This window comes from Tenrec ecaudatus, chromosome 3 (genome assembly GCF_050624435.1).
Source record: "Tenrec ecaudatus isolate mTenEca1 chromosome 3, mTenEca1.hap1, whole genome shotgun sequence".
NCBI classification, from domain to species: domain Eukaryota; kingdom Metazoa; phylum Chordata; class Mammalia; order Afrosoricida; family Tenrecidae; genus Tenrec; species Tenrec ecaudatus.
Genome location: NC_134532.1, coordinates 35,418,507 through 35,490,595, shown reverse-complemented (window position 1 = coordinate 35,490,595; position 72,089 = coordinate 35,418,507).

Here is a 72,089-nt window from a genome sequence, read left to right as displayed (position 1 = left end):
AAGCAAGAGGTTTCCATGCTCAATTTGTTCAGTTTACAACGGCTGAATTGTTTTTGTGTGCATTTCATCATTCTCAATAGTTTTTCTTTCTTATTATTCTCATTGGTTTTGCTTAAAGTATTCTCATTTAAAAAATAAAAATGGTGCTGTTTTTTCCCGACTCTTACTCCCTAAGTTGACACCAAATTAGGTGACTACCACAGACCACCCCTTGTCAATTTAACACTTTCACAAAACTCTTTCACCATATATAATTTTCAAAAAATAAAACCACTTCTGTGCCTAATCGGGTAAAATTAAAAAGCATACAATTAAATATGTGCCACATCCATTTAAACATTACAATCTATAAGTGAGCCAAACAAAAACTCTCTCCCTAACAATTGCAGTTAAATAACACCTATGCCTTAATCCTATAATCCTATGCATATATTGTTCCCAACCTATGAAATTTGTAAGCCAACCACTTCATGCCTTTTGCCCCCCAATTTTGGATATCCAATTTCTATGTTACCCACTTACATTAACTCAGTGCTCTGAGGAGTCAGTCATATTTTTCGAGGTGAAGAATCTTCATTCCAGTTGGAATCTTGTGAAATCCACATCCATAAAAGCAAAGTCAAATCAGGATAGACCACCCACAAAATCAACAGCAATATGTGCCAGTTCACAGGCTCACAACCTCTTCATCTGGTCAGGTTCTGGTCAACTCAATATAGATTGCCCTTCCTTAGCCTCACAAGGGCGTCCATTGGTCACCTTGCCTAAGACCATGGCTGTATCACAAATTCTCAACAACGCTAGCTCCTGTGTTAGGTCATGAACTTCAGACCAGTCAACCGACTCTTGTCTACTCCTCTGGTTCCTGTAAACCAGGTCCACAGGTGTCAGTGGCCAAATTCAACCCCTCTCTTTATTGCTGCCATTTCTCCCACTTCAACTCAACAAGTGAATCCAGGTAGTCACCTAGCAAATATTTCAGCGTGCCCACAGGCTTCATGCCCAAAGAGGAGTTTTCTTCATGATTCCAGATTTTATCCAGCTCCTGACAAAGACTACTAGAGTTCAAACTTCTAATTAGAAGAGTTGCTTCTTCTTTTTTTTTTATATCTTCAATCTGCAATTTTGTCCCCAGGCAATTCTGGAATACAAATGTCCTGAGTACTCCAAAGTACTGGGTAGCCCTTATCTTTTCAGAGACTTCTCTGCTGGTGTGTCCTAAACCCATCTAATGATCCAATTAATGGCTTGAGGCAAAAGGGCTTACAAGTTCTCTTTTTATACTTCGTCAAATCATTTCTATCAATCATTATATCCATAACAAACAGAGGAAATAAGTGCAATCAAAATAGATTCAGATACTAAGCTCAATTATTAAAATAGTCAAGTTCAATCCTTATTTAGCTTATCCAAATCCTTATCTAAACTCTTCTATTTATACAAACAGATGGGATTAGGTCCCTGAAGGCATTAAAACTGATCCAGGCTTTCTGTCAGCCATTTTCCTTAAGCACCATGGTTTCTGAGAAATTCAAATGGCAATTTCTACCCCTAAGCTCAAGTTATATATTCATCACATTCATTTCCACCATTTAAAACAGGAATACCCAAAGAGTGAATACATCCAAACATAATAATCAAAACTTTAACTTCCCATATTCTTTCCAGAAAACAACTTAATAAACTGCATGAATATAACTGACTTCTGGCTATCCAGAGAAGAAACACTACCACAAACCAGAAGTGAAACATCTACTTTCCAACTAGGATTTTTTTTCTCCAGTACTCCACTCCCAAAGAACTGTAATGTGTTAGTCTGGGGAGACTAGAGAAACAAATCCATGGACACACATATGTGTATAAGAAAGAGGTTTATACTCCAGAGCAATTGAACAGGGAGAAAGCATCCCAACCCAGTCCAGATCAAGTCCATAAATCCGATATTAGCCCATATGTCCCTTATCAATCAATAAAGTCCTCTTCAGACTCACTAAACGCATGCAATGAAGGCAAATACAGGACAGTCACAAGCCAGTGGGTAGAAAGTCTTTGGTCCCAGTGGAGTTATAAGCATCTCAGCACTGGCAGGGGTCTCTCTGGCTTCTCCGGCTTCACAGGTCCGGTTTCATCCATGAGGCTTGTCTTCTGCAATGTCTCCCTGGGAATAGCAGAGAGAGAGGGGGGTGTCTTCCCCCTCCAAGGAGGAAGTACCAGATTTCCCAGCATTCTCAGGAGAAGACCATGCCCACAGAAGTCTCATTGGCTGTCTCCAGATTGACAGCCTAGACTCCAGCCCTACACTCTTAATCCTTAAATTGACACCACATAAGGTGACTAATGCAGTTTGTCAGTAACTGCCACTGATAGGTAAAGGTTGACGTTAGTTTTAGGAGAATTTAAGAACACAATTGAAAAAGGAACTCTTTGGTCAGCAGTATATTTCTACAATGATTTGACTTAGCTTATTGACACCTAACTATTATAAAAAGCAATTAAGCTCTGCTTAGCTGGATAAAATTGTTTTATGAATCCACGTTCTTTACAAGACCCTCCTTACAGTAGAATGAATTTTCATTAACAGGATTAATTGTCATTCATATTGTTTACAATAGGGTTGCTGCTTGGCTTACATTAATTTGAGCATTGTTGTGTCATTTTCCTCAGTGAAATCAGATCAAAAGAGGTTCCCCTTACAGTTTTTAAAGAAGACAACGAAACCAGTCGGTATGCTGTGAAAATACCTTCTCATTCATAATTTAAGTATAGCATATTACACCAAATAATTAAAAATTCATAGAATGTAATTGAACCAGAGGTTCTCAAATTACTCCTAGGTTTAGTGATGAACTCGTAGGTTGCACAGGGTGTAAGATATAGCTATAGTGGTGGATGTGATTAACTACAAGAAGACACAGCAAAAGAAGTCAAAGGAAATGGCCAAAGGGTGACGTCTAGAGGAAAACCAGGCATAAGCTGCTGACAACCCTCTCCTTGTGGAGTTAATTTTGCCATCCAAAAATGAGGAAATACCATGTGAAAAGGTTTCTTGCAGAGACTCTGGTGCCCAAGGTTTTGACTGGGGACTGGTCGTGCCGGTGCCGTTTCTTAGGATGCACCACAGTTGCAGACTCCCACAGGGATTTTAGGGGTCCAGCATAAACTGAGTTGAGCAAACACTTTGGGCACAGTGAAGGAGTCTTCTCATTTTGAGAATGATGGCAATCCTCTTGAAATCCTATTGCTCGAACAGCAGCCAATGGCTAACCTGGCAGCAGGCCTATTCAGGAATGGCAATTTCCTACCTGCTATGTGAACTCCTTTCTGCACAGCAATCATGGCCCAGCTTGAAATGTGGATTCTGCCTTAAGATTTTCAGTAGCAAATAGTATGTTGATAGAACCTGACGAATGGTTGAACCTTTTATGAGGCTCATGTGATTCCAGTTGATAAAATAAGGCATTCACAACTTCTTATTTTCCCAAGTACTCAATTGAAATTTCTTTGCTTTGTATATTGTCATATACTTCAATTTTTGGTATAATACCCATATGTGATGATTTTGACCTGATTATTTAACTTTCTAAATGATTCTAGATCTAGCTGTCATCCATGCTAATAGAGGGTTCATCTTCCTGAGAAGTAGAGTGTTGCACATATGTAGACTCCAGAGCTAACGGAACTGTGTTGTGTGAAAACAAAATAAATATGTTCTCCTCAAATTCCCCTTGTGGTAGAAATCCAGAAACAAGCATGCTATGATACTGATTCTAACAGTGATACTATTTTCTAAGTCTGAGAAGAGTCTGAGAAGCTTAAATGACAACTGAGTTTTGGGTGTGAAATTTTGATAAATCACATTCTCCATTCCTTGTAGGGATAAACTATATAGAGAGGAGAGAATTCATAAAATTCATCAATTGACCTCCAACGGGATAATTACTATTTACCTCAGTATAGTATTGTCTCTAGGTGTAATTTTATAGAAATATTGTGTAACAAAAGATCAGGATCTGATACTTTTAATGACCTAGATTTTTCTATTATGGATTTAAATTGTAATTTTATTTCTTCTGCTTAACAGTGAAGGAGATATCGGAAGATTCTTCAAGTGGGTAAGATTCCTGAGATCTTTTAAACAGGGAATTCAGAGAAAAGTTCATATTTATTGAGTGCTTTACTATGGGCTAGATACCAAAATACAAAGATGCTTCAAAAATACATGGAAAATGATCATATTTTTTACATATTTTCTACATTATTTTACTGGGAGCTCTGTAACAATCCACAATTCAATTAGGTCAAGTATAATTATACAAATGTACCACCATGAGTTTCAAAATACTTTCATTCTTGAACTCTTTGATATCAGCTTGTTTGTCCCTTCCCTTCTGTACCCTACTCCGCAGGGACCCTCATTATTATATGTTTTTATTGTTATTTTCCATATCTTACACCATTAGATGTAACTGTTCACCTTCAACTGTTGTCTGTTCCCCTCAAATGGAATTGCACAGTCATCATTGCAATCATCTCCACCATGGCACTCCCCTCCCCCATCCTAGACCCTCAGGGAACCATTACACCCTACTGTTTCTGAAGGTTTATCTAGCTTGGCTCTCATGCATCCAGCAGTCTTAGTTATACAAATGAACACATGCAGGTCTAACCAGATGAATGAGGTAAAACACAGACCATAGTAGTAAAGAGAGGAGATAAGAAAGAACTAGAGGGTAGTGATGTGTTTCATTACTGCTATACCGCTACCTAGAATTATCTTCCCTTCCTTGTGGGCCTTTGGGGAGGGACTGCCCAAATATCTTGCAGGTGGGTTTGGGGTCTCCATGGTGTCCACCCTCCTTCATGTCAATTAGATTATTTGTTTTTTGAACTTCTGCTTCCTATTCCCATGGATACATCATGATCACCCCGGGCTGTATCCCTTGGATACATCATGATCACCCCGGGCTGCTATACTTCTTCCATTTGGGCTTTGTTGATTCCCTGATAGCTGACCACTTCAAGCCATTAATACCTCAGACACTATATCTCTTAATAGCTGTTCACCATCAGCTTTCTTCACCACGTTTGCTTATGCACCCATGTAGCCTTCAGTGATCGTATTGAGAAGGTCAATGTGATACAGTGCCACATTATTAGAGCAATCTGTTCTTGTCCTGAGGCAAGATTGATATAGAGACCAAAAGGCCACCTGCTTCCTCCTTGTATTTAGATGTGTATGTGTGTGCACGCGTGCACATTGACAAACACACCTATCTTTACAACTTTATGAATTACATACATACATATGCATATATATATACCTATATAAAATTTCTGTTTTCTTCTTCTTTGCTCTTTTCCTTTCCTCCTGCCCAAGTATCATGTTTACCCATCATTCACCTCTCAGAAATTCCTCTCAGATACATTTCATTTGATCAAACAGAACCAGGGACACTGCACCCTCCTCACTATCAATTTTAGAACCCTACCTGTTCCCCTGTCCCAGTCGTTATTGACTCACCACTGACACCCCCATTTGGTACCATTACCTTCCCTATCTTGTATAGACTGGCTCCAAAATTGAAAGGGAAAAACACAAAAAAAAGACAGACCATACAAATAGTTCCAAGTCTGACTGATAATCTGTCCCAGAGTAGCTGACTATCTCTCTGTTAAGTAGCAAGCAGGACGTCTTTTAATCCATCAGTCCAGTCCCCTTTTCTTCCTGGGTTCCATATCCTGGGACGCACTTACCTAATAGCACTTAGACTCTTTTAGTCCTCAGACTTCCTGACCAGAAGGCGTGCTTCCTGCAAGTTCCCATTGCACTTCCTGCAGTCAGGGATGGAGTGGTCTAATGAGCCCCTCCTTATACCTTTAGACTTTCAGTGTGGTCCCTTGTGAGTAACCCCAACCAGTTCAGATGAGCTGCCATATACTGCCCCCACCCCTGACCCCCAAGTAAGAGGTTGATGATCGAGATTCCTCAAGGACTTGGTGGCTTTGCTCGCATCGCTGGCCTGTTGCACTCACCTCTGGGTTTGCGCCCATGTGGGTGGGTCAGAGCAGCCACTCTCCCTGAGCTGCATCCTCAGTTGCCTGTATGCTGATGATTTCATTTCTGGATTATCTGTTCCTATCCATTGGTCTGTGTATCTATCATTATAGCAGTGCGTGCTGTTTTGACAACTGTGGCTGTATAAAAAAGTTTAAAAGTCAGATAATGCAAGCCCCCCCTCCTTGTTCTGTTTCTAGAGGAGTTCTTTGCCATTCTGAGCTTCTCCCCTTTCCATAGGAAGTTGGTAGTTACCTTTTCCATTTCTTTCAGAAACAATGACGTTGGTGTTTGTATCAGGATTGTATTAAACTTATATAGGGCTTCAGGGTAGGATCAACAACCTTACAGTATTGCATCTTCTGATCCACAAGCATGGAATATTCTTCCTTTTATGAAGGTACATTTTGGTTTCTTATAATTATGTTCTGTATTTTTCCTTGTACAGATCTTTTGGGGTTTTGTGTTTTTTTTGGTTAGGTATATTCCTAGATATCTCAGTTTATGCTAGGCTATTATGAAGGGTACTAACTTCTTGATTTCTTTTCCTGTGATCCCATCTGTGTGTATAGCAACACAATTGACCATTCCCTGGAAAAGGACATCATGGTTGGTAGTGGAGAGGGCCAGGCTTGAAGAGAAGAGCCTCAATGAGAGGGATTGAAGCAGTTGCTACAACAGTGTGCGCACACGTGAAAGTAGTTGTTTGCTCAGGGCAGTCACTGTTTCATTCTGGTGTGTAGTTCGGAACTGACTCAGAGACACCTGGAAACAATGATGATACATGACAGAACACAATATTGCTGGGTCCTGTGCCATTGTCACTATTGTAGCTGTGTGCTATTCTATCAGTGCCTCTCTTTGTATGTCGTCCTCATTTTCACAGACCTTCTGCTTTATCCAGCATGGTGACCTGTTACCAGAACTATATTCTCTCCTGATAGCATGTCCAAAGTATGTGAGATGACATCTCCCCATTCTCCCTGCTAAGACTGTGTTTCCCATTCAGCCTACTTTTGTGTGATGTTTTAAAATGTCACTAGAATATTTTGCTATTCATCTCTGTATTTTCTGTAATCATTACTTAGTTATGGATTTTTTGTTTCTGCTTTTCTGGTGTTTCTTCTGTTCTTGCATTTTCCCCATTCCTGCCAACCAGGCATTATTCCTCTTTTTCCATTGATAAAATTACAGCACATAAATTTCAAGGTTGGAGGCAACTCTGGAGATGAAGGAGCCCTTTGGGCCTTGTAGGGGTGGGTGGGCACTGGATGCAGCAAGCTACTCTGCAATGACTGCATCATGGACAGGAAACGCCAACCTAGAAACAGACGACTTCATGCTCTTTTGAAGTGTACTGCTATCTAAAAAATGACAGGTACAATATACCCATGTTTTTATGCACCATATCCAGTGGTTTTCCTCATGTGCTCCCCCAACTCCCCCCGACCAGTGTTTTCATAAGTACACTATTTGGAATGATCTTTACAACATAATTTGTAAGCCCCACTACATCAATATATTACAAATTAGTCTAGCAGGCATATGATAATAACCAGACTGGAGATATGCTTGGCTTGGTGATAAAATACTAGGAGATCACCTTATTTCTTGGAAAATGTAGCAAATTGCCAAATTTGTCACTGCTTTTTGTGTGACATCAACTCACTTATTTTATGGTATATTTTTGTTCTAAAGCCTTTCAAAGGAATATGGACCTGATGATCCATGGCATTCTGATGATGATATCTTTGGCTCAGAACCCAAGGTAAAGTACTTTCTCCTGAAATTAGTCTTGTGTACTGTGTACTCATGAAATTTAGCATGGGTCTATTGCATAGTGCCAATGAAAAGCTGTTAAAAATGTAGTCAAGCATGGCTAATTGAATTTTATGTATTTACTTTTACTTTAAACTGATGTGAAAAAGAAAAGGATGCGTGAACTGAAAACAGAATGATTAGGAAAATTCATAGTCGTGACAACACTATATTTAGGAGATTTTCCCACCCCATAATGAAGAAGAAAAATGAAGATCAAGTCCTCCTAATATGAGTTTTACAATTCCTAAGCCTAAATAAAAATTTCATGATCTAATTATTATAATTAGTATAATACTTATTACATCTCTCCATGTATGTGAGTCCTAAAATATATTCTTGGATGCTTTTATTTTGATAATGCACATATGTGTTGAGAGAACACTGGTTCTCCATTCCACTCTTGGTTCTATATGTAGACTACTGGGATCTGAGGAATTGTGGATATTTTGAAATTTAAACTTCCTTTCCAACGGGATTCCACTAAATTTTCCAATGCATTCCACTAAGCTTACATTTAAATGTCTTCATCCTACAGCAGGATGCATGATTTAACTCAAATAAACCATCTTTAGACTTCTGGGTCAATATGACCACTTAGGTATATGCAAAAGAAAAGTCCCGCTACAAAATGTAGAAGAAAAACCAGGTGTCTGGATGCTTGGAAGACAAGATGGAAGTTAAGTGAACAGAACAGTGGGTGTGGACAGGAGAAAAGGACGAATGGGTGGATCTGTCCCGCCCTTGGGGACAATGGAAAAGGGGATGAGCCAGTCATGTTTCTCCGGAGACCTGAAGAGTTCAGGGGAGATGCAGGTGTACACCCTAAATGGTGGATTGGATTTCCAGATTCTGCACTGGTACTCCATATTTCCCTGGTGCTTTCCCAGCCCCATGGCACCCTGTTGACATCTCAGTGCACCTCCACCACCTGGTCACTCTCCTGAGCTATTATCCATTGCTTCCTTGGTGTTCCCATTGTACTCACCCCAGGCTGTTAGCCCACCTCTTGCTCTTGTTCAACTGCCTGCACTCCCCTCATGCTACCTCTAACTGCCCGAAAGCTTTGCAGTACTGAGGGGACGGGATCTCACATTGCACTTTAAAGGATGCTGGTCACCACCCTCCTTTGTTCTGTGGCAAAGGGAAGAACTCTTAAAAACTGTAATGATTTTCCCCTTAATTTAATTTTTCCTTTAAAAAACAGTCAAAAGCTCTGGTATCACCAGAAAAAGAATTAAGGAGAAATTTGTTCTGATCATTTCAACAGATGGAGAAAAAGATTGAGAGATCTACAGAAAAAATTAGAAAACTAGGATCATTACATCATTAACAAAAATAAAATTCTAAATCTTAATCCAAAAGGAAAAGAATTAGACAACATTTTGAACTTTGACAAAGTTCAAAATAAGAATTGAAGCAATGGGAAACCAAAATTAGTGAACCTTAAGGAAAAAATTTCCTGAATCCAGTTAACAAGAGCAATCTAGTAAAAGAAGAAAGGTCTGCAGAATTGTTACACCATTTGTAGGACACTGTCAAGAGGAATAACTTACAACTCATTAGAATTCTGAAACAGGACGTAGCCAAGAAATGGAACCGAGAAAATAGTCCAAGATTTGCTGGAAGAAAACTTACCTGACAGCAGAAAAGAGGAAAAAATAATGATTCAGGGAGCTGAGAGAACCCCCAAAAGAAAAATTCCAAAAGAAAATCATTGTGACATAGTATAGTCAAAATGTTCAATAAGAAGGACAAAGTGAGAGTCGTAGAGGAGCTAGGAACTAAACGACCCTTGAAATGAGAAGAAGAATATGCTTAGATTTCTAAGCAGACACCTCGCAGGCAAGAAGACAGTAGAATGACATATGATGCCCTGAAGGAAAAAAAAAATCCAGCCAAGAATTCTATATGTAGAAAAGCATTAAGTATACTGTAGAATTACGGGTATTTACTGAGAAGGAAATATTAAAGGAATTGATAAAACCTAGTCCAGATTCACAATAGAACAGCAGACAAACATTTGAGATCAACAAGACCATCAATGCCCACGTGTTAACCTATGTATAACAGAATTCAAAATAAAGTAGAATTGTAAGATTAAAAAGAAAAGAAAACAGATGTTACTCCACAATGCAGGAAAAAAAAAACCAACTATGAGAACAGAGAGGAAACATAGATGTGAAGCATTCAATTGGAAAAAGGAGAAGTCCTATTCAAGAGAGGAAAAGTGTCACTGCCATGGAGCCCATGCTAACTGACAGCCAAGCCCTGTGTGTTCCCCAGAAGGTAAGGGTTTGCAGGGGAAGCAGGGCTTTCCCCCTATGGAGCTGCTGCTGGTTTTGGACTCCCTACCATTTGGATCAAAGCCCAGCACTTAACCATTACATCACCAGGGCTCATCACCACCAGAGCTCCTTAAAATATGGGAGGATTGTAAGAAATGAGGTAGCCTGAAAGGGAATGGGAAAATCTCATCGAAATAAAAAGATGGAAAACACTAATAGTCATTAAAAAATAGCAATAAGGGAAAAAGGGGGTAAGAAAATTCAAGAACAGAAGACAAAATTGGGAATAATAAAACTATACCGAAAATAAATAAAACCAAAGCCCAATGACAGCAACAAATGCACACAAATCAATGATGAAACCAAATGTAAGTGGATTAAATGGACTAGTCCAGAGACAGATAAGAAGAGTGGTGAAAGAAAAACAAAAAAAAAAGAAGGCTAGGGTGGATTAGAAAAGGACCATCAATATGCTGACTAAAAGAAACATACCCTTTGGAGATCATGGGAAAAGCACACCAGCCTGTTTGATCCAAAGATGACAGTAACAGGATCCAAATATGATGAAGGACCAAGGCACAGAGCTTACATTGTGAACAGGCAATTTAGAAAAGGCTATAGAGGACAGTGAGTGCTGACAATCTATTTGCAGAGTATTTACTCAGATTAACACTCTGGCAGATCCCCTCTGACCACAGTCAAGGGACACTAACAGCTTGACTATCAGGGATTATTGTAAACTTGACTATGATCCTCATAACTGTTGTATATTTTGGTACCCGGTCAATTGACCTTCTTCTTGAACCAACCTGAATTTGCTCTAGGATTAAATATTCCTCGCTTATTCCACTGTAACAGTCAAGGAAGGCAATGTAGTGTGTTGGGTTTCTTTTCCAATGGTTAAAATTCCCAATTAAAATTTGCCTTACACCACCATATTAATTTCCTCTCTGGTTTTTTATCTATCTATCTATCTATCTATCTATCTATCTATCTATCTATCTATCTATGTTTGAATATTGCTGGAAGTCCTTTCTTTTTTGCCTTTTATCTTCAGTTTTATCTTTATATTATTATTTTTCTTTCTGTGTCGCTATGTTTGTGTTTATTGCCCGGTTTCCTAGTTCCTGGTGCATAGAAGAATGGATGCATAAGGACAAACTGATGTGAGCAATTAACAAAGATGAGAGTGGGCAGTGTGAGTGAATTGGTCCGCAAATAACGAATGCAGTGATGGAGGACTAGAATAGATTGTGATGATGTAGATACAACTTTTTAAAATACGACTTAACTATGGAAGTGACTCATACGTGAATTTTATATCAACAAAGTAATTTTTTCAAGGAAGAAGCACAACTTATATACCAACACAAAAATGGACTGAAAACCTAAAGTGGAGGGGGAAAAACCACAGTTCACAGCACAATCAAAGAACCCCACCCCCAAAGCAAGAGTAGCAATATTAATCACTGATAAAGCTTTCTTCTATGCAAAATCCACTATGAGAGACAAAGCAAGGTACTACATAATGATGAAAAGGACAAGAGCAGGAAGACATAGCCCTAATAAACACCTATGCATCTAATGAAAGGCCCCCACAATACATTAATCCAAAAAGACATTACAATCATACTAGTAGGAAACGTCAACAAACCACCCTTAAGACCAGAGAGATCATCGGCGAGGAACTTAATAAAGGTACAGAAGAACTAACCAGCTCCATCAATAGACTGTATGGCTTAGGCATATGTGGAAAACACCTGTCAGCAACACAGGTTACATTATTTTTTAGTGCATATGGAATATCCTCTACAATAGATGATATGTTAGGTAGGACACAAAGCAAGCCTTAATAAGTTCAAAAACACTACAACCCGTTTTCTCAACACAACACTCAAACATTAGAACCCCACCATAGAAAGAGCAAGGGATACAAATCAAATACATGGAAAATTCACAGCCACTGTCTAAAAAGTACTGTGTAATTGTTGAAATAAAGAATTAAATCAAAAAGTTCTTGAAACAATTGAGAGCATAACACAGCATACCAAAATCTTTGGGACTTAGCAAAAGCAGTACTCAGAAGGAAATTTTACAGTAATGACGTGTACATAAAAGAGAGAAGAGAACAAAAAACCTACATATTAAATCAGCACATTCAACATTCAGAACTAGAGTGAAAAAGGAAACATCCATTGACTGGAAGGAAATACTTTAAAAATTGGAGCTGAATAAATGAATTCAAAAGATAGGGGAAGAGTAGAAAAAAATGAAAAGAACAAAACATTGATTCTTTGGAAGGATCAATGAAATGGACAAACCACTAGCAAATTTGACAGAGGAAAAATAAAAGTACAACTACCAATCAAGGAAAGGCGTGACATCACAACAGGATTCAAAAACAAAGCTAATAGCACAAAACTATAAAAGACTGTACTTCAACGAATTTGAAATTTTAGAAGAAATGAACTATTTTCTATAAGCACAAGGTCTACACAAATTAATACCGACTGAGGTAGAAAACATCAACAGTCACATAACAATGAAATCAATCCATCGGGAGATTTTAAAAAGGTCCAACCAAAAAGATTCAAGGCCAGATAGCTTCACCAGGGAATTCTACCACACATTTAGAATCGAGTTGATAGAAAATTTTCACAAATTATGTCACAATATAGAATGGGGTGGCAAACTCCTGAACTCATATTATACTACAAACAAAACCCTGATACGAAAACCAGGCAAAGACACTAGCAGGACAAAAAATTTACAGACCAGCCTGCTGTATAAACATAGACGCAAATTATGCCAACACAATGTGGGCCAACAGAATTCAACATAACAAAACAAACAGTCCAACAAACATCATGATCAGGTGGGACTCATGCCAGGTACACACGTATGGCTCACCAAGAGAAAAAGTCATTGTAATCCACCGTATAAACAATAAAAGGGAAAAAAAAGAAGTACAAGACCTAATCGACACAATACAGGCTTTGATCAATCTGATGCCAATTCCGGGTTTTAAAAAACAGTACAATGGGAATAGACAGGAAATTTCTAAATGTAATAATGAACATATTTGCAAAACCAAAGGCCAACATCTCATTCAATGGAAAGAAACTGAGAGCATTTCCCTCTGATTCAATATTGTGTTGGAACTAGTAAACACTCCAATTTATATTGTGCTGGAAGACTTAACCAGAGCTATTACATAACAAAAGGTGGTCAATAGCTACCAAACTGGCAAAGCAGTAAACTGTGTTTTTAGATAACGCCATTCCATAAGTAGAAACCCCCAAAGACTTGTCTAAAAGATTGATTGAAACAATTGAAAGATTTGACAGTGGAGCAGAGTGCAAGGTCAGCATACAGAAATCATGCAGATTCCTATACACTAACCTAGAGAGCTCTGAAATGTAAATCAAGAAATCATTTATAATAACCACATAAAAGATGAAATATTGAGGAACAAACCTAACCAGAGAAACAAAAGATCTATGCAAAGTAAACTAGAAAACGCTACTTTGAGTGACCAAAGGACACCCCTCCTAGTACATATATATAAAAAAAGAAACCACATAAGTGGAAGAATGTTCCCTGTTCATGGATTGGAAGGCTGACTACAGTGAAATGTCAATACTTCCCCCCAAAACAAACCCCAACCAAATTCACTGGATGGGGATAGATTCTGGCTCATAGCAAACCTATAGGACAAACCTAGGTGGGTTCTGAGATGGTAAATCTTTAAGGGAATAGAAAGCTATGTCTTTCTCTCTTGGAACAACTGGTCGTTTGGAACTGCCATGTATTGCTCCCATGGAGCAGCTAGTAGTTTTGAAATGCTGATCTAGAGGTTAGCAGCTCTACACATAACCACTAAGCCACCAATCCAGATTTCAAGCTAATTATTTAAAGACATGGGGAGGGGGGATTAACATGGAGAACAAAGAGACACAGTATATAAACAAAAAACTACTTAAGAAGAACAGAGTATTGTGTTAAGTGTTGTAGGAGCCCCGATAAAATGATTTAAAAGAAGAAGAAGGACAAAGTAGGAGGCCTCTCACCTCATGATTTTAAAACCTGTTACAGCAGCCACATAATAAAAAGAAACCCTGGTACTGGTACAATGAGGCCATGGAACAGAATCGAGAACCTAGAGATAAAACCATTCACCTATAGATAATTGATCTTCCACTAAGGGCCAAGAAAGCCTTCCCTGAGAAGGAGAGAGTGCTGGTGAAATGGGGAATCTATCTGCAGAAGAATGAACTAAGACTCAGGCCTCAAGGGAACTCGAGGGAGTAGGACTGAAATATCAGTCCCAGAGCAATGAAGATCTTCAAGCGAAAAGAGAGACCAAAATAGGTGCCCTATTGCAGGGCACACGGGAGTATCAAATGCAACCAAGGAAACACACATACTAGGTGGAAATAGAGATGACAGACCTACCAAAAATAAAATGCATATTAAAAGTATTTTATGTTCTGATTAATTAACTATTCAAAAATACTTCATTACTTTCAAAGTTGGGTTTATTTTCTCGCTATTTGTTGTACAGCTTTTTTTCCTTTTTTCTCCCTGAATTTATCCGATATTAGCTAATCCTGTCATTTTCTCCCCGTTCCTTTCTCTTTCTTTCTACCTTAAAAAAGAAATTATTGACCACTGTCGAGTTTTTCAGTCATATGGACATTTGTTACATACTGATTTTCTCTGCCCCTTGCTTTCTATTTTCATTGTCAACGAACAAGTTTAGAACTTTCTACTCGGTAGCTGTGTGTATGCACATGTTTGTGTATGCATTAGTGTTGACACACCTTCTCATTCTCTAAAAAGGTTTCTTCTGTTTTTCTTGCAAAGACTTCAATTGATATAATCAGTCCTCTTTAACATTTTGAGAATGGAGGGAACCTACACTGTTTGTAATTCCACGATTTCCAAATAGAATACTATTGAGAATTACACTCTCACATTTTCCCTCACATGAGATAACTTATAAGATCATAGAAAATTAGGTCAACATGAAGCTGAAGACATTTAGAAATATCACAAATAAGTTTAATGTCAATTGCTAGTAGGTAAAAACAATTGTTGTCGTTTTTAAAAATAATACTACCCCAAGGTACATTAAAATTATCTAATGGATATCATGGCAGGTATATAAGAAATTAGAGAAGCAAGGTGAGTCACATTTTGGGGATGCTTGTGATGTTTCTCAGTAGACAAGAAGACTGTGATTGGAGTCCATGTCTGCGGGACTCCAAATCTTAAGCTCTTTGTGTTAGATCATATATTATGAGAAACAATTGATCTATTTTAATACTTGGTATTAATTTTCTTTTCCCTTAGGGTCCCCCTAAGCCCAACTTAGTTAAATTGTTCCAGGAATTTCAGCAATCGAAGAAACAAGGTAACTTATTTGAACACTTCCTAACCTTGCATTATTCATGAACTTGAAAATACAGACATCATCATGCATTCATTTATTTTGCAGATGTTGAAACTACCAATGTTATATCACTAACAGAGAGGAATACTGAAGATAGTCATTGTAGTAGTGAAGGGGAACATGGGTCTAAAGCCATTCCTAAGGGAGGAATTACAATCAAAGTGGGTACTTATCATCCTACAAATGATGGTTCTGATAGCCACGATAAAGGAGTGTCTGAAACTCTTAAGGGAACAATTAATGTCAAGGTGAGTTCTATCCTGCCAAGAACAATCATTATAACCATGATGATGAAGACATGTCTAAAACTCTTCCTAAAGGATCACTTAAAATCAAGAAATATTCGCATCCTATCACGCACAAACAATAGTTCTAATAGTGACCGTGAAAATGTGTCTAAAACTCTTCCAAAGGGACAAATGAAAGTCAAAGGGTCTTTTAATTCAGCCATTCTTTCATCTGATCCTGCTCTCAGGTTAACCGCTTCACATGCACTCAAAGTAAATGTCAGTTGTTTATTTGGGTTTTGCCTTTTCCCTAGGCTCTTCCACTTACCCTCCATCCCACTGTTCATCAGAATGAGGATGATGAGGGACGGAGATAAAAAGAGGTAGTCTGAATACAATCAAATGAAACGAGGGCAAAGACTAGCAAAATTATCTAGGGAACTATATAAGATTGAGATTTAGACAAAGTTGGTGGTGCTGAACAATTTTTGGTATGCCATGATGGGAGGAAAACAATTAGATAGCAACACCAACCGGGCAAAGATATAAAGACGCATTTTAATAGGACTAGAATTTCAAGTGGAAATTTCATTTAAGAAGATTAAGATGAAGAGAGTGAGGAAAAATGAAAAAGGGATTGAATAATTGAATTAATTGTAGAAGAAACAGGATGAATTAATTCAATAAGAAACAAGATGACAGAGATGAGTAGAATCTGTCCAATCTTACAAAATCAATAGTAAGGTTGACAGAGAACAGCTACTTTAACTGTAATTTGTCCAATTAGTGAATGATATTACAGTAAGGGCATGCAGGAATCAAAAGTTCTCCTTGTGACATCTAATAAATGCTATCATCATGTGGCTGGTCGGGAAAGATGAACAAAGTATGTGTAAAGGACATCCTAGCCTGAGCAAAGGGTTGAGGCATGAAAGAATAGCATGGCAAGAGACGTGGAGAGAGAGGAAATGTGGTGAAATTGGCACACATTTATTAGGGGTAAACTTTCAACTTCCTGTTACAGGAAGTTTCCCTGATAATATTTTAAATCATTTTATTGGGAGCTCTTACAACACTTGTAACATTCCATAAATTGATTGTATCAAGAATATTTGTATATAAGTTGTCATCATCATTTCCAAAATATTTTCTACTTGAGACCTTGATATAAGCTCCTCATTTTCCCCTCCTCCACCAACCATCCCAACCTTTTGAATCTTTGATCAATTATATATTGTTATTATTATTGTGTATCTTACAACTGTACCTTGTCTCCCTCCACCCACGTTTCTGTTATTCATCCGCCCACATTATGGGGAGCTATATATCCAACCTTGTGATTGTTCCCCTCTTTCTCCCTTTCCCCCACCCTGACCATTCCCCTCCCCTCATGATATTGCTTCTCCCACTACTGTTCCTGAGGGCTTTATCTTCCTCGAATCCCATGTGTGGAGCGCTCTTAGCTCTATCAATGAGTGTTCTCTGGTCTAGCCAGATTTAAATGGTAGAACTGGGTCATGTTAGTAGGATGGATGGGTTGAGGGAGGAAACATTCAGGAACTAGAGGAATGATGTGTTTTGTTGGTGCTAAAGTGCACCTTGGTTGAATCATCCCTTCCTTATAACCCGTCGTGTGTGTGTGTGTGTGTGTGTGTGTAATGGTAGGGGGGATATCCAATTGTCTACAGATGTGCTTTGGATCTCTCTAAAGCCCCTCATTTGCATTCATATAGGCCCTGATAATTTTTTAGCAGAGGAATTACATTGTACTAAACATAAATTAGAAAAATGAGGAAATGTGTTCAGATTAGGACATATCAAACCCGAGTCACCAGGGAACTTAGGAGAAAGATTTAGGTAAATACTTTTCTAGCTATTATTACTATTTGATGTATCTTTACTCCTACTCAGGAGAAAGACTGGGCTCACTACTCCAGTAGAGTTACAGTCTCTGCAACGCAAAGGAGCAATTCTTCCCTGTCCCATAGTATTGACTCGCTGGCAGAGTTTGGTCTTGGAATTGTCCCTTATTTAGAAGCTCTGATGGTTCCATGATGGACGCCTGTTGGTTGTGCTCTGGGTTGTGATCTGCATGGTCTGCAGTCCACAATCAGTTGCAGCTCCCAGTTACAGTGACATTCTCAGAAACCCACAGGGAGTCACTCTGAGTCAGAGTTGACTCCAGAGCAGTGAGTGAGTGAGTGAGTTGAGTGAGTGAGTGAGTGAGTGAGTGAGTGAGTGAGTTAATGAGTGAGTAATGGCTCAATGCATTAAATATTGGATTGCTACCCAAAGAATTGGTGGATCCATCCCACTATCCAATCCTCAGGAGAAAGATGAGGCACTCTACCCCTATGAAGACTTACATGCTCAGAAACCCCGAGAACAGTTCTTCTCAGTCCTATAAGACTTGCTATGAGTCCCAGTCCTCACCAGGGCCGAGGCTTTGGCTTCCCTCACTAAGAGAGAGAGCCAAAGGTTAAAAGTGTCGAATGTATATGGTACAGCTTGTGGCTGCTTGATGGATTGCTTGAGGGAAGGAGTGAGGGAGTGAATATATTGCTTGCAAAGTTGACTTTCTTTCTTTCCATTCTAGGAAGAAGAAACACAGCTAGAACCAAAAGAAGACAGAGGCAGACTTACTGTTTCGAAGGTTCCTGCAACAGTGCAAAGAAGACACCCAGTGACTGCTGTGGATGAAAAACAGGAAGGTAATACAAGCCGTAAATTAGTGCCTGCCTGAAGATTGTTGTCGGCTTAAATGCTACTAATATGTACTCCAGTGAGAATCAGTGGATTCAGACATATCTATGCCATTTAAATAGTATTCATTAGCTAGTTCTTTTCCTAAGTCTCTGAATTACTGCTTCCAGCAACTTTGTCCTACAACGCTTCAACCCTTGTACTTGATTGACACTTTCCTGAGTGGAGATAGACTTGTATTTCCGTTTCCGATGCGCAGTGGTATATGTTCTTATTCATGCCTCTGTTACTACGTTTTACAGATGTGAGGTCAAGATTAAGATCACAAGAAGGGCACCCAAGAAAAACATGTTGGATTTCTGAGGTACTATCTCTGTAGACTTTTTTGTAATTTTACTATAAGTGTACGGGGATGTTAATAGGTTAAAGAGGATATGTTTCTTTGATTTATGTTTGCAGTGAACTTGTATGCCACTAAATCCTTCAAGACCATTTTACTTTTCTCTGTTTCTTAGCCACTTAGACTAATATTTAGATTTCAGGGGAAAGGAGTGTGGAGGATGTTTTTATTTTTATAAAGTCATTTTAATTTTTATCTTGATAAACACTCCCTTGTATTGTTGCTGTCATTGTTGTCCCCACCTCATCCCTCCCCTCTCCCTGTTCCTACCCCAATCCCTGGGCGTCATGATCTTGTGTAAACCACATCGCTTCTTGCTTTTCCTTATAGCAAGGATGACATAAGTATCTTTGTAAGATGCAGTTTGCTAAGCAAAATGTTCTCCAGTTTTCTCCATGTTTTACAGTGTTTAAGAGAGTTGTCATTGTCTTTTTCCAATGCATAAAATTCTGTAGTGTGAATGTTCCATAGCTCGCTGATACATGCCTCTAGAGTTTGGGGTTTGGGGCTGTTTCCATGGTTTCGCTATTGCAAAAACTGCTGCAATAAACATATCTGTACATATGTCAGTTTGTGTTATTTCTTTTGGTTATATTCCCAGGAGACAGACTGCTGGATCATGAGGTTCTTCGATGTGTGTTTGTTTTAAGAAGTGCCGCTGTACAATTCTACATTCTCACCAGCATCGTAAAAGCATTCTTATCATCCCTGCTATTGGGGCATTTCTTATTTTGTGTCTCATTGAATTTTGCAAAAAGTGTCATTGTGAAGTGATACCTCATTCTTGTTTGAATGTGTATTTTTCTGGTTGCAATTGATCATGAAGATTTCTTCCTACATTTGTGGGGGGCCGGTATTTATCCTTGGGACGTTGTCTATTTGTGTTTGTGCTCGCTTTTTAAGTGTTTTATTTGTATTTTTCTTGTTAAGAGCATCAGTGAAAACAGGGAAAACTTTAGGACCCAATATAGGTTGGGGTCCTCTACAGATTTTGGACATTAATCCTTCATATGAGCTATTATAACTTAACATTTTTCCCAGTCTGTGTGGTCTCAGTGACCCTTTTGATGAAGTCTTTGTTGTGCTTGAATGGGGTCTTTTGAGTAGGTTCCGGTTCTTTGTTGTGTCTTCTATAGTGAGTGTAGATATTTTAAATTTTGTTTGGTTGTGTCTTTATGACTAGTATCAGAGTCACAAAGTTTGTTCCTTGTTTTCATTGATGCTATTCATAATTGTGTAATTTATATTTAGGTCTTTGGTCCCTCTTGAGGTTATTTTTGTGCATGGTGTGACATAGGAGTCTTGTTTCATTGTTTTGCAGGTGAAAATCCAGTTTTTGCCTCACCATTTGTTGAAAAGACTGTCTTGAGCCCATTTAGTGTGTTTTATTTCTTGATTAAAATTTAGATGCCTTTAGTTAACTGGTTTATATCTGGGTTTTCAATTCTAATCCATCGTTCTTCATATCTGTCATTGAACGAGTTGTGATTACTGTTGTGATTGTTATGGCTACATAGGTTTTCAGGTCTGAGAGAGAGAGGCCTCAGACTTTGTTTTAATGTTTTAATGTGTTTTAGTTATTCTGGGTTTCTTTCCTTTCCATAGATGTTGGCAATTTGTTTTCCAATTTCTCTGAAAAATTATGGTGGAGTTAGGATCAGAATTGATTTGGATTTGTAAAGTAATTTTTGAAATAATAACATTTTTGCTATATTTGATGTGCATATCTTGGGTCATGGTAACATATTCCATTGGGGTAAATTCTTTTTTTCATTTCTTAAAGAGTAATTTGGAATTTCATTTGTATACACCTATTGTTTCTCTAGTATTTACTCCTACAAATATTTTTGTGTAGTTATTGTAAATGACAATGCTCTTTGAATATCATTTTTTGAAATATCATCCTTAAAATAGAAGACTGAGTGATTTCTGCACGTTGATCTCAATGCCTGCTATGCTGCCAAATTTTCAATTAGTTTAAGCAATGGTTTGTTCAAATCTTTGGTATGTTCTATATATAGCATTACATGTCATCTGCAGACAAGCCATTCTTATTTCTTCTATGCAATGAGGACACATTCCTCTTTTTTATGTTTTTGAATCTCACGGAAATACCCAAAACTATATTAAATAAGCTTCTTGATAAAGGGCTACCTTGCCTAGTACTAGTTCAAAGAAAAAAGAAGCCATTTCAATGTCTCTCTATTCAGTGAATTGCAAGCGACCACTTTTGCATATAAGGTGTTTATTAGGTTGAGGGACTTCCCTTCTACACTTATTTTGTTGAGTGCTGTAATTGGGAAGAGATGCCGTATTTTCCCAAATGCCTTTTCTGCCTAGATTGATATAACCATTTGGCTCTTCTTCTTTATTTTGCTTATGTGATCACTTGAATTGATTGTTTTTCCTACTATTAACTCATCCTTGCACACTCAGTAGCAATTGCACTTGATCTTGTTGCCTAAGTTTTTGGTTGTTTTTTTTGGGTAATTCTGTTGACTAGTATTGCACTGGAGATCTTGGCATCTATAGTCATTAGAGTTTTTGGCCTATCTTTTATTAGGCCATGGTACTAATGATTAAAAGAGTACTGAGAGAAGGAGTTTGAACAAGTGTAGGCTAACGACTATTACAGTACCTGGATTATTCACTTATATAAGGTAACGTTCTGGGACTGAGGACTCTTTGTAAACAATGGGAATTGGGGGTCAGGACAAAGTTACAATAATATTCACTGACCGTGTCAGTCACAGATCTTTCATCTTTTTTATGTATTGAAAAGTTAGTATTTTGCATTAGCCAGCTGGGCTCCATTTAGATGATTCTGATTTTGTGGGCAACATGGAAAGGCATCATTGTCAGGAGCCAGTTGAACATATGCCTTCTTGTCACCATCAAGCCAGATCAAGGTGTTGACCTTGGCTATGTCAATGTCATAGATCTTCTTCACAGCCTGTTTGATCTGGTGCTTTTTGCCTTTGACATCCACAATGAACACAAGTGTGATGTTATCTTTGATCTTCTTCATGGAAGAATCCTTGGAGAAGGGGAACATGATGAAGGCATGTGGTCCAGCTTGTTTCTGTTGGAGGCACTCTCCCCAGGGTATTTGGGCTGCCTTCTTAGTCTCAGAGACTTGGGGCCCTGAAATTGGGGGACTTCTGGATATTCTTGTTTTTGTGTGTGTGTGTGGCAGTGGATGCCTTACAGCACAGCTGTCTTGGGCTTTAAAGCCTTTGCTTTGGCTTTCTTTTGGGGAGAGTAAAGGACTTCCTTGTTTGCCTTCGGTGCCATCTCCATAGAAAGGAATCTGTACACATCTTAATACAGCTTTGAAGATGTAAGTAAATGAGTGTCTACCTACTGACAATTCAATACTCTTGGTATAGCCATTTTCTATGTCCTCACACACCATGTGATTTCAGTCTTAAGGCCTCAGTCTATAGGTATATTTGAGGTCAAGGCTAGTACATCTAGTGGGGCTTTTATATAGACCCTGCTGGTGTGGCTTTTGGAGCATATTGTGTACTTTGAAAATCCAGAATTCATTGTCCTGGTGTTCTATGGCACAAGACCTGGGTCTCTAGAGAGTGTACTGGTCGCACTCAGACCAGTGGGACTGATTAGGTGCATATTGCCAGGCACAATCACAGACAGTGTCAGTTACAGGTCTTCCATCATAATAAATACATATTTTTATGTATTGGAAAATACATAAAATAAGCACCATATCCTATAGGGAGAGGGAAGCTGACTGATATTATTGTGTCTATAAGAAAGGGTCCCTGTTTGGGCTTATTCAGCTTTCCGGCTCTCAGGGAGCTTATCGTTAGTGGAGGGATTATGTTCCTCTAAGGACAGACACGGTTGCCTCCATCAGAGGGGAGACATATGGCAGTTCCTCACCACACCACAGGACCCTATTTCCATGCATAGTTTCCCAGGAGTAGAGAACAGGGAGACTGGTGGTTGGAGGTGAGAGGGGATTTAAAGCAGGGGCGGTCAGGCAGAGGTGTGCCCCATGTACAAGTAGTTCACCATATAGGGGAGAGGGAGACACATAGACTTGCTCCTAGGCTTCCTGGCAGTTGTGGAAACCTTCCTCTGATAAGAACTGAAATCTTACAGGGAGCGGGGGGAAGGACAGTTGACGAGGAGAGCAGGTAGAGAGATAGAGATTCCGCACAAGGCCAAGCTATCTGACTTCCACAGGAGGGTCCCCGGGGTCAGAAAGCAAGGAGAAATGAAGAAGGAATGAGGGGGCTTGGTGAGAGGGGGTTGTAACCAGGGTGAGGTCAGGAGGGGAAAACGGAAATCATCACACCTGGACCAATAGCCAACATGAGAAACGGAGGAGAGGTTGAAGTGTGGTCAAGGATATTGTGTTGCTTGGATCCACAGTCAATGCTCATGGAAGCAGCAGTCAAGAGATGCAAAGACGCATCGCCTTAGGTCCATCTTCTAGCAGTTCCAGGTCTTTAGCATATTGAACAATGAGGATGGGACCTTGAGGAATAAGAAGCCAGCGGCCAGCCATGGTATTTTCAATTGCCTCATAGGCATGTGAATTCTGTACGTAGAATAAGAAAGAGAAAACAAAATTTGGTGCGGTGACTTGTCACTTGAAACTTTGCCGATGAGATTTTAAATGTTTGAACTGGAAATACATATCTGTTATTAAATATCAACTGTGCATGGCAGGGAGATACTGAATATTCAGGCAAGAGCTTATGCTTCAGTAGGTGGAACAGAAAAACAATCCAACAAACATTTGCAGGTCATTTTAAGTCTTCATACAAAGGAAACAAAGACTGTGAGGTTACAGAATATTGCGAGAGTCATTATTCTGGGGTGGCTGGGGATGCTAGTGGGTGGGTTTTAGGCAGGTAGAGTGTAACATTGAAGCTCCCTAATGTCTAGGGTGGGAAGGAGTGCGTCCGGTGAGGGTTCTGCCTATGAGAACAACGGATCCTGCCTACCTTGTTCACCATGTTACTCTTCACATTTGGGGAGATTCCGAAGTGGGAAGTATGCGTGTCACCCTCATCATCATTCTTCCCACTTTGTGGAGAAAGGAAGATGTGCATAAGCAGTGTCTGACACATTTTCAGTGCTTATTTTCCAAATTACTCTCCTTTTATGAAAACTTACAGTGCTTTTCCCCCCATATGCTCCTTAAGTTGAAAAAAATGCATTGTACTAGAGTACTTGCTTGGTAGTATTTAAATATAACCTAAAGGGTAAAAATTCTTACTGAAGATCATTTTATTTTATGGTAAAAAATTACATTCCTAAAGCCCATGTTTGCCTACATCAAGGAACATGGAAGATCTCCTGTTTATGGTCAGCATGACAATACTGTGCCCTATGGTGTCTTGTCAGGCATTTTACTTTTTAAAAATACTGTCATGTATAAGTACTTTGTCTTCAGTGAAATCCATATCAAGCAAGTATATTTATTACAGCATTTGTTTAGATACCTACTTTTCCTAAGTGCTCTTTTTTTAAAGGGGGAAATTCAGACTACAATTAGCTGCTTGAAGATGCTTGTTTATAGAAAGAGTTACCATAAATCAGTATTTTTATATAAATACATTTCCCCTGAACTTTCATCCTCAGCTTACAGAATTAATGCCTAAATAAAGATAAAATGTAGACATGATTTGGAAAACAAAGATGAGATGCATCATTGAAATGTTTAGCTTTTCAATTCATGCTTCCCTAAGTTTTAAGTATAACTACTTTTAAAATAGGTGCTGTCAGCAAAGGATAAGTAATCTTGTAAAACTGATTATTGGCATTAATGTTAACAGAGTGTACTCAAGAGGTCTCCACAGAAGAATGCTGATGATTTAATTGCAGCCCCAGATATATCAGAAAGACCAGGTAAAGCTGTATCAAAAATCATTTGAGATATTTTTTTAGACATGAGTACTGATAAATTCTGATAGCCGAAAGAAAATGTACAATGGAGAAAAAGAAGTATGATGGAGATACCTGATAGATGTTTAGAGAAGGTGTCAGTAACAGATTAATTGAAAAGCGTCACCAGAGAAACAAAATTATTACTTTCAATTCCAAATTATGGAAAGTCAGTAAGTTAAGGAAGAACAAAGGTATAAAGAGGAGGAGGAAAAGAATGGAAAGGACAGAGTACGATGAGTAAACAATGGGAAAAGAAACCAGGGGCACTCAGAAGCAGGTGATAATAACAAATACTTCTTTAGAAGAAGGAAGCATGGGATATTAGAAAAGGGGTGAAGAATATGGAAGGAGATTTCAATTCTAAGTGTCGACAACTTGAGGTGTAGTTTTCCACTGACTAGCTCCCACATAGGGAATTCATGAAGGAATGAAGCCTTTAAACGTGCCCCCAAATACTCCAATCTCACTGCCATTGAGTAGATGTTAGCTCATAAGGACCCTATATCATGCTGTAGAAATGACTGGCCCCTGTGAATCTCAGAGACTAAGTCTATACTGGAGTAGAAAAGCCCCATCCGTTTCCTGTGGAGAAGTTGGTGGATTTGAACTGCCCACTTTGCACATAGCTGTCCAAGTCATAACCAGCACGCCCCCAGGGTTCCTGTCCAGATCATACAGAGCTGTTTCATCTACAGTGGACGAGTCAAAGTGTGTGTGGTCAGGGATATATATATATTTTAAAAGTTTCTGTTTCATAGGACAGCATCACATATGCCTGAAGAAGGGCACTGGGAAAAATAAAAAGCAGTGTCTTGTTTGAGTGAAAGGCAGGAGGTAAAGTCTGATTCATGTATCATTAATAAACATTATGACTTTTAATACACAATTAGTTCACGAGATGCAATAGGGAGGAGGCTCAAGGTTAGATTCCAGAAGGAAGAGTTGAGCTGAAGGAATGTGGAAGCTGACATAATACAATCATACTCAGACTCTGACTCACGAAGCCTGGACTTCTTTATTTCGAACAAGCTACCAGGTGATGCCAAAGTTGCTGGTCCTCAGATCCCTTCTCTGATTAGCATGGGTGTTAGATGTTCCTGGAACTGTCTGGAAGAAGGATCTTGGGATAATGGTTTAAATCTGACTTATTGAGGAAAGGCATTGTTTTATCTAGATTTTACATGGAAATCATTTTAGATAGTAGAGGGAGGTAACATACCCAAATAATTGAGGAACTAATCATGGGTAATTTGGAAAAATAATTGAAATGTTTTCTTGAATACTAAAATTTCTATTGTCAGTATAGACTAGACTGGCTTTTTTTTTAGACTGGTTTTTAAACATCAAGTTTATTTAAATCCTCAATATTCTGTAATTAACCCTACCCCCTCTTTAACAACATATTTCACATTGAAACTGTATTGTCCATTATTCCTTCCCTGCATTTGAAAAAGTTTCTGTCATGAGTGGATCATAAAACTATGATGGCTAAATGATAGGATAGAAGAAATGTATCCCTCCTGTATTGTGGTAAATAATGAATATTTTTATGAAGTCTTACTCTATAAGTAGCTCTCCAAGAAATCAATTTAGAATATGTTATGACTTGGATGAGAACTGAAATATACATTCAAGGCAGCTGTCAACACAACTGGGTACTTATTAAATTACAGGACAAATTGAAGAAGGTGATAAATATTTGTAGGATTATGATACAAATGATTTTGTTGCATCATAATTGGAGCTACATTTCTACATACGGCCTTGAGCTTTGATTAATTTTTATCTGGGTCGTGATTTGTTCCTTTGACGAAAGATCCAGTTTCCTCCACTCAATCAGTATGTCAACATTACTAATGGACACTTTAATTTCAGTTGCAGTGATTAGAATAATCATCTCACGTTTGAAAGCTTCATTGCATTCTTTGTTAATCCTATATTCATATAGTTCAGTATTTTAAGATGGATTCATATTTCTTTCATGTTGCCTTTGGAAGCAAAGCAACAAGCAACCAATACAAAGCATGTACGCTGTACAGGAGGATGAGAATCCTGCTTGATAATCATTCCTCATAAATGTGTGTGATTAGTTTTTGTCATATTGCATGCAATTGATTGTGTCCAATTTGCCCTGTAGATTCTCCTGTGAATAAACTACATTTGAAGGTAATAACTTTAAAATAAAACTTATGAGTTTTTCCTTTAATTAGTAACCACAGATTGTATGAAATGTGCCTTAACTGTTACTCCTCTTGTTTTCATTCCCATTCAGACTCCTGCTAATGACTTAGTACTCCAGGATGTGGACACATCCCGGTCAGGTGCGGTGCACAATACACATTTCACTTACGAACACGGATATGAAGCTCTTTGACATGTTCACAGGATCCTGGTTTCTGATTTATGTCACTTTTGCAAATGCAGTTGAAAAGTTGACATAAGCCATGCACATATCAATGTTGTTATTCTTGTTTGAAAAAAGATCTAGAAGTTTGAGAAAAGATTTTACCATAGTAAGATTGAACTCATTTTTCCATTTGTCGACTTGTACCCCTAAATTGCTTAGTTTGGAGTGTCCTAATGTCTTATAAATGCACAGATGTTAACAATGGAACGCTGAGAATTTTTCTTGATGCTTTCAAATGTTCACTGGACTTTGATCTTCTCCAGGAGCAAAGCCTTACTTGTTTGTGTGTGTTTTAACTTGATTTCATTTCAATATTCTCATGGTGATGATCAGAAGTCAACCACATGTCTACCTCAGCAGACCTGTGTGCTGTATTGTACATGGATTGAAAATGCGGGGAAACTTGTTCATCTTTCTTAGTCGCTCTTTGAGAGACACAAACTATGAAAGAATTCATTCTACTCTTCAGCCGTAGGATCAGCCTTAGAATATCCTTTATGCTCTTCACTATTATTTAGACTTATCGAGAAACTTTTGTTGAAGCCGGTTGTCCCTACTGCTATGTTAGTACTGGAGCTGAGAAAGTTTAAATGCAAGCGAACCTACTCAGAAATGTCATTGATTCCTAGAGTATGACACCATCAAACATCACATGGTGGCTGAAAACCTTCCTGGTGTACTTATAAGAGACAAAGTAAAAATGTCTAATGACATTTTGGATTGGTATGAGAATCGTGTGTCTCCCTTGGGCTTACTGATGCACATCTTGGGAATCCCGAGTTTCTCAGCTCATACTTTAGAACCACCAGGTTACCCTCTAAGATGTACATCCTTTCACGTTGTTCCAAGGGTGGCACAACCATTTTTGCTCCCTAACTGAGAGGTTGGTGGCTCCTGTCCATATGATGCCATAGAGGGCCTGCTGATGGACTTCGGTCATGTTGCAGCCTTTAACCCCCGGAGTAAGTTCTGCTGTGACACACGGGTTTCTATCAGTGCAGTGCCCTGGAAGAGAATAGATTTGGGTTTTAAAACCTAGACAGCCTCCTTTGGGGTAAAATGAATATTGTCCACTTGGAACTATCCTTTAAAGCTTTACTGTTACAATTCTTGTTTTGTTGTTGTTGTTTTTCTTTCACTTATAAAATGTTCAATAAATGAAAAAAATGTTCTCTATATTAATGGCTTATTCCTGAGCACAATATTATTCTTTATCTCTAGTGTCAACTTGTACTTCCCCTATATTTAAATGGTACCTCATACATATTCATGATGCTAATCCAAAGCTTAGAGGGGCTTAGGAGAGGAGATAGGTTAATTAGGGTGTGAGGTAGTATCTATGAAGAACACAGCTTTCCCCCAGATCCTGGATGCTTCCTCCCCCCAACTACCATGATCCGAATTCTACCTTGCAGGTCTGGATAGGACAGAGGCTGTGTACTGGTACATATGAGGGTTGGAGATACAGGGAATCCAGGGTGGATGATACCTCCAGGACCAAGGGCGTGAGGGACGATGCTGGGAGAGTGGAGGGTGAGTGGGTTGGAAAAGGGGAACTGATTACAAGGAGCCACATGTGACCTCTTCCCTGGGAGAGGGACAGCAGAGAAGGGGGGAAGGGAGACCCCGAATAGGGCAAGATATGACAAAATAACGAAGTATAAATTACCAAGGGCATATGAGGGAGGGGGGAAAAGGGAGGGAGGGGGGGAAAAAAAAAAGAGGACCTGATGCAAGGGGCTTAAGTGAAGAGCAAATGCCTTGAGAATGATTGGGACAGGGAATGTATGGGTGTGCTTTATACAATTGATGTATGTATATGTATGGATTGTGGTAAGAGTTGTTGGAGTCCCTAATAAAATGTAAATGAAGAAAAGAGGAGAAAAAAATGATTAGGGCAAAGACTGTACAGATGTGCTTTATACAATTGATGTATGTATATGTATGAACTGTGAAAAGAATTGTATCAGCCCCAATAATTTGTTAAAAAATAAAAAATAATTAAAAAAAAAAAAGAAATGAATTTGAAGATTGTGTATTTAAGAAAAGTCTTATAAATATTATAAAATATTTTCATTAAAATAGCATGTTGATTGATGGCTTTAAAAAGTCATGTCCTAGAGCATACACGATATACTTTCATGCATACTCAACCTTAAATATGTACGCATAAATTTTGTTCCTAAGAAGAAAGAGTGTGAATCTTTGCAGCATTAATAGAAAAGTTTCATGGAATGTAAACTAAATAATTGAAAGTTCTGTGTGAACCCAGGGACATCAAACAAAATAATGTATAGACAAAAGGAAAGACAACTTCTACTAAGCTTAAATAGATCAAGAGCACCTGTGTTGTTGGTTGCTGTTAAGTCTGTTCTGATCTAGCGCAAATACAGGGCCTCAGTAGAGCAAGCAGACCACATGCCAAGTGCAGGGAGCTGTCATGGAGGACTGACTGACTGTCAGGGAGAGGAAGACTTGTGACCGCTTCACTGAAACAAGAATTTGTGTATTTATCTAAGCTGTTCAAATTTATGTTATTATTTACCTCTCATAAGTGAATGTTTGGTTTTCAGAGTTTTCAGATTTGCATTCTGCCTGTGTGAGCCAAAAACTTTCTATGAAATCTAACATTGATGATGAGCCTCCATCGAAACCACCAGCACAGACCACAAGTCATTCAACATCTGCAAATTGTGGAAGGATAACCTTAGCACGAAAAGTAAAGGACAAAAGTGGAGCCAAGTTTGTAACTCGGGATGATCCTGTCGATGACCAGAGTAAAGCAGAGCCATCAGAAAATAGAAGGAGCAGAGAAGGTAACAAGCATAGTGAATACAATCTGAGTCCCTCTCTTGGCTTCAGTCTACACATGACGCTCCCAAACCATTTTGTGCAAAACTTGCTATGGATTGACTCCCTTGATCCAACCTGCCACCCATCCATTCTTTTACACGGTATTTGCTTTCTTCGTCCAAACAAAGCAGCAAAGCAACAGCTAGGAGTATTTGGAGGAGGCGTTCTTCTTGTAGGCTAGTAGAAAGTGTATTCACACTTGACAGCAGACAGTAAATGGTGGGTTACTTGGAGAACTTTGGGACAAGAGGCACACCTTAGGTGGAGGGTTAGAGATGGCATATTCAAACACAATGTGACTGCTTAACTATTTAGGTCTGAATTTAGAATTGTAAGTACGACTACATTCCAGTGTGACTAAATTAACACCATCTGAAAAGTAAAAGAGAATGATTTGCTATTATTCACAATTCAAAGTGCTATTACCATATTAATGGCTATCATTGAAACTTTGCTATACAGTTCCTCTGCCAAGCATGACCGTGTATTTTATTACCTAATAATACCCATGTTATTCTATTTAATGAGTAAAGGAGCCTGGTTGCACCATTGTTGAAAGAGCTTGGCTGTTTTTCGCAGGACAGCCATTGGAAACAATCATGTCTCCGCAGAGGAAACATGTGGTCCTTTGCAACCAAGACAAGTTCAGTCTTGGAAACCCTTCCCTCATCTACCAGTATGGTCATTATGAGTTGCAATCTACTCAGTAACATACACCAGTAACAAGAGTGAATAAATAATTTACATGTATTAGGACTTTTAAGGAGTGCCTTGACAGTCTATAGTGAAACAGGGATAGTCCATTTTATTTCTACTGTTCTGCACAGATTGTTGATTGATTGCATCCAATTTGTCTTACTTTATGTAGATTCCAGGGCCTTGATTTCACTGGTCCTACAAGTTGGCCTAAAGAGCCATGGTGGCAGTTGCGATAGTTTGAGGCTGCCAACTGTAAGTTTGGCCGTTCAGAATCCATGACTGCATCAAGGGGGAAAGAGCAGGCTAACGGTGCCCTGAAAGATTTACCCCCTTTGTTGTCCTCTTACAGCGAGTCACCATTGCCTGGACAGCAGTGGTTTTATGTGGGGATGATTAGGTCTGTGTTCATTAATTGTTTGATATGATTTAAAACCAATAGCTATGTCATCTGTCCTTAACTGTAGAATGAGCTTGCTGTACATCTTTATACACATATTTGACATCCACTTTCTCAGGGTCATGATTTGCTCCTCAGATTAACCATGACTTTTGTCTCCATCAACCAGCATATGCCCATTGTGGATTATGGACAGTGTTACTCTCAGTTGCAGTTATGGAAATCCTAATCTCACCTTTGAAATCTTGTTTATTTGTTTGTTTTATTTTCAATGGAAGGTAAAAGAATGATCGCTTTTAATCATAGTAGAATTTGTCCCTTCTTTCCAACATTTTTATTGGGAAAAAATTTACATATTGTACAATTCAGTAGTTCAATTGTCCAATCATAACAAGAGCATTTGTACAATCAGCACATAGATCTTACAGCAACCCCTGTCATGAATCACTTGCCTTTAAATTGAGTTGTGAAATCACAATGAGTTGTTCTGCTCTCTTTGTCCTCCTGCTTTCATTATTTACTCCAGAATCCCCTTTCTTAGCCTAATGCCCACCCCTACCCAAGCAGTCACTATCATCACTTATATCAGTTATTGTCATTCTACCTCCTCTCCTTCGGCGCTTCATGTCTGGGAAACTCAACAGATGACAATGGAAAACAAATCATACTAAAGGGTTTAGAATAAGATCATAATAGACTGAAGACAAAAATATAAATAATGAGTGTGAGGGAAAAGACTCCCATCAACATTCAAGAATCAGGAAAGAAATTTCAATAATGGAACATCTTTGAGATGTTCACACCCAGAACTAATTCAGCTCGTGTATATGGTGAGGACAAAGAGGCCAAGTACCACATCTGATCCAGCGTAATGGAGATTACAATGGTCTCTGCATGAGGGTAAGGCTGCTCCGGACTCTGCCTTTGACCAGAGCGGATCTGCCAGCAGTTCTGTCTGACTGGATACTCTGCAGGTGAGTTTTGGCCTCCCTCTGCCCTCCATAGCCTTCTACAAATTGTGTGCTCGTAATTTTAGCTCAGATCCTTTTCTCTTCACTATACTCAGTTTTTGTAATTGATGTCTTTGGATCACCCAAGCTGCTGTGCTTCTTCCGTGTGGGCTTAGTTGACTCCTCGCTTAGATGGCTGCTGGTTTGTGTACAAGCTTTTAAGACCCCAGGCAGTATTCCAATTGAGAGCCAGACACCATCTCCTTCCTTTGCCACCCTTTGCTGTATGACCCTGTGTTCAGCGATCATTTCATGTAGGTGAGTACTGAGCCGGCCCGTGAGGTAAGAACTCATTGTTCTCAAGTTGGAGCTAGGATTCAGTGTGAGCCCAGAGTTATGTTTTCTTTTCTTTTTTCAATTTGCTGGAACTTTTGAATTATATTATATGTCATATTATTCCATAGTCCACGCATGTCAAACCTAATTATATAATTGCTGCCATTTCAATCTCGAAACGTACTTTTCCCTCCTGATCACTTTTGCAATCTTCATGGCAGGTTTGTCTTTGCTATATTCCTATTGTTTCTTCCGTTTTTAAAGATGACTCAAATTCCATTCATGTTGCTTTTGTAGCAAACACAACCAACACCCAATCCCAAATAAGTAAGTCACCCATTTCTAAAGCCCAGCATGAGAATTTGGCTTGATACTGAATCCATATGAATGTGAGATTAGTTTTGTCATGTTTACATGCCACTGATTGTGTTCACTTTGCCCTTTAGTTTCTGCAACAAAACATCGGCATTTAAAGGTAATAACTTTCATATAAAACTTCCACACTGTTACCTTTAGTTAGTGACTACGTTTGTGTAAATGGTTCCTTACCTATTAATCATCTTGTTTTAATTTCCATTCAGGATACCAAAGATGCTTCTCCTGATCAAGAGTTAGCACCCAAGGAAGAACACGCATGCATTTCAGGTACATTTCACAATACACGTTGTAATAAGGACATTGAGTCACTCGACATGTTCACAGGTCTTGCTTTTTATTTATTTCACTTTTAGCAAATGTTCGAGATTTGAAATTAGTCAGACTTAGGGCATTGTTGTTATTCATGCATGGAAAAGGTATCCAGAAGCATAAAGGGATGCTTTTACCACAGTAACCTTGAACTCCTCTTTTTTCCATGTGTATGCTTTAACTCCCTAAAATCCTTAGTTTGAAAGTCTATATTACTTAGAACTTCACAGAGGTTAATTATGGAATGCTGAGATTTCTTCCTAATGCTCTAAAATGGTCACTCAAATTTTGTTCTTCACCAGAAGCAATGTCTTACTTCCTCGTGCGTGTTTTAAATTTATTTCCCTTTAGTATTTTCCTAGTGATGATCTAAAGTCAACTAATTTTCTCATTAGCTGACCCTGTGTGGTGTATGGTACTCGTGTTATGAATCATTCTTTAGTGACAATTGGGAAGACACAATCTTTGAAATAATCAATTCTGAAACCATCTGGATGAGGATCCCTTTATGCTATTCCCTATTCTTTAGAGTGCCTGGGAGCTTTTGTCGGTCAGTTATACCTATTGCTATATCAGAAATGAAAGCAGAAAACAGTTAAATACAAGCATTTCTACTGAGACGTTTTATAGCTAGTTGAATAGGATGTTGTTAGACATCTTATTGTGTCTGAAACCTCCATGCTGCAGTGACAGAGAATGTCAGTGAAAATGGCAAGTGACATGTTGTCTTGTTAGGAGAATAGCATTGTTCCCTTGGGCTCTCTATCTTAGGAATCCAGAATTTCTCAGCTCGTGCTTTGGAATCATCATTTTTCACCTTATAATCGCCAGGTGGCACAACCATTTTTGTTCGTTAACTGAGAAGACTGGTGCTTCACATGCATAACATGACCCTAAAGGGCCTGGGGATGCACTTGCCTAATCCACTTGCCTGGGAGAATACTGGAGCACACTTCTGCTTTCACATGTGTGGGGTTACCATAATTTTCAAACAGTTTGAACTCAACTCATTTGTCGTTTGTTTGTTTATTTGTTTTGTTTCACCCCAGATTGTATGGGTATAAATGAATACGTTACACTGGGAAACATGCATTCAAATCAACTCTAAAGTCCTTTATTTCTACACTTATTTTTATGACATTTAAATTTGGTTTTTCAAAAAAGAGTAAAATATTTTTCTTTCTATAATAATTGCTTGTTTCAAGTATATTGCTACTTTTGGTCTCTGGTGTCAACTTGTACATCCGTTACTTAAAATGGAAACACTGATCCCTAAAGGTATGGTCTTGCTTATATATTCATGAATATAAACTAAAGATTAAAATATGAATGTTGAAAATGGTATATTTAAGAAAAGTCTTCTCATTCTATTGAAAATGGCCTTTCAATTAAAAGAAGCCCATTGATTAATGGCTTAAAAACTTAATCAAGTCATGTTTCTAGATTATGCATGAAATATTGTCATGCATATTTGAGCTTTAAATTTGGGGGCATGAATTTTATTATTAAGAAGAAAGAATGTCAATTCATGTAGACTTAATAAACTAGCTTTCCTGGAATGCAAAATAAATAATGAAAAGTTGTGAGTGAACCCATGTAAGTAGAACTGAAAAAAAATAGGCTAAAGGAAAGCAAACTGGTAACAACTTTTCATCTAAATCAGGAGCACCTGTGTGCTTGAGTGTTGCTAAGTCTAGTCTGATGTACCGAAAACACAGGGCCTCAGCACAGCAACCATACCATTTGCCACAGGCAGGATGCCAGAAAGGAAGCCTGTTTATCAGGAAAAGGAAGACATGGGACCGCTTCATTGAAGCAAGAATTTGTGTATTTATCTACGCAGGTCAAAGTTATGTTACATTTACCTTCTAATAAGTGAATGTTTTGTCTTCAGATTGGGATTGTTCCAGTGGGAGACAAACACTTCCCAAGAAGTCAAACATTGATCATGAGCCTCCATCTAAACCACCAGCACCGAACACACATCACTCAATATCTACCAGATGTGGAAGGACGACCACAGCACAAAGAGAAAAGGACAAAACTGGAGCCGAGTTTGTAACTCGTGATGTTCCCGCCGATGACCGGGGGAAAGCAGAGCCGTCAGAATACAAAAGGAGCAGAAAAGGTAAACGAGCACAGAGAATCCAATCATAGAGTCTTTCTCTTGACTTCAGTGCACTTTGGACATTCCCAAACCGTTTTGTGCAAAACTTGATTTGTGTTTACTCTCTTTATGCAACCTACAATCCAACCACGCTTTTATGTAGTATTTACTTGGTTCATCTAACTAAAGCAGCAAATAAATAGCTAGGAGTATTTGAAGGAAGAGTTCTTCCTTGTAGGCTAGTAGAAAGTGTATACATCCTTAAGGTAGACAGTCAGGAGTGGGTTGATTGTGAAATTTTTGGACTAGGGAAACACATTAGATTACAGGTGTAAAGATACTATAGGTATCAATTTAGAAGTGTAAATGAGACTGTTTCCATATGTAAATGAGAAGCATCTGAAAAGAAATGTTCAATGATTTGTTGTCACTTTACATAATTCAAAAAGTTTTTCCCCGTATTAATGAGAATCGTTCAAATTTTGCTGTAAAATTCCTGTTTCCGGTGTGACTGTGTATTTTCTAACCTGGTAATACTCATTTCATTGCATTTCATGACTAATGGAGAGCTGGTTGCACCATAGTTGAAAGAGCTTGGCTGCTATTTTGCAGGACAGACACTGGAAACAACGTTTCTCCACAGAGGAAACGTGGTCCTTTGCAACCATGACAAATATAGTCTTGGAAACCCTTCCCTCATCTACCAGTATGGTCATTATGAGTTGCAATCTACTCAGTAACATACACCAGTAACAAGAGTGAATAAATAATTTACATGTATTAAGACTTTTAAGGAGTGCCTTGACAGTCTATAGTGAAACAGGGATAGTCCATTTTATTTCTACTGTTCTGCACAGATTGTTGATTGATTGCATCCAATTTGTCTTACTTTATGTAGATTCCAGGGCCTTGATTTCACTGGTCCTACAAGTTGGCCTAAAGAGCCATGGTGGCAGTTGCGATAGTTTGAGGCTGCCAACTGTAAGTTTGGCCGTTCAGAATCCATGACTGCACCAAGGGGGAAAGAGCAGGCTAACGGTGCCCTGAAAGATTTACCCCTTTGTTGTCCTCTTACAGCGAGTCACCATTGCCTGGACAGCAGTGGTTTTATGTGGGGATGATTAGGTCTGTGTTCATTAATAGTTGGATGTGATTTAAAACCAATAGCTATGTCATCTGTCCTTAACTGTAGAATGAGCTTGTTGTTCATATTTATATGCATACTTGACATCCATTTTCTCAGGGTCATGATTTGCTTCTCAGATTAAGCATGACTTTTGTCTCCATCAATCAGCATATGCCCATTTGGATTATGGAGAGTATTGCTGTCAGATGCAGTGATTGAAAAGCTAATCTCACTTTTGACATCTTCTTTGTTTTATTTTCAATGAGAAGGTAAAAGAATGACCACTTGTAATCATAATAGAATTTGTCCTGTTTTGTAATGAATATTTCAGTTGACACACAATTGGCATAATATAAAAGTCAATAGTTCAGGCATTCAATCATATCAAGAGGAATTGTACTACATCTATCTTAGAGCATCCTCCCACCATCTCCCATGAGTAAATCGCCTTTACAATGAGACGTGCAGTCAGCATCAGTTCTAGTGTTCCCTTGGTCACTCCACTCCCCTATGTGCCTCTGAAATCCCCTTTCCAACCCGAATGCCCATACCCTACCCTTGCATTCCCTGGAACGCCTGTATCTGTTATTATCATTATACCCCCACTCCTCCTGTGGTTCACATTTGGGAAACCCAACAGAAGACAATAAAAGCAAATCGCACTAAGGCAGTAACAAAAAGATCATTATAGTTTAATGCCAAAAAGACAATTAATGGTGCGAGGAAGAAGACTCCCGTCAACATTCACGAAGCCAGGTTAGAAATTTCACTCATGGAACATCTCAGAGATGCTCGCACCAGGAACAAATCATGTATATGGTGAGATCAAAGAGGCCTAGTGTCACGTCCGATCCAGCCTAATGAAGATTACAATGGTCTCTGCATGAGAGTAAGGCTGCTCCGGACTCTGCCTTTGACCAGAGCGGATCTGCCAGCAGTTCTATCTGACTGGGTACTCTGCAGGTGAGTTTTGGCCTCCCACTGCCCTCCAGAGCCTTCTACAAATTGTGGGCTCTTAATTTTAGCTCAGATCCTTTTCTCGTCAGCATACTCAATTTTTGTAATTGAAGTCTTTGGCTCACCCAAGCTGCTGTGCTTCCTCCGTGAGGACTGAGTTGACTCCTCACTTAGGTGGATGTGTGTGTGAATGCAGGCACTATTCCCACTGACAGCCAGACACCCTCTCCTTTCTTCGCCACACTTTGCTGTTTCACCCTTTGTTCAGGGATCATTTCAGGAAGGTGAGGATTGAGCCGGGTTACGATGGCAGAACGAATTCTTCTTAAATTGGACAGAATTCAGTGGGAGCCCATATCTTATGCTGGGATTTGTGTTTTCTTTGTGTTTTTTTCCTGCGATTTATGGGATTGATGTTTTGTTTCTTTTTAATTTGCTGGAACTTGGGAATTACATCATACGTCATATGATTCCATAGTTCAGTCATGTCAAACCTAATTATATAATTGCTTCCGTTTCACTCTTCAAACAAACTTTTCCTTCCTAGCCTTCTTGATCGATTTCAAAACCTTCGTGTCATGACTGCTTAATCGATGTTCCTATTGTTTCATCAGTTCTTAAATATGGTTTCAGATTTCATTCACATTTTTTTTGTAATGAACGCACCCAACATCCAATCCCAAACTACACTACATTTATGACTAAATGTCTCTAAAGCCCAACATGAGGACTCAGATTGATACGAATGCTGTATGAATGTGTGAGATTAGGATTTGTCATATTTACATGCCATTGATTATGTCCATTTTGTGCTTTAGATTCTGAAATGAAACACGTGCATTTCAAGGTAATAACTTTTGATAAAAATTCCAAAATTTTACCTTTAGTAAGTAACTAAAGCTTGTCTAAAAGGTGTCTTACCTATTAATTCTCTCATTTTAATTTCTATTCAGGATACCAGAGATGCTACTCCTGATCAAGCGTTAGCACCCACGGAAGTACATGCATCCAAGTCAGGTACATGCCACAAGACACTTTGTAATAAGGACATTAAGCTATTCGACATGTTCACAGGTCTTGTTTTTATTTACTTCACTTTTTGTAAATTTAGTTGTGAAAATTGAAATTAGTTGCGCATCTGCCATTGTCATTATTCATGCATGAAAAAAGGATCTAGAAGCATTAGGGAATGCTTTTACCATAATAAGCGTCAATCATTGCTATAATTTCTCCTCTACATATTCTTCATCTGAGAAGTCTCCATTTCTTTGAAAGTCACCACTGTTAATTACAGAACCCTCCGATTATTTCCTAATGCTCAACCGTGTTCCCTAGATTTTGATCTATGCCAGAAGTAAAGCCTTATCTGTTCAAATGTGTTTCAAAATGTATTTCCTTTTAGTTTTTCCCTAGTGATGATTTTAAGTCAACTAAATTTTCTCTATAGCAGACCCTGTGTAATGTACAGTGCATGGATCGTTAATTCTTCTTTAATGACCATTTGGTAGACACAGTCTTAAAAAAAATAGATTCTGAAACTCTTCATCCAGAGGATCCCTTTACACTATTCTATATTATTTAGACTGCCTGACACATTTTGTTTAAGTCAGCTATACCTGTTTCTACATCAGAAATGAAAGCTGAAATCATTTTAATGAGAGCATCCCCAGTCAAGAATTTCATAGACATTTGAGTATGAAGTAATCAAACATCTTGTTGTGTCTGAAACCTCCATAGTGCACTTATTAGAGAATGGCAGTGAAAACACCAAGTGACATTTTGTCTTGTGATGGGAGTAGGATGCCTCCTTTGGGAGCCCTGATACGGATCTTGAGAATCCAGAGTTTCTCAGCTCATGCTTTGGAATCATCATTTTGCACTATAAAATCTTCAGGGCACTACCATTTTAATGGAGAGATTGGTCATGAAGGGCCGGGGAATGCACTTGCATATGTAATAGCCTTTGAAAATACTGCAGCATACTTCTGTTTCATACGTGTGGGGTTTTCATTACTTCAATCAGTTTAAAGGCAACTGATGTATTTTTTTATCCTAGATAGCTGGGTGTCAAATGATTATGGTGCACTGGGAAACGTGCGTCCAAATGTGACGCCTTCAATTCGTATTTTTGTTTACACTTCTCTTTATGCTTTACATTTACACTTGGTTTTTCAAAAAAGAGTAAAAAAGGATTTTTGTTTCTATATTAACTGCTGGTTTCATGCACATTGCTACTCTTTGGCCTTAGTGTCAACTTGCACTTCCAGTATCTTTAAATGGAAACACTTTTCACCAAAGGCCATGGTCTCTCTTATATATTTATGAGGATAAACCAAAACTTTACAATGAATGTTGAATGTGGTATATTTATGAGCGGTCTTCTCATTGTATGGAAATGGGTCTTTTAATTAAAAGTAGTAGCACATTGATTAGACTTAAAAAAAGAACCCAAACAAAACAAAGTCATGTATCTTGAACAGGGGTGCACAATACATCGATTATGATCTACTAGTCAATCACAAATGTAGTATGGGTAGCTCATATGGCATTAAAAAAAACAGAGGTAAGCCTATCATCAATCCTGTCATTTAACTGATATACAGCAAAGCCAATCAGTTGCCATCTTAGGTGTCAAACACTTGCCCAAGCAACTGCATTAAGTGCAGCAAAACTGAGAAGCTAAGTTATCAACAATTTTTAGACTTTGGTTTTTTCCTCTTAAACGTAAAGAAAGGATATAAAAAGGAGTGGGGGAGCTGGAACAAATAAGAAGACAATAATATATCACTTTCACAAGGAATGGGAGATTTTGACACTACAAGCCGACATTCAGCTGAAGTTCAGAGAGAAAGTACCCAAACATGAGAAAATGTGCCATCTCCTTGACTGCATTATTCGGCTCTACTTCTTTATGTGTCAGCCTTTTCCACATAAAGATCATTCAGTCCAAGTACCATTCCATCATGACTGATGATCATTTGGAAGTATGCTTCAGGCTGGCTGTCAAAAGTGAATGTCCAGACTATGTATCCCAGGCTCATCCCATTCACTAGAAGTCATCAGAGTAAACTCAGGTAATGACCAAAAATGTACATGGTTCATGGTGTTGTGTTGTGCAATATGGACTCAGGCGTTTATGCAAGGTACATACACATACATTGTGCATATAAAGAATTCTCCATGGATTTTTGGATAAATGTAGTAAATAGATAAATAGTTTGCATTTTTATACTTGGTAGAGCTTTTTGACTTGATCATTTTATAAGTAACTCGCATGCTGAAAAGTGTGAGCACCCCTGATCTAGAACATACACCTTGTATTGCCTTGCTTCCTTAAGCTTTAAATATTTAGCCATAAATATTAAGAAGAAAGAGTGTGAATCCCTGTAGAATTGATAAATGAACTTTCATACAATGCATAGGAAATAATAGAAAAGTCTAAATGAACCCAGCTAAATACAACTGAAAAAAAAAATACATCTAGACAAAAAGAAAGACAACTGCCACCAAGCTTGTCTAAATCGAGAGCACGAGTGTTGTTTGTTGCGGTTAGGTCTGCTCTGATGAACTGCAAACAGGACTTCAACTGGGGCAAGCATGCCCCTTCCCACAGGCACTATGCCATAAAGGCAGAGTGTGTGTCAGGGAGAGGAAGACATGGGACCGATTCACTGAAACAAGAATGTGTGTATTTATCTCAGCAGGTCAAATTTGTGTTATTATTTACCTTCTAATAAGGGAATATTTTATCTTCAGAGTTTTCAGATTGGGATTCTTCCAGTGGGAGACAAACACTTCCCAAGAAGTTGAACGTTGATGATGGGCCTCCATATAAACCACCAGAACCGACCACAAGCCACTCAACATCTGCAAAGTGTGGAAGGACGACCTCAGCACAAAAAGAAAAGGACATAACTGGAGCCAAGTTTGTAACTTGCGATGATCCTTTGAATGACCTGGCTAAAGCAGGGCCATCAGAATACAAAAGGAGCAGAAGAGGTAAGCACTCAAAGACAATCCAATCATACAGCCCCTCTCTTGGCTTCAGTGGATTTCTGACTTGCCCTAACCATTTGTGCAAAACTTCCTTTGGGATTGCCTCCTTTCTGCAAACTGCCACCCAACAACACTTTTACGTGGTATTTGCTTTCTTCATGCAACCAAAGCAGCAACGACATAGCTAGGAGTATTTGGAGGGGGAGTTCTTTCCTTCCGGCTTATTGAAAGTGTACTCATACTTGAGCATAGATAGTAAACAGTAGGTTGATGGTTGAATTTTGTGACTAGAAGAGCTCATTAATTTGAAGGTTACAGATGGGCCACTTGAACCCAATGTGTCTGCATATTTCTGTATGTCTGAATTTACAACTGTAAACAGCACATTCCAATGTAACCAAACCAGCACCATCTGAAAAGAAATACCAAATGGTGTGTTCACATTTTGCATAGTTCAGAATGCTGATCTTAATTTAATGAATATCAACGAAGTTTTGCTATCTAGTACCCGTTCTTAGGGGTGACCACATACCTTATTACCTTATAATACTGATGCTATTGTATGCAATGATTAAGGAGATGTGGTTGCACCATGGTTGAAAGTGGTTGGCTGCCAATTGGCACGTCAGCCATTAGAACCCATCATTGTGTCCAGAGAAGAGAGATATGAATGTTTGTAACTACTGAAATTCCAGTCTTGGAATCCCACTGTTATCTACCAGTAGGGTCGTTACAAGTTGCGATTGATTCAATAACACACCTTACACAAACAATAGTGAATAATAGTTCATTGTTACTTTAAAATAGTACTGTATAATTTAAAATAGTACCAATTTGAAAGAGTACAATGACATTCAAAAGTAGAAAAAAGGGTAATTAATTTTAATTTTACCAGTCTATGCAATTTGTTGATTAATTGCATCAAATACGGTTCCTGCATTGTTGAATCAAAGGTCTTAATTGAACCAATGCTATCAGTTGGCTTAAAGAGCCTTGGTGGTACTGTTGGGTAAGCTTGAGGCTGGCAACTGTATATTTGTCATTTCAATATCTAAGAACTGCACCAGGTAGAAAGTTCCGGCTAACTGTACCCTGAAAGATGTCCATCCCTGGATATTTCTTGCCACGAGTCAGGATGGATTGGACGGTAGTGAGTTTTGGGTGGGTGTGATTAAGCCTATGTTCATTAATGATTCACGGTCATTTAAAACCATATATTTGACATGCCTTTTTCCATGGTCATGATTTCCATCTCAGAATAAAGACCACCTTGGTCTACAGCAATCAGCATGCCAATCCAGACTTATGAACACTTACATTTTCAGGTGTAGTGATTGAAAATATAATCTCCGTTTAAAAACCTTCATGGTATATTTGGTAAACTTATATTCCTATTGTTTCTTCGGTTTTTAAAATATGGATTCAGATTTTGTTCGCGCTGCTTTTGTAACAAACACAACCAACATCCAAATCTCAATTATGTCAGCCACATATTTCTAAAGCCTGACATCAGGATTCAGCTTGTTACTAATTCCGCATGAATGTGTGAGATTAGTTTTTGTAACATTGACATGCCACTGATTTTGTCCAGTTTTCTCTTTAGATTCTGCAATAAAACATCGACATTTAAAGGTAATAACTTTTATATAAAACTTCCATATTTTTACCTTTAGTTAGTGACTACATTTGTCTAAAATGTTCGTTACATATTAATCTTCTTGTTTTATTTTCCACTCAGGATACCAAAGATGCTTATTCTGATCAAGACATAGCACCCAAGGTTCAGCACACATCTAAGTCGGGTACATGTCTCGATACACTATAATTAGGACATTAAACTACTTGGCAAGTTCCCGGGATCCTTGATGTTTTATCTTTCCATTTTTTGTTTGCAAATTTAGTTATGAGAATTGAAATTTGGCATGCATATGCCTTATCTGTTTTTCGTACTTGAATCATAATGGAATGCTTTCACCACAGTAAGTTTGAACTCACATTTTCCCATTGGTATATTTTCAACACCCCCCCCCTCCAAATTCTCCATTTGGAAAGTCTATAGATTTGGAAATTCATAGATGTGAATTATGAAATGCTAAGGTTTTTTTACGAAATGCTTTAAAGTGGTCACTGGATATTTGATCCACGGCAGAGGAAAAGCCTTACAAGCTCCTGTGAGTTTTAACTTTATTTCATTTTACTGCTGTCCTAGTGATACTCTTAATCAACCACATTTTCTCCTTCGCAGACCCTGTGTGGTGTATGGTACATGTAGCAGCAATCATTCTTTAGTGGTTGTTTGGTAGACACAATCTTGGAAATAGTGGATTCTGAAAGTCTTCAGCTTCAGTGTCCCTTTGTGTTTTTTTAATATTATTTAAAGTGTCTAAGAGGTTTTGTTGAAGTGAATTTAAGTCCTTGCTATATCAGAAATGAAAGATGAAACCAAATAAATACAACCATACTTACTCATGAATTTCATAATTTTTGAGTATGATGTTATCCCTCATCTTGCTGTGTCTGAACACCAGCATGGTGCACTTAGTAGAGAACAACACTGGAAATGACAAGTGACCTTTTCTATAGTTTTGATAATAGGATGTTCTCCCTTGGACACCCTGATACTGATCTTGGGAATCCAGAGTTTCAAAGCTCATGCTTTAGAATCATCATTTTACACCTCATAATCCCCTAGTGGCACAACCATTTATGTTCATTAATCGAGAGATTGGTGGTTCACATGCACACTGTGGTCACGAACAGCCTGGGTATGTACTTGCCTAATGTGATAGACTTTAAAAATGCTGGTGCATACTTGTGCTTTCACATGTGTGGTGTTTCCATGGTGTGCAATCAGTTTTCAGGCAACTGATGGTTGCTTTCTTACCCAGATAGTATGCTTGTAAAATTACTATAGTGCACTCGGAAACATGTTCTCAAATTTTACTTCTACATTTCTTGTTTTGAGCACTTTTGTCATTTTGAAATTTACATTTGGTTTTTCACAACTGAGTAAAATGTTTTTTTTCTTTCAATATTTATTGCTTGTTTCTAGTATGTTCCTATTCTGTGGCCCTAGTGTCAACTTGTACTTCCCCTATATTTAAATGGAAATACATGAGACAAAAGGCTCTGGTATCTCTTGTATATTCATGAAGATAAACCATGTTTTAAAAAAGAATGTTGATGATGGTGTATATAAGACGACTTCTCAATGTAATGAAAATATCTGTTGGATTAAAAGCATATTGATTAATGGCCTAAGGAAAACCCAATTAAGTCATGTCTTGAAGAGAGTGTGGATCCCTGTAGAATTTATAGAGTGACTTTCATGGAAGGCTAAATCAATTGTGCGTGAACCCATGTAATAAAACTGAAAAGCACAAAATATATAGGCATAAAGAAGGACAACCACTAATAGGCTTAAATAAATCAAGGGTGCCTATGCTGCTGGTTGCTGTGAATTCTACTCTGATGGACTGCAGGCAAGAGTCCTCACCAGGGCAAGCATAGCACATAGCACGTGCTGTGAGTGGGCCACAGTAGACGATGGTTTCTCACGGAATGGATGACTTGGGGGTGCTTCACGGAAAAAAAGAAGTTATGCATTTATCTACGGTGGTATTATTAGTGTTAGTATTTATCTTCCAATAAGTGAACATTTTATCTATAGATATTTCAGACTGGGATTCTTCCAGTGGGAGACAAACACTTCCCAAGAAGTCGAACGTTGATGATGGGCCTCCATGTAAACCACCAGAACCGACCACAAGCCACTCAACATCTGCAAAGTTTGGAAGGACGACCTTAGCACAAAAAGAAAAGAACATAACAGGAGCCGAGTTTGTAATTTGCGATGATCCCGTGGATGACCTGGATAAAGCAGGGCCATCAGAATACAAAAGGAGCAGAAAAGGTAAACAACCACAGACAATCCAATCATACAGCCCCTCTCTTGGTTTCAGTGGACATCTGACTTGCCCTAACCATTTGTGCACAACTTCCTTTGAGTTTCCCTCCTTTCTGCAAACTGCCACCCAACTACACTTTTAAAGGGTATTTGCGTTCTTCATGCAACCAAAGCAGCAATGACATAGCTAGGAGTCTTTGGAGGGGGGTTCTTTCCTTCCGGCTCATTGAAAGTGTACTCATACTTGAGCATAGATAGTAAACAGTAGGTTGATGGTTGAATTTTGTGACTAGAAGAGCTCATTAATTTGAAGGTTACAGATGGGCCACTTGAACCCAATGTGTCTGCATATTTCTGTATGTCTGAATTTACAACAGTAAACAGCACATTCCAATGTAAACAAACCAGCACCATCTGAAAAGTAATACCAAACGGTGTGTTCACATTTTGCATAGTTCAGAATGCTGGTCTTAATTTAATGAATATCAACGAACTTTTGCTATCTAGTACCCATTCTTAGGGGTGACCACATACCTTATTACCTTATAATACTGATGCTATTGTATGCAATGATTAAGGAGATGTGGTTGCACCATGGTTGAAAGTGGTTGGCTGCCAATTGGCACGTCAGCCATTAGAACCCATCATTGTGTCCAGAGAAGAGAGATATGAATGTTTGTAACTACTGAAATTCCAGTCTTGGAATCCCACTGTTATCTACCAGTAGGGTCGTTACAAGTTGCGATTGATTCAATAACACACCTTACACAAACAATAGTGAATAATAGTTCATTGTTACTTTAAAATAGTACTGTATAATTTAAAATAGTACCAATTTGAAAGAGTACAATGACATTCAAAAGTAGAAAAAAGGGTAATTAATTTTAATTTTACCAGTCTATGCAATTTGTTGATTAATTGCATCAAATACGGTTCCTGCATTGTTGAATCAAAGGTCTTAATTGAACCAATGCTATCAGTTGGCTTAAAGAGCCTTGGTGGTACTGTTGGGTAAGCTTGAGGCTGGCAACTGTATATTTGTCATTTCAATATCTAAGAACTGCACCAGGTAGAAAGTTCCGGCTAACTGTACCCTGAAAGATGTCCATCCCTGGATATTTCTTGCCACGAGTCAGGATGGATTGGACGGTAGTGAGTTTTGGGTGGGTGTGATTAAGCCTATGTTCATTAATGATTCACGGTCATTTAAAACCATATATTTGACATGCCTTTTTCCATGGTCATGATTTCCATCTCAGAATAAAGACCACCTTGGTCTACAGCAATCAGCATGCCAATCCAAACTTATGAACACTTACATTTTCAGGTGTAGTGATTGAAAATATAATCTCCGTTTAAAAACCTTCATGGTATATTTGGTAAACTTATATTCCTATTGTTTCTTCGGTTTTTAAAATATGGATTCAGATTTTGTTCGCGCTGCTTTTGTAACAAACACAACCAACATCCAAATCTCAATTATGTCAGCCACATATTTCTAAAGCCTGACATCAGGATTCAGCTTGTTACTAATTCCGCATGAATGTGTGAGATTAGTTTTTGTAACATTGACATGCCACTGATTTTGTCCAGTTTTCTCTTTAGATTCTGCAATAAAACATCGACATTTAAAGGTAATAACTTTTATATAAAACTTCCATATTTTTACCTTTAGTTAGTGACTACATTTGTCTAAAATGTTCGTTACATATTAATCTTCTTGTTTTATTTTCCACTCAGGATACCAAAGATGCTTATTCTGATCAAGACATAGCACCCAAGGATCAGCACACATCTAAGTCGGGTACATGTCTCGATAAACTATAATTAGGACATTAAACTACTTGGCAAGTTCCCGGGATCCTTGATGTTTTATCTTTCCATTTTTTGTTTGCAAATTTAGTTATGAGAATTGAAATTTGGCATGCATATGCCTTATCTGTTTTTCGTACTTGAATCATAATGGAATGCTTTCACCACAGTAAGTTTGAACTCACATTTTCCCATTGGTATATTTTCAACACACCCCCCCCTCCAAATTCTCCATTTGGAAAGTCTATAGATTTGGAAATTCATAGATGTGAATTATGAAATGCTAAGGTTTTTTTACGAAATGCTTTAAAGTGGTCACTGGATATTTGATCCACGGCAGAGGAAAAGCCTTACAAGCTCCTGTGAGTTTTAACTTTATTTCATTTTACTGCTGTCCTAGTGATACTCTTAATCAACCACATTTTCTCCTTCGCAGACCCTGTGTGGTGTATGGTACATGTAGCAGCAATCATTCTTTAGTGGTTGTTTGGTAGACACAATCTTGGAAATAGTGGATTCTGAAAGTCTTCAGCTTCAGTGTCCCTTTGTGTTTTTTTAATATTATTTAAAGTGTCTAAGAGGTTTTGTTGAAGTGAATTTAAGTCCTTGCTATATCAGAAATGAAAGATGAAACCAAATAAATACAACCATACTTACTCATGAATTTCATAATTTTTGAGTATGATGTTATCCCTCATCTTGCTGTGTCTGAACACCAGCATGGTGCACTTAGTAGAGAACAACACTGGAAATGACAAGTGACCTTTTCTATAGTTTTGATAATAGGATGTTCTCCCTTGGACACCCTGATACTGATCTTGGGAATCCAGAGTTTCAAAGCTCATGCTTTAGAATCATCATTTTACACCTCATAATCCCCTAGTGGCACAACCATTTATGTTCATTAATCGAGAGATTGGTGGTTCACATGCACACTGTGGTCACGAACAGCCTGGGTATGTACTTGCCTAATGTGATAGACTTTAAAAATGCTGGTGCATACTTGTGCTTTCACATGTGTGGTGTTTCCATGGTGTGCAATCAGTTTTCAGGCAACTGATGGTTGCTTTCTTACCCAGATAGTATGCTTGTAAAATTACTATAGTGCACTCGGAAACATGTTCTCAAATTTTACTTCTACATTTCTTGTTTTGATCACTTTTGTCATTTTGAAATTTACATTTGGTTTTTCACAACTGAGTAAAATGTTTTTTTTCTTTCAATATTTATTGCTTGTTTCTAGTATGTTCCTATTCTGTGGCCCTAGTGTCAACTTGTACTTCCCCTATATTTAAATGGAAATACATGAGACAAAAGGCTCTGGTATCTCTTGTATATTCATGAAGATAAACCATGTTTTAAAAAAGTATGTTGATGATGGTGTATATAAGACGACTTCTCAATGTAATGAAAATATCTGTTGGATTAAAAGCATATTGATTAATGGCCTATGAAAAACCCAATTAAGTCATGTCTTGAAGAGAGTGTGGATCCCTGTAGAATTTATAGAGTGACTTTCATGGAAGGCTAAATCAATTGTGCGTGAACCCATGTAATAAAACTGAAAAGCACAAAATATATAGGCATAAAGAAGGACAACCACTAATAGGCTTAAATAAATCAAGGGTGCCTATGCTGCTGGTTGCTGTGAATTCTTCTCTGATGGACTGCAGGCAAGAGTCAACACCAGGGCAAGCATAGCACATAGCACGTGCTGTGAGTGGGCCACAGTAGACGATGGTTTCTCTGGAATGGATGACTTGGGGGTGCTTCACGGAAAAAAAGAAGTTATGCATTTATCTACGGTGGTATTATTAGTGTTAGTATTTATCTTCCAATAAGTGAACATTTTATCTATAGATATTTCAGACTGGGATTCTTCCAGTGGGAGACAAACACTTCCCAAGAAGTCGAACGTTGATGATGGGCCTCCATGTAAACCACCAGAACCGACCACAAGCCACTCAACATCTGCAAAGTTTGGAAGGACGACCTTAGCACAAAAAGAAAAGAACATAACAGGAGCCGAGTTTGTAATTTGCGATGATCCCGTGGGTGGCCTGGCTAAAGCAGGGCCATCAGAATACAAAAGGAGCAGAAAAGGTAAACAACCACAGACAATCCAATCATACAGCCCCTCTCTTGACTTCAGTGGACTTCTGACTTGCCCTAACCACTTGTGTACAACTTCCTTTGAGTTTCCCCCCTTTCGGCAAACTGCCACCCAACAACACTTTTACATGGTATTTGCTTTCTTCATGCAACCAAAGCAGCAATGACATAGCTAGGAGTCTTTGGAGGGGGGTTCTTTCCTTCCGGCTCATTGAAAGTGTACTCATACTTGAGCATAGATAGTAAACAGTAGGTTGATGGTTGAATTTTGTGACTAGAAGAGCTCATTAATTTGAAGGTTACAGATGGGCCACTTGAACCCAATGTGTCTGCATATTTCTGTATGTCTGAATTTACAACTGTAAACAGCACATTCCAATGTAAACAAACCAGCACCATCTGAAAAGAAATACCAAACGGTGTGTTCACATTTTGCATAGTTCAGAATGCTGATCTTAATTTAATGAATATCAACGAAGTTTTGCTATCTAGTACCCGTTCTTAGGGGTGACCACATACCTTATTACCTTATAATACTGATGCTATTGTATGCAATGGTTAAGGAGATGTGGTTGCACCATGGTTGAAAGTGGTTGGCTGCCAATTGGCACGTCAGCCATTAGAACCCATCATTGTGTCCAGAGAAGAGAGATATGGATGTTTGTAACTACAGAAATTCCAGTCTTGGAATCCCACTGTTATCTACCTGTAGGGTCGTTACAAGTTGTGATTGATTCAATAACACAACTAACACAAACAATAGTGAATAATAGTTCATTGTTACTTTAAAATAGTACTGTATAGTTTAAAATAGTACCAATTTGAAAGAGTACAATGACATTCAAAAGTAGAAAAAAGGGTAATTAATTTTAATTTTACCAGTCTATGCAATTTGTTGATTTATTGCGTCAAATACGGTTCCTGCATTGTAGAATCAAAGGTCTTAATTGAACCCATGCTATCAGTTGGCCTAAAGAGCCTTGGTGGTACTGTTGGGTAAGTTTGAGGCTGGCAACTGTATATTTGTCATTTCAATATCTAAGAACTGCACCAGGTAGAAAGTTCCGGCTAACTGTACCCTGAAAGATGTCCATCCCTGGATATTTCTTGCCACGAGTCAGGATGGATTGGACGGTAGTGAGTTTTGGGTGGGTGTGATTAAGCCTATGTTCATTAATGATTCACGGTCATTTAAAACCATATATTTGACATGCCTTTTTCCATGGTCATGATTTCCATCTCAGAATAAAGACCACCTTGGTCTACAGCAATCAGCATGCCAATCCAGACTTATGAACACTTACATTTTCAGGTGTAGTGATTGAAAATATAATCTCCGTTTAAAAACCTTCATGGTATATTTGGTAAACTTATATTCCTATTGTTTCTTCGGTTTTTAAAATATGGATTCAGATTTTGTTCGCGCTGCTTTTAAAACAAACACAACCAACATCCAAATCTCAATTATGTCAGCCACATATTTCTAAAGCCTGACATCAGGATTCAGCTTGTTACTAATTCCGCATGAATGTGTGAGATTAGTTTTTGTAACATTGACATGCCACTGATTTTGTCCAGTTTTCTCTTTAGATTCTGCAATAAAACATCGACATTTAAAGGTAATAACTTTTATATAAAACTTCCATATTTTTACCTTTAGTTAGTGACTACATTTGTCTAAAATGTTCGTTACATATTAATCTTCTTGTTTTATTTTCCACTCAGGATACCAAAGATGCTTATTCTGATCAAGACATAGCACCCAAGGATCAGCACACATCTAAGTCGGGTACATGTCTCGATACACTATAATTAGGGCATTAAACTACTTGGCAAGTTCCCGGGATCCTTGATGTTTTATCTTTCCATTTTTCGTTTGCAAATTTAGTTATGAGAATTGAAATTTGGCATGCATATGCCTTATCTGTTTTTCGTACTTGAATCATAATGGAATGCTTTCACCACAGTAAGTTTGAACTCACATTTTCCCATTGGTATATTTTCAACACACCCCCCTCCAAATTCTCCATTTGGAAAGTCTATAGATTTGGAAATTCATAGATGTGAATTATGAAATGCTAAGGTTTTTTTTCGAAATGCTTTAAAGTGGTCACTGGATATTTGATCCACGGCAGAGGAAAAGCCTTACCAGCTCCTGAGAGTTTTTACTTTATTTCATTTTACTGCTGTCCTAGTGATACTCTTAATCAACCACATTTTCTCCTTCGCAGACCCTGTGTGGTGTATGGTACATGGAGCAGCAATCATTCTTTAGTGGATGTTTGGTAGACACAATCTTGGAAATAGTGGATTCTGAAAGTCTTCAGCTTCAGTGTCCCTTTGTGTTTTTTTAATATTATTTAAAGTGTCTAAGAGGTTTTGTTGAAGTGAATTTAAGTCCTTGCTATATCAGAAATGAAAGATGAAGCCAAATAAATACAACCATACTTACTCACGAATTTCATAATTTTTTGAGTATGATGTTATCCCTCATCTTGCTGTGTCTGAACACCAGCATGGTGCACTTAGTAGAGAACAACACTGGAAATGACAAGTGACCTTTTCTATAGTTTTGATAATAGGATGTTCTCCCTTGGACACCCTGATACTGATCTTGGGAATCCAGAGTTTCAAAGCTCATGCTTTAGAATCATCATTTTACACCTCATAATCCCCTAGTGGCAAAACCATTTATGTTCATTAATCGAGAGATTGGTGGTTCACATGCACACTGTGGTCACCAACGGCCTGGGTATGTACTTGCCTAATGTGATAGACTTTAAAAATGCTGGTGCATACTTGTGCTTTCACATGTGTGGTGTTTCCATGGTGTGCAATCAGTTTTCAGGCAACTGATGGTTGCTTTCTTACCCAGATAGTATGCTTGTAAAATTACTATAGTGCACTCGGAAACATGTTCTCAAATTTTACTTCTACATTTCTTGTTTTGATCACTTTTGTCATTTTGAAATTTACATTTGGTTTTTCACAACTGAGTAAAATGTTTTTTTTTTCCTTTCAATATTTATTGCTTGTTTCTAGTATGTTCCTATTCTGTGGCCCTAGTGTCAACTTGTACTTCCCCAATATTTAAATGGAAATACATGAGACAAAAGGCTCTGGTATCTCTTGTATATTCATGAAGATAAGCCATGTTTTAAAAAAGAATGTTGATGATGGTGTATTTAAGACGACTTCTCAATGTAATGAAAATATCTGTTGGATTAAAAGCACATTGATTAATGGCCTAAGGAAAACCCAATTAAGTCATGTCTTGAAGAGAGTGTGGATCCCTGTAGAATTTATAGAGTGACTTTCATGGAAGGCTAAATCAATTGTGCGTGAACCCATGTAATAAAACTGAAAAGCACAAAATATATAGGCATAAAGAAGGACAACCACTAATAGGCTTAAATAAATCAAGGGTGCCTATGCTGCTGGTTGCTGTGAATTCTACTCTGATGGACTGCAGGCAAGAGTCCTCACCAGGGCAAGCATAGCACATAGCACGTGCTGTGAGTGGGCCACAGTAGACGATGGTTTCTCACGGAATGGATGACTTGGGGGTGCTTCACGGAAAAAAAAAGAAGTTATGCATTTATCTACGGTGGTATTATTAGTGTTAGTATTTATCTTCCAATAAGTGAACATTTTATCTATAGATATTTCAGACTGGGATTCTTCCAGTGGGAGACAAACACTTCCCAAGAAGTCGAACGTTGATGATGGGCCTCCATGTAAACCACCAGAACCGACCACAAGCCACTCAACATCTGCAAAGTTTGGAAGGACGACCTTAACACAAAAAGAAAAGAACATAACAGGAGCCGAGTTTGTAATTTGCGATGATCCCGTGGATGGCCTGGCTCAAGCAGGGCCATCAGAATACAAAAGGAGCAGAAAGGGTAAACAACCACAGACAATCCAATCATACAGCCCCTCTCTTGGCTTCAGTGGACTTCTGACTTGCCCTAACCACTTGTGTACAACTTCCTTTGAGTTTCCCCCCTTTCGGCAAACTGCCACCCAACAACACTTTTACATGGTATTTGCTTTCTTCATGCAACCAAAGCAGCAATGACATAGCTAGGAGTCTTTGGAGGGGGGTTCTTTCCTTCCGGCTCATTGAAAGTGTACTCATACTTGAGCATAGATAGTAAACAGTAGGTTGATGGTTGAATTTTGTGACTAGAAGAGCTCATTAATTTGAAGGTTACAGATGGGCCACTTGAATCCAATGTGTCTGCATATTTCTGTATGTCTGAATTTACAACTGTAAACAGCACATTCCAATGTAAACAAACCAGCACCATCTGAAAAGAAATACCAAACGGTGTGTTCACATTTTGCATAGTTCAGAATGCTGATCTTAATTTAATGAATATCAACGAAGTTTTGCTATCTAGTACCCGTTCTTAGGGGTGACCACATACCTTATTACCTTATAATACTGATGCTATTGTATGCAATGGTTAAGGAGATGTGGTTGCACCATGGTTGAAAGTGGTTGGCTGCCAATGGCACGTCAGCCATTAGAACCCATCATTGTGTCCAGAGAAGAGAGTTATGGATGTTTGTAACTACAGAAATTCCAGTCTTGGAATCCCACTGTTATCTACCAGTAGGGTCGTTACAAGTTGTGATTGATTCAATAACACACCTAACACAAACAATAGTGAATAATAGTTCATTGTTACTTTAAAATAGTACTGTATAATTTAAAATAGTACCAATTTGAAAGAGTACAATGACATTCAAAAGTAGAAAAAAGGGTAATTAATTTTAATTTTACCAGTCTATGCAATTTGTTGATTTATTGCGTCAAATACGGTTCCTGCATTGTAGAATCAAAGGTCTTAATTGAACCAATGCTATCAGTTGGCCTAAAGAGCCTTGGTGGTACTGTTGGGTAAGTTTGAGGCTGGCAACTGTATATTTGTCATTTCAATATCTAAGAACTGCACCAGGTAGAAAGTTCCGGCTAACTGTACCCTGAAAGATGTCCATCCCTGGATATTTCTTGCCACGAGTCAGGATGGATTGGACGGTAGTGAGTTTTGGGTGGGTGTGATTAAGCCTATGTTCATTAATGATTCACGGTCATTTAAAACCATATATTTGACATGCCTTTTTCCATGGTCATGATTTCCATCTCAGAATAAAGACCACCTTGGTCTACAGCAATCAGCATGCCAATCCAGACTTATGAACACTTACATTTTCAGGTGTAGTGATTGAAAATATAATCTCCGTTTAAAAACCTTCATGGTATATTTGGTAAACTTATATTCCTATTGTTTCTTCGGTTTTTAAAATATGGATTCAGATTTTGTTCGCGCTGCTTTTAAAACAAACACAACCAACATCCAAATCTCAATTATGTCAGCCACATATTTCTAAAGCCTGACATCAGGATTCAGCTTGTTACTAATTCCGCATGAATGTGTGAGATTAGTTTTTGTAACATTGACATGCCACTGATTTTGTCCAGTTTTCTCTTTAGATTCTGCAATAAAACATCGACATTTAAAGGTAATAACTTTTATATAAAACTTCCATATTTTTACCTTTAGTTAGTGACTACATTTGTCTAAAATGTTCGTTACATATTAATCTTCTTGTTTTATTTTCCACTCAGGATACCAAAGATGCTTATTCTGATCAAGACATAGCACCCAAGGATCAGCACACATCTAAGTCGGGTACATGTCTCGATACACTATAATTAGGGCATTAAACTACTTGGCAAGTTCCCGGGATCCTTGATGTTTTATCTTTCCATTTTTCGTTTGCAAATTTAGTTATGAGAATTGAAATTTGGCATGCATATGCCTTATCTGTTTTTCGTACTTGAATCATAATGGAATGCTTTCACCACAGTAAGTTTGAACTCACATTTTCCCATTGGTATATTTTCAACACACCCCCCTCCAAATTCTCCATTTGGAAAGTCTATAGATTTGGAAATTCATAGATGTGAATTATGAAATGCTAAGGTTTTTTTTCGAAATGCTTTAAAGTGGTCACTGGATATTTGATCCACGGCAGAGGAAAAGCCTTACCAGCTCCTGAGAGTTTTTACTTTATTTCATTTTACTGCTGTCCTAGTGATACTCTTAATCAACCACATTTTCTCCTTCGCAGACCCTGTGTGGTGTATGGTACATGGAGCAGCAATCATTCTTTAGTGGATGTTTGGTAGACACAATCTTGGAAATAGTGGATTCTGAAAGTCTTCAGCTTCAGTGTCCCTTTGTGTTTTTTTAATATTATTTAAAGTGTCTAAGAGGTTTTGTTGAAGTGAATTTAAGTCCTTGCTATATCAGAAATGAAAGATGAAGCCAAATAAATACAACCATACTTACTCACGAATTTCATAATTTTTTGAGTATGATGTTATCCCTCATCTTGCTGTGTCTGAACACCAGCATGGTGCACTTAGTAGAGAACAACACTGGAAATGACAAGTGACCTTTTCTATAGTTTTGATAATAGGATGTTCTCCCTTGGACACCCTGATACTGATCTTGGGAATCCAGAGTTTCAAAGCTCATGCTTTAGAATCATCATTTTACACCTCATAATCCCCTAGTGGCAAAACCATTTATGTTCATTAATCGAGAGATTGGTGGTTCACATGCACACTGTGGTCACCAACGGCCTGGGTATGTACTTGCCTAATGTGATAGACTTTAAAAATGCTGGTGCATACTTGTGCTTTCACATGTGTGGTGTTTCCATGGTGTGCAATCAGTTTTCAGGCAACTGATGGTTGCTTTCTTACCCAGATAGTATGCTTGTAAAATTACTATAGTGCACTCGGAAACATGTTCTCAAATTTTACTTCTACATTTCTTGTTTTGATCACTTTTGTCATTTTGAAATTTACATTTGGTTTTTCACAACTGAGTAAAATGTTTTTTTTTCCTTTCAATATTTATTGCTTGTTTCTAGTATGTTCCTATTCTGTGGCCCTAGTGTCAACTTGTACTTCCCCAATATTTAAATGGAAATACATGAGACAAAAGGCTCTGGTATCTCTTGTATATTCATGAAGATAAGCCATGTTTTAAAAAAGAATGTTGATGATGGTGTATTTAAGACGACTTCTCAATGTAATGAAAATATCTGTTGGATTAAAAGCACATTGATTAATGGCCTAAGGAAAACCCAATTAAGTCATGTCTTGAAGAGAGTGTGGATCCCTGTAGAATTTATAGAGTGACTTTCATGGAAGGCTAAATCAATTGTGCGTGAACCCATGTAATAAAACTGAAAAGCACAAAATATATAGGCATAAAGAAGGACAACCACTAATAGGCTTAAATAAATCAAGGGTGCCTATGCTGCTGGTTGCTGTGAATTCTACTCTGATGGACTGCAGGCAAGAGTCCTCACCAGGGCAAGCATAGCACATAGCACGTGCTGTGAGTGGGCCACAGTAGACGATGGTTTCTCACGGAATGGATGACTTGGGGGTGCTTCACGGAAAAAAAAGAAGTTATGCATTTATCTACGGTGGTATTATTAGTGTTAGTATTTATCTTCCAATAAGTGAACATTTTATCTATAGATATTTCAGACTGGGATTCTTCCAGTGGGAGACAAACACTTCCCAAGAAGTCGAACGTTGATGATGGGCCTCCATGTAAACCACCAGAACCGACCACAAGCCACTCAACATCTGCAAAGTTTGGAAGGACGACCTTAACACAAAAAGAAAAGAACATAACAGGAGCCGAGTTTGTAATTTGCGATGATCCCGTGGATGGCCTGGCTCAAGCAGGGCCATCAGAATACAAAAGGAGCAGAAAAGGTAAACAACCACAGACAATCCAATCATACAGCCCCTCTCTTGGCTTCAGTGGACTTCTGACTTGCCCTAACCACTTGTGTACAACTTCCTTTGAGTTTCCCTCCTTTCTGCAAACTGCCACCCAACAACACTTTTACATGGTATTTGCTTTCTTCATGCAACCAAAGCAGCAATGACATAGCTAGGAGTCTTTGGAGGGGGGTTCTTTCCTTCCGGCTCATTGAAAGTGTACTCATACTTGAGCATAGATAGTAAACAGTAGGTTGATGGTTGAATTTTGTGACTAGAAGAGCTCATTAATTTGAAGGTTACAGATGGGCCACTTGAACCCAATGTGTCTGCATATTTCTGTATGTCTGAATTTACAACTGTAAACAGCACATTCCAATGTAACCAAACCAGCACCATCTGAAAAGAAATACCAAACGGTGTGTTCACATTTTGCATAGTTCAGAATGCTGATCTTAATTTAATGAATATCAACGAAGTTTTGCTATCTAGTACCCGTTCTTAGGGGTGACCACATACCTTATTACCTTATAATACTGATGCTATTGTATGCAATGGTTAAGGAGATGTGGTTGCACCATGGTTGAAAGTGGTTGGCTGCCAATTGGCACGTCAGCCATTAGAACCCATCATTGTGTCCAGAGAAGAGAGTTATGGATGTTTGTAACTACAGAAATTCCAGTCTTGGAATCCCACTGTTATCTACCAGTAGGGTCGTTACAAGTTGTGATTGATTCAATAACACACCTAACACAAACAATAGTGAATAATAGTTCATTGTTACTTTAAAATAGTACTGTATAGTTTAAAATAGTACCAATTTGAAAGAGTACAATGACATTCAAAAGTAGAAAAAAGGGTAATTAATTTTAATTTTACCAGTCTATGCAATTTGTTGATTTATTGCGTCAAATACGGTTCCTGCATTGTAGAATCAAAGGTCTTAATTGAACCAATGCTATCAGTTGGCCTAAAGAGCCTTGGTGGTACTGTTGGGTAAGCTTGAGGCTGGCAACTGTATATTTGTCATTTCAATATCTAAGAACTGCACCAGGTAGAAAGTTCCGGCTAACTGTACCCTGAAAGATGTCCATCCCTGGATATTTCTTGCCACGAGTCAGGATGGATTGGACGGTAGTGAGTTTTGGGTGGGTGTGATTAAGCCTATGTTCATTAATGATTCACGGTCATTTAAAACCATATATTTGACATGCCTTTTTCCATGGTCATGATTTCCATCTCAGAATAAAGACCACCTTGGTCTACAACAATCAGCATGCCAATCCAGACTTATGAACACTTACATTTTCAGGTGTAGTGATTGAAAATATAATCTCCGTTTAAAAACCTTCATGGTATATTTGGTAAACTTATATTCCTATTGTTTCTTCGGTTTTTAAAATATGGATTCAGATTTTGTTCGCGCTGCTTTTGTAACAAACACAACCAACATCCAAATCCCAATTATGTCAGCCACATATTTCTAAAGCCTGACATCAGGATTCAGCTTGTTACTAATTCCGCATGAATGTGTGAGATTAGTTTTTGTCCCATTTACATGCCACTGATTTTGTCCAGTTTTCTCTTTAGATTCTGCAATAAAACATCGACATTTAAAGGTAATAACTTTTATATAAAACTTCCATATTTTTACCTTTAGTTAGTGACTACATTTGTCTAAAATGTTCGTTACATATTAATCTTCTTGTTTTAATTTCCATTCAGGATACCAAAGATGCTTATTCTGATCAAGACTTAGCACCCAAGGATCAGCACACATCTAACTCGGGTACATGTCTCGATACACTATAATTAGGACATTAAACTACTTGGCAAGGTCCCGGGATCCGTGATGTTTTTTTCTTTTCATTTTTTCTTTGCAAATTATTTGTGAGAATTGAAATTTGGCATTCATATGCCTTATCTGTTTTTCGTACTTGGATCATAATGGAATGCTTTCACCACAGTAAGATTAAACTCACATTTTCCCATTGGTATATTTTCAACTGCCCCAAATTCTCCATTTGGAAAGTCATAGTTTTGGAAATTCACAGATATAATTATGGAATGCTAATGTTTTTCTCTTAATGCTTTAAAGTATTCACTGGAATTTTGATACACGGCAGTGGAAAAGCGTTAACAGCTCGTGTGTGTTTTAACTATATATCATTTTACTATTGTCCTAGTGATGCTCTCAAGTCAACTGAAGTTTTTCCTTAGTAGACCCTGTGTGGTGTATGGTACATGTAAGAGCAATCATTCTTTATTGGTTATTGGTAGACACAATCTTGAACATAATGGGTTGTGAAAATCAGTCAGAGAGTCTCTTGGCTTCAGCCTACTTCTGACTTTCCAGAATCATTTTGTGCAAACTTCGCTTTGGGTTGACTTCTCTTACGTAACCTACAACCCAACCAGTCTTTTCCTAGGTATTTCCTTTCTTCATCCAACCAAAGCAGCAAGTAGATTTCAAGGACTGTTTGGAGGTTCTTTCTTGTAGGGTAGCACAAAGCAGATATATACTTGAGATACATGCTAAACGGTGGGTAAATTGCCAAACTCTGGGACTGGAGGCGCACATTAGGTAGAGTTTTATAGATGGCCCACAGGGACACAGTACTACTGATTTCTCAATTGCTATTGTCTGAAATTAGGTGCTTAAATACTAATGTATTCCGTTGTAAACAGACTCACAGCTTATGAAGAGAAATGCTGAATGACTTCCCGTCAGTTTGCATCATTCTCAATGCTACTGTCCATTTACAGAGAATCCTTGAAACTTCGATATGGAGTTCGCGTGCTCTGCGTTAACGATGTCCTCTATCGCCTTATAATACACACATCTTTGTTTTCAATGATTACAGGAGCCCTTGTTTCACAGGGGCTCAAAGTGCTGGCTGCTAATTGGCTGGTGAGCAATTGGAAGCCATCAGTGCCACCACAGACACAAGTCGTATAAATCTGTAAACAAACAATTACAACGTGAAATCCCTCTTATGTCCTGGCTTTAGGTTCCCTATGAGTTTTAATCAATCCATAGAAACAGAAAAAAATAACAACACTGAATAAATAGTTTTCAGATATTCTTAATTATAAATGATGCTGTAGCGCTGAATAGTGATATAGGGCTAATCCTTTTGTATACTGCTACTCTCTGCAATTTCTCGATTCATTGCATCCAATGTGTTTTACTTTATGTAGATTTAATGGGCTATATTTAACTAGTCCTGTAAGTAAGCCTACAGAGCCCTGGTGGCACTGTGGAGTAAATTTCAGCCCGTCAGAGGTTTATCTGGAAGTCCTAAAGCCACTAGCTGCACCACAGGAGAAACATCGGGTTAACTGTGCCCAGAATCGTGTCCAGCCTTGGGGATCCTCTTGCTATGAGTCAGACTTGACTCCATGGCAGTGGGCTTTGGGTGGGTAAGATTATGTCTGTGTTCATTAAGTGTTCATTCTCACTTGTGACCTTCAGCTATGCCATCTTTCCCTAACTGTACCGTTAGCTTAGTTTTCATACGCCCACTATATTTGTCGCCCTTTTTCTCAGGGTCATGATGTGCTCCTCAGCTTAGAGAGCACCTTTGTCTCCATCAATCAGCACGCCCACATTGACTTAGGGACACTTTTGCTTTCAGTTGCTGTGATTAAAACCAGAATCTCTCTTTTTAAATCTTCTTGCCATGTTTACTTATCCTATGTTCCTATGATTTCTTCAGTATTTCCAGATGGATTCAGGTTTGTTTATGTTTCTTTTTCTACCAATGAACTAAACAGCCACTCCCAAACATACAAGTTACACATTCCTATGGCCCAGTATGAGGATTCAGCTTGATCTTCATTCCTCGTGCCTGTGTGTGACCAGTTTTTGCCGTATTTTCACCCAGTTTATTATGTCCTTTGTGCCCTTTAGGTTCTATGATGAAATCTATGCATCTGAAGGTAATAATTTTATGTAAAACTTCCACATTTTTATCTTAAGACTGCAGGTTGTGTACCTTATTTGTTAATACTCTTTGATTTAATTTCCTTTTAGGCTATCAAAGAAGCTTCTCCTGATATAGAGTTAGCACCTGAGCATATACACACACCCAAACCAGGTAAAGTTCACAATACATATTTCACTTTGTTAAAAAGACATTAAGTTATTTCACACGTCTACAGGATTCTTGTTACTTATTTCACTTTTTGGAAATTTAGGTGACAGGCTTAACAGAAATCATGAATATGCCCATGTTGGTATTCATGTGTGATTTAAATACCTAGCGGCATAAGTGGAAGAATTCACCACAGGTAGCATGGTCTCATATCTTGTGATTTATATTCTTCCTACTTCCCAAGTTTGGAATTTGTCTACTGCTTGGAAATATACAGATGTTCCTTATGGCAGATGTGAAGTATGGCACTCTGCGACTTTTTTTCCTAATGCTTGACAATGCTCATTTGGATTCTTGTCTTCACCAGAAGCAAAGCCTTACTCTGCCTCATGTGTGTTTCAACTTTATTTCATTTTTATAGAGTCCCAGAATTGATCTTGTCAGCCAAAACTTTTCATTAACTGAAGTAGTGTGGTGTGTCGTATGTGTATTTATAATGCGGGTGAAGTCATTAATCATCCCCCAGAGAAGATCTGTTACACAACCATTGACATAATGAATTTCACAACTCTTCAGCCTTGGGATCCTTTTATGGTATTCATTATTACATAGATTTCCTCAAAGGTTGTGTTCAGGGAGTTGGACCTATTTCCATATCAGAAATGGTAGCCGAACCCATGTAAATATGAGTGTACATTCTCAGAAATGTCATTTGTTATCCTCTTTCACCTGCCGTTATGATATTCATATTTGGAATTCCAAAAAGACAAAAAAACCTTATTTTGACTATATGATTTTCTTGTGTCAGAGCATATTGTTCTACTTTGTCACTAGGCTCAGTTTGGACTTACCCTATGTTTAAATGGAAGCACTTAGAATGCCAAAGACTATTGCGTCTCTTGTATATTCATTACGTTCACACAAAGGTTAGGTAATAAATGTTGAAGACTGTGAACTGAAGTGAGGTTAACTCATTGTATTGAAAATAGTTTTAAAATATGAAATATTATCTTCAAAAATGCTGACATGCACACAGTATTGTCTCTAGAATAAAGAAAACAGACTGCTATTCATAGTTAAGCTTGAAATGTGGAGGCAAGGGGTCTGTTATTAGGAAGAAAGAGCGAATTCTGGGAGGATTATAATGAAATTCCATGGAACACAAAATAAATCATTGAATGTGCTGAGTGATCACAAGCAGGTAACCCAGGAAATTGAAGATATTTAAACAACAGGAACGACAATTGCTAATAAGATTATCTAAATGAAGACCACTGTGCTTCTGGTCACTGTCAAGTCTACTGTGACTCGATGGAAGCACAGCGTTTCCCCAGAACAAGTGTACAACATGCCCCATGCAGTGTGACATAAAGCACCACTGTTTGTCAAGGAGAGGGAGACAAGAGACTGCTACACTCAAGCATGATTTCTGTTTATCTAAGCTGGTCACATTTATGTTATTATTTACCTTCTTGTAAATGAACATTGTATCTTCCGATATTCCAGACTCTGGTTCCCCCCGGGTGAGTCAGGAACGTACCAGGAAACTCGACGTTGATGATCAAGATCCATTTAAGCCACCATCACAGACCACAAATCAGGCAACCTCTACAAAATGTAGAAGGATGACCTTAGAAGAAAAGGAAAGAGACAATATTGAAGTTCTGCTTGTAACAGAAGACACAACGGTCCACAACATGGATAAAGCAGAGAGATCAGAAGTACCAAAGAGCAGAAAAGGTAAACAAGCACAGAGAAGTCAATCAGAGAGTCTCTTGGCTTCAGCCTACTTCTGACTTTCCAGAATCATTTTGTGCAAACTTCGCTTTGGGTTGACTTCTCTTACGTAACCTACAACCCAACCAGTCTTTTCCTAGGTATTTCCTTTCTTCATCCAACCAAAGCAGCAAGTAGATTTCAAGGACTGTTTGGAGGCGTTCTTTCTTGTAGGGTAGCAGAAAGCAGATATATACTTGAGAGTACATGCTAAACGGTGGGTAAATTGTCAAACTCTGGGACTGGAGGCGCACATTAGGTAGAGTTTTATAGATGGCCCACAGGGACACAGTACTACTGATTTCTCAATTGCTTTTGTCTGAAATTAGGTGCTTAAATACTAATGTATTCCGTTGTAAACAGACTCACAGCTTAGGAAGAGAAATGCTGAATGACTTCCCGTCAGTTTGCATCATTCTCAATGCTGCTGTCCATTTACAGAGAATCCTTGAAACTTCGATATGGAGTTGGCGTGCTCTGCGTCAACGATGTCCTCTATCGCCTTATAATACACACATCTTTGTTTTCAATGATTACAGGAGCCCTTGTTTCACAGGGGCTCAAAGTGCTGGCTGCTAATTGGCTGGTGAGCAATTGGAAGCCATCAGTGCCACCACAGACACAAGTCGTATAAATCTGTAAACAAACAATTACAACGTGAAATCCCTCTTATGTCCTGGCTTTAGGTTCCCTATGAGTTTTAATCAATCCATAGAAACAGAAAAAAATAACAACACTGAATATATAGTTTTCAGATATTCTTAATTATAAATGATGCTGTAGCGCTGAATAGTGATATAGGGCTAATCCTTTTGTATACTGCTACTCTCTGCAATTTCTCGATTCATTGCATCCAATGTGTTTTACTTTATGTAGATTTAATGGGCTATATTTAACTAGTCCTGTAAGTAAGCCTACAGAGCCCTGGTGGCACTGTGGAGTAAATTTCAGCCCGTCAGAGGTTTATCTGGAAGTCCTAAAGCCACTAGCTGCACCACAGGAGAAACATCGGGTTAACTGTGCCCAGAATCGTGTCCAGCCTTGGGGATCCTCTTGCTATGAGTCAGACTTGACTCCATGGCAGTGGGCTTTGGGTGGGTAAGATTATGTCTGTGTTCATTAAGTGTTCATTCTCACTTGTGACCTTCAGCTATGCCATCTTTCCCTAACTGTACCGTTAGCTTAGTTTTCATACGCCCACTATATTTGTCGCCCTTTTTCTCAGGGTCATGATGTGCTCCTCAGCTTAGAGAGCACCTTTGTCTCCATCAATCAGCACGCCCACATTGACTTAGGGACACTTTTGCTTTCAGTTGCTGCGATTAAAACCAGAATCTCTCTTTTTAAATCTTCTTGCCATGTTTACTTATCCTATGTTCCTATGATTTCTTCAGTATTTCCAGATGGATTCAGGTTTGTTTATGTTTCTTTTTCTACCAATGAACTAAACAGCCACTCCCAAACATACAAGTTACACATTCCTATGGCCCAGTATGAGGATTCAGCTTGATCTTCATTCCTCGTGCCTGTGTGTGACCAGATTTTGCCGTATTTTCACCCAGTTTATTATGTCCTTTGTGCCCTTTAGGTTCTATGATGAAATCTATGCATCAGAAGGTAATAATTTTATGTAAAACTTCCACATTTTTATCTTAAGACTGCAGGTTGTGTACCTTATTTGTTAATACTCTTTGTTTTAATTTCCTTTTAGGCTATCAAAGAAGCTTCTCCTGATATAGAGTTAGCACCTGAGCATGTACACACACCCAAACCAGGTAAAGTTCACAATACATATTTCACTTTGTTAAAAAGACATTAAGTTATTTCACACGTCTACAGGATTCTTGTTACTTATTTCACTTTTTGGAAATTTAGGTGACAGGCTTAACAGAAATCATGAATATGCCCATGTTGGTATTCATGTGTGATTTAAATACCTAGCGGCATAAGTGGAAGAATTCACCACAGGAAGCATGGTCTCATATCTTGTGATTTATATTCTTCCTACTTCCCAAGTTTGGAATTTGTCTACTGCTTGGAAATATACAGATGTTCCTTATGGCAGATGTGAAGTATGGCACTCTGCGACTTTTTTTCCTAATGCTTGACAATGCTCATTTGGATTCTTGTCTTCACCAGAAGCAAAGCCTTACTCTGCCTCATGTGTGTTTCAACTTTATTTCATTTTTATAGAGTCCCAGAATTGATCTTGTCAGCCAAAACTTTTCATTAACTGAAGTAGTGTGGTGTGTCGTATGTGTATTTATAATGCGGGTGAAGTCATTAATCATCCCCCAGAGAAGGTCTGTTACACAACCATTGACATAATGAATTTCACAACTCTTCAGCCTTGGGATCCTTTTATGGTATTCATTATTACATAGATTTCCTCAAAGGTTGTGTTCAGGGAGTTGGACCTATTTCCATATCAGAAATGGTAGCCGAACCCATGTAAATATGAGTGTACATTCTCAGAAATGTCATTTGTTATCCTCTTTCACCTGCCGTTATGATATTCATATTTGGAATTCCAAAAAGACAAAAAAACCTTATTTTGACTATATGATTTTCTTGTGTCAGAGCACATTGTTCTACTTTGTCACTAGGCTCAGTTTGGACTTACCCTATGTTTAAATGGAAGCACTTAGAATGCCAAAGACTATTGCGTCTCTTGTATATTCATTACGTTCACACAAAGGTTAGGTAATAAATGTTGAAGACTGTGAACTGAAGTGAGGTTAACTCATTGTATTGAAAATAGTTTTAAAATATGAAATATTATCTTCAAAAATGCTGACATGCACACAGTATTGTCTCTAGAATAAAGAAAACAGACTGCTATTCATAGTTAAGCTTGAAATGTGGAGGCAAGGGGTCTGTTATTAGGAAGAAAGAGCGAATTCTGGGAGGATTATAATGAAATTCCATGGAACACAAAATAAATCATTGAATGTGCTGAGTGATCACAAGCAGGTAACCCAGGAAATTGAAGATATTTAAACAACAGGAACGACAATTGCTAATAAGATTATCTAAATGAAGACCACTGTGCTTCTGGTCACTGTCAAGTCTACTGTGACTCGATGGAAGCACAGCGTTTCCCCAGAACAAGTGTACAACATGCCCCATGCAGTGTGACATAAAGCACCACTGTTTGTCAAGGAGAGGGAGACAAGAGACTGCTACACTCAAGCATGATTTCTGTTTATCTAAGCTGGTCACATTTATGTTATTATTTACCTTCTTGTAAATGAACATTGTATCTTCCGATATTCCAGACTCTGGTTCCCCCCGGGTGAGTCAGGAACGTACCAGGAAACTCGACGTTGATGATCAAGATCCATTTAAGCCACCATCACAGACCACAAATCAGGCAACCTCTACAAAATGTAGAAGGATGACCTTAGAAGAAAAGGAAAGAGACAATATTGAAGTTCTGCTTGTAACAGAAGACACAACGGTCCACAACATGGATAAAGCAGAGAGATCAGAAGTACCAAAGAGCAGAAAAGGTAAACAAGCACAGAGAAGTCAATCAGAGAGTCTCTTGGCTTCAGCCTACTTCTGACTTTCCAGAATCATTTTGTGCAAACTTCGCTTTGGGTTGACTTCTCTTACGTAACCTACAACCCAACCAGTCTTTTCCTAGGTATTTCCTTTCTTCATCCAACCAAAGCAGCAAGTAGATTTCAAGGACTGTTTGGAGGCGTTCTTTCTTGTAGGGTAGCAGAAAGCAGATATATACTTGAGAGTACATGCTAAACGGTGGGTAAATTGTCAAACTCTGGGACTGGAGGCGCACATTAGGTAGAGTTTTATAGATGGCCCACAGGGACACAGTACTACTGATTTCTCAATTGCTTTTGTCTGAAATTAGGTGCTTAAATACTAATGTATTCCGTTGTAAACAGACTCACAGCTTAGGAAGAGAAATGCTGAATGACTTCCCGTCAGTTTGCATCATTCTCAATGCTGCTGTCCATTTACAGAGAATCCTTGAAACTTCGATATGGAGTTGGCGTGCTCTGCGTCAACGATGTCCTCTATCGCCTTATAATACACACATCTTTGTTTTCAATGATTACAGGAGCCCTTGTTTCACAGGGGCTCAAAGTGCTGGCTGCTAATTGGCTGGTGAGCAATTGGAAGCCATCAGTGCCACCACAGACACAAGTCGTATAAATCTGTAAACAAACAATTACAACGTGAAATCCCTCTTATGTCCTGGCTTTAGGTTCCCTATGAGTTTTAATCAATCCATAGAAACAGAAAAAAATAACAACACTGAATATATAGTTTTCAGATATTCTTAATTATAAATGATGCTGTAGCGCTGAATAGTGATATAGGGCTAATCCTTTTGTATACTGCTACTCTCTGCAATTTCTCGATTCATTGCATCCAATGTGTTTTACTTTATGTAGATTTAATGGGCTATATTTAACTAGTCCTGTAAGTAAGCCTACAGAGCCCTGGTGGCACTGTGGAGTAAATTTCAGCCCGTCAGAGGTTTATCTGGAAGTCCTAAAGCCACTAGCTGCACCACAGGAGAAACATCGGGTTAACTGTGCCCAGAATCGTGTCCAGCCTTGGGGATCCTCTTGCTATGAGTCAGACTTGACTCCATGGCAGTGGGCTTTGGGTGGGTAAGATTATGTCTGTGTTCATTAAGTGTTCATTCTCACTTGTGACCTTCAGCTATGCCATCTTTCCCTAACTGTACCGTTAGCTTAGTTTTCATACGCCCACTATATTTGTCGCCCTTTTTCTCAGGGTCATGATGTGCTCCTCAGCTTAGAGAGCACCTTTGTCTCCATCAATCAGCACGCCCACATTGACTTAGGGACACTTTTGCTTTCAGTTGCTGCGATTAAAACCAGAATCTCTCTTTTTAAATCTTCTTGCCATGTTTACTTATCCTATGTTCCTATGATTTCTTCAGTATTTCCAGATGGATTCAGGTTTGTTTATGTTTCTTTTTCTACCAATGAACTAAACAGCCACTCCCAAACATACAAGTTACACATTCCTATGGCCCAGTATGAGGATTCAGCTTGATCTTCATTCCTCGTGCCTGTGTGTGACCAGATTTTGCTGTATTTTCACCCAGTTTATTATGTCCTTTGTGCCCTTTAGGTTCTATGATGAAATCTATGCATCAGAAGGTAATAATTTTATGTAAAACTTCCACATTTTTATCTTAAGACTGCAGGTTGTGTACCTTATTTGTTAATACTCTTTGATTTAATTTCCTTTTAGGCTATCAAAGAAGCTTCTCCTGATATAGAGTTAGCACCTGAGCATGTACACACACCCAAACCAGGTAAAGTTCACAATACATATTTCACTTTGTTAAAAAGACATTAAGTTATTTCACACGTCTACAGGATTCTTGTTACTTATTTCACTTTTTGGAAATTTAGGTGACAGGCTTAACAGAAATCATGAATATGCCCATGTTGGTATTCATGTGTGATTTAAATACCTAGCGGCATAAGTGGAAGAATTCACCACAGGAAGCATGGTCTCATATCTTGTGATTTATATTCTTCCTACTTCCCAAGTTTGGAATTTGTCTACTGCTTGGAAATATACAGATGTTCCTTATGGCAGATGTGAAGTATGGCACTCTGCGACTTTTTTTCCTAATGCTTGACAATGCTCATTTGGATTCTTGTCTTCACCAGAAGCAAAGCCTTACTCTGCCTCATGTGTGTTTCAACTTTATTTCATTTTTATAGAGTCCCAGAATTGATCTTGTCAGCCAAAACTTTTCATTAACTGAAGTAGTGTGGTGTGTCGTATGTGTATTTATAATGCGGGTGAAGTCATTAATCATCCCCCAGAGAAGGTCTGTTACACAACCATTGACATAATGAATTTCACAACTCTTCAGCCTTGGGATCCTTTTATGGTATTCATTATTACATAGATTTCCTCAAAGGTTGTGTTCAGGGAGTTGGACCTATTTCCATATCAGAAATGGTAGCCGAACCCATGTAAATATGAGTGTACATTCTCAGAAATGTCATTTGTTATCCTCTTTCACCTGCCGTTATGATATTCATATTTGGAATTCCAAAAAGACAAAAAAACCTTATTTTGACTATATGATTTTCTTGTGTCAGAGCATATTGTTCTACTTTGTCACTAGGCTCAGTTTGGACTTACCCTATGTTTAAATGGAAGCACTTAGAATGCCAAAGACTATTGCGTCTCTTGTATATTCATTACGTTCACACAAAGGTTAGGTAATAAATGTTGAAGACTGTGAACTGAAGTGAGGTTAACTCATTGTATTGAAAATAGTTTTAAAATATGAAATATTATCTTCAAAAATGCTGACATGCACACAGTATTGTCTCTAGAATAAAGAAAACAGACTGCTATTCATAGTTAAGCTTGAAATGTGGAGGCAAGGGGTCTGTTATTAGGAAGAAAGAGCGAATTCTGGGAGGATTATAATGAAATTCCATGGAACACAAAATAAATCATTGAATGTGCTGAGTGATCACAAGCAGGTAACCCAGGAAATTGAAGATATTTAAACAACAGGAACGACAATTGCTAATAAGATTATCTAAATGAAGACCACTGTGCTTCTGGTCACTGTCAAGTCTACTGTGACTCGATGGAAGCACAGCGTTTCCCCAGAACAAGTGTACAACATGCCCCATGCAGTGTGACATAAAGCACCACTGTTTGTCAAGGAGAGGGAGACAAGAGACTGCTACACTCAAGCATGATTTCTGTTTATCTAAGCTGGTCACATTTATGTTATTATTTACCTTCTTGTAAATGAACATTGTATCTTCCGATATTCCAGACTCTGGTTCCCCCCGGGTGAGTCAGGAACGTACCAGGAAACTCGACGTTGATGATCAAGATCCATTTAAGCCACCATCACAGACCACAAATCAGGTAACCTCTACAAAATGTAGAAGGATGACCTTAGAAGAAAAGGAAAGAGACAATATTGAAGTTCTGCTTGTAACAGAAGACACAACGGTCCACAACATGGATAAAGCAGAGAGATCAGAAGTACCAAAGAGCAGAAAAGGTAAACAAGCACAGAGAAGTCAATCAGAGAGTCTCTTGGCTTCAGCCTACTTCTGACTTTCCAGAATCATTTTGTGCAAACTTCGCTTTGGGTTGACTTCTCTTACGTAACCTACAACCCAACCAGTCTTTTCCTAGGTATTTCCTTTCTTCATCCAACCAAAGCAGCAAGTAGATTTCAAGGACTGTTTGGAGGCGTTCTTTCTTGTAGGGTAGCAGAAAGCAGATATATACTTGAGAGTACATGCTAAACGGTGGGTAAATTGTCAAACTCTGGGACTGGAGGCGCACATTAGGTAGAGTTTTATAGATGGCCCACAGGGACACAGTACTACTGATTTCTCAATTGCTTTTGTCTGAAATTAGGTGCTTAAATACTAATGTATTCCGTTGTAAACAGACTCACAGCTTAGGAAGAGAAATGCTGAATGACTTCCCGTCAGTTTGCATCATTCTCAATGCTGCTGTCCATTTACAGAGAATCCTTGAAACTTCGATATGGAGTTGGCGTGCTCTGCGTCAACGATGTCCTCTATCGCCTTATAATACACACATCTTTGTTTTCAATGATTACAGGAGCCCTTGTTTCACAGGGGCTCAAAGTGCTGGCTGCTAATTGGCTGGTGAGCAATTGGAAGCCATCAGTGCCACCACAGACACAAGTCGTATAAATCTGTAAACAAACAATTACAACGTGAAATCCCTCTTATGTCCTGGCTTTAGGTTCCCTATGAGTTTTAATCAATCCATAGAAACAGAAAAAAATAACAACACTGAATATATAGTTTTCAGATATTCTTAATTATAAATGATGCTGTAGCGCTGAATAGTGATATAGGGCTAATCCTTTTGTATACTGCTACTCTCTGCAATTTCTCGATTCATTGCATCCAATGTGTTTTACTTTATGTAGATTTAATGGGCTATATTTAACTAGTCCTGTAAGTAAGCCTACAGAGCCCTGGTGGCACTGTGGAGTAAATTTCAGCCCGTCAGAGGTTTATCTGGAAGTCCTAAAGCCACTAGCTGCACCACAGGAGAAACATCGGGTTAACTGTGCCCAGAATCGTGTCCAGCCTTGGGGATCCTCTTGCTATGAGTCAGACTTGACTCCATGGCAGTGGGCTTTGGGTGGGTAAGATTATGTCTGTGTTCATTAAGTGTTCATTCTCACTTGTGACCTTCAGCTATGCCATCTTTCCCTAACTGTACCGTTAGCTTAGTTTTCATACGCCCACTATATTTGTCGCCCTTTTTCTCAGGGTCATGATGTGCTCCTCAGCTTAGAGAGCACCTTTGTCTCCATCAATCAGCACGCCCACATTGACTTAGGGACACTTTTGCTTTCAGTTGCTGTGATTAAAACCAGAATCTCTCTTTTTAAATCTTCTTGCCATGTTTACTTATCCTATGTTCCTATGATTTCTTCAGTATTTCCAGATGGATTCAGGTTTGTTTATGTTTCTTTTTCTACCAATGAACTAAACAGCCACTCCCAAACATACAAGTTACACATTCCTATGGCCCAGTATGAGGATTCAGCTTGATCTTCATTCCTCGTGCCTGTGTGTGACCAGTTTTTGCCGTATTTTCACCCAGTTTATTATGTCCTTTGTGCCCTTTAGGTTCTATGATGAAATCTATGCATCTGAAGGTAATAATTTTATGTAAAACTTCCACATTTTTATCTTAAGACTGCAGGTTGTGTACCTTATTTGTTAATACTCTTTGTTTTAATTTCCTTTTAGGCTATCAAAGAAGCTTCTCCTGATATAGAGTTAGCACCTGAGCATGTACACACACCCAAACCAGGTAAAGTTCACAATACATATTTCACTTTGTTAAAAAGACATTAAGTTATTTCACACGTCTACAGGATTCTTGTTACTTATTTCACTTTTTGGAAATTTAGGTGACAGGCTTAACAGAAATCATGAATATGCCCATGTTGGTATTCATGTGTGATTTAAATACCTAGCGGCATAAGTGGAAGAATTCACCACAGGAAGCATGGTCTCATATCTTGTGATTTATATTCTTCCTACTTCCCAAGTTTGGAATTTGTCTACTGCTTGGAAATATACAGATGTTCCTTATGGCAGATGTGAAGTATGG